This window comes from Apis florea, unplaced genomic scaffold (genome assembly GCF_048593485.1).
Source record: "Apis florea isolate Af1SG1 unplaced genomic scaffold, ASM4859348v1 contig_2897_pilon, whole genome shotgun sequence".
Lineage (NCBI taxonomy): Eukaryota > Metazoa > Arthropoda > Insecta > Hymenoptera > Apidae > Apis > Apis florea.
Window position 1 is genome coordinate 4,737,693 of NW_028256665.1, and position 72,089 is coordinate 4,809,781.

The 72,089-nt window shown below is 41.7% G+C and overlaps 1 protein-coding gene and 1 long non-coding RNA gene across 2 annotated transcripts; both read right to left on the minus strand.

Moving 5' to 3' along the window:
* Window positions 1-7,704: 7,704 nt before the first annotated feature.
* Window positions 7,705-8,759, minus strand: LOC147657748 (uncharacterized). The gene is made up of 2 exons (XR_015291855.1): window positions 8,517-8,759; window positions 7,705-7,992 (listed from the first exon to the last, which is right to left on the minus strand). It is a non-coding gene; the product is annotated as an uncharacterized LOC147657748 (long non-coding RNA).
* An 18,845-nt stretch (window positions 8,760-27,604) lies between these two features.
* On the minus strand, window positions 27,605-43,256 carry olf413 (DBH like monooxygenase olf413). The gene is made up of 6 exons (XM_031919662.2): window positions 43,067-43,256; window positions 36,092-36,178; window positions 34,786-34,968; window positions 33,227-33,679; window positions 32,314-32,507; window positions 27,605-30,989 (listed from the first exon to the last, which is right to left on the minus strand). Exons 1-6 carry the CDS (start codon window positions 43,250-43,252, stop codon window positions 30,518-30,520), a joined length of 1,575 nt encoding a protein of 524 aa, XP_031775522.1. The 5' UTR covers window positions 43,253-43,256; the 3' UTR covers window positions 27,605-30,517.
* Between the last annotated feature and the right edge of the window lie 28,833 nt (window positions 43,257-72,089).

Consider the following 72,089-nt stretch of genomic DNA (forward strand, 5'->3'; position numbering starts at 1 on the left):
AAAGCGGGGCGAATTTCTCTGTTATCACCGCGCGGCAGAAATAAATAAATAACCGTGCATCAACCGGACGTGGCTAAATTAAATTATGGCATACCATCCGTTTGAATATCATTCGCTTTTCCTCCACTTGTTTCCGGTTGAAATTTATTAAAAATTCCATTTTTCCTTTCACGGCCTCTTTAATCCTTGAAAGCTTTCGCGTCATAAACGAGAAAGATTAGATCGTTGAAACAATCTTGTATAAAGGTGGTAAAATAAAAAGTTGAGGAGGGATTAAACTTGGTTCGTCGTTTTACGTTCTATGCTTTTATTCAATTTTTTTCTTTCTTTCTCTCTCTCTCTCTCTCTCTCTCTCTCTCTCTCTCTCTCTCTCTTAAACTTTCCTTGCATCATATGTGCAAAATGAATTAATCGAAGGAAGCGATATATTATGAATCTCGATTTCCAGGGGATATCCACTGGGAATGGTAAGCTGTAATCTGTATTACAACACGTGCGTCATAAAATAATATTTTTTTCCTCTTAAATAGACGTCATCCTGCAACGTCAAACAATACCGATCCATCAATTTATAAACACCCGACACTCCCGTCAATTGGATTTCTTCCACTCCCATACACGTACATTTTTAACGCTGTTTACCATTCTATCCCTTGGCCATGCTCGTTGAAAGAAAGAGACCGAAAGAGAGAGAGAGAGAGAGAGAGAGAGAAAGAGAGAAAACTAGGCCGGTTTTCGAGGTAAAGCGAAGTGTACAGGTATCTGAATACTTTGAGGGTAAAAGTTCTTGTGAACAGGTAGGGTCGGAAATAAAAGGCTTGAAAGGGCAGATAGATGCGAGCAACGAGCGACGAAGCTGCCTGGGGGTGAGAGGCTGCATGTATATGTATACACAGCTCGGATGACTCGATGCACTCGGTGCAGGATAGTAGATGAGGCGCGTGTGTGTATGGAACGCAGCTGCTCTTTGGCCTGCTCGTACGGCCACGGCCAATTTCCGTTTTCGGGATCCTATACGCCTCGAAAAAAACTCTGTTTCGACTTGGGAAAAATGTCAGCGCCGATAGTTTTCGCGTTGATTCGTCTAAAAACACTCTCTCTCGTCGGATGTTGGGGAAGGGGGCGCGGGTTCGATTTTTCCGGAGATTGGATCCGTTTCAAAACAGAGCGTACGAGAATATTGTTCGAATAAAGAATAACCACGGTATATTAACCTGTTATTCACGGTCGGTTAGGACGCTTCATTTTCCCTCCCTTACGTTGATAAAATCTACCCCCACGCGGAACTTGGCCACGGGGATTTGAACGTTTTGAACCATTTTGTTTAATTTATTCGTGCGTGGCCACGATTTAGTTTAATTTAATTCAATGGCCGGTCACTGGGACGTTAACGTAATCGTGATTTATGCGGAAAACCGACACATCCGGATCGCAAGCGTGGCGTGTACAACGTGGCGTTGGAGAGTTATGAAACGGGAATGCAGAGACAAGTCCCGTGGAGCGGGAAAAATATGCGGTGGCCTCGTTCGGAGCCGGGTGTAGTAGATTTTTCTTCGATCGCCCTTCGAGGAATTTTTCAATAGCACACTCGAATTCACGTTCATTCTCGTCATTGGCCGCTGTGCTTTCCTTGCCGCGAAAAATCATCGCAACAGTCGACGATTCCACGCCACGATGCCCTCGGCCCCCCCTTCAATTTATTACGTTTATTTCCCGCTCGATGTCTGGCGCACCGTTATTGGAACTTTATGAGAAACCGACATAAATGAAAGACGGAAGCAACTACTGTTAAGGAACCACGAAGCCGGAATACAAAAGAATAAAATAACTGGCATTCCTTGGAAACGTTCTCGATATACGCGAACAAGCTGTTTCTTTCCCTCGAATCGAAATAGAATGGTATCGGGCCACGACATTGTCCGCCGTGTTAATCATTCAGCGGGTAACGATCGAGCTTTGCCCCGAGGAAAATGAAGAAGAATTAAATTGGGAGATATTTTTAAAAAAGAAAAAGGAATTGTTATCTTCCGACGAAAACGAATTATTAATCGTAAACGGTCAGATATAATTAATCGGACGAGATTAAGAAATTCGCGAAAGAAAACACTCGCGCGCGACTCGAAAAAGGAAAGGACTTGAAAGGTCGTTTCGAGAGGAAAAATTTAATAGATCGATGCAATTGAATTAACCTTCCGTAAAGAATTAAACGCAAGAAAAACGTAGCGATCGAGTTCTCCTTTCGAGTACTTTCAACGCCTTGATAAACCGGCAATAACCGAGATACGAACTGTACGAGGGATTATTGAAAAATATGCTCGCATGAAATTTCGGGCATATCGTAAAGCAAACCCTTTACGATACGGCTGATACGGAAGATAAAATCAAGCGGGCGGCATTAAAGGGAAATTTAATCGCTCCACGAGGCGAACCGATGTACACGCATAAACCAAATTCTTCTGGAGGAGCGGGCACAGAGAGAGGAGAAGCCGCAAATTGTCTTTTTGTCGCGCGCAATCACGCCGCCACGATGGCGGCCCAGAATGTATAGGTATACACTTTTATATACATATATATATATCCCGGCCTTTCCAGAAGGCAGGGGGCTAATGCGACGAGGGATGATGGAATTTGCAAATCACCCTGCACTTCACTTTTCTCCCCTTGGTTCTCGATTCTCCCATCTGCGTGCTCATCTAAAACCTCATCCTCGTTTTCATCTCTATCCACTCGTTCCTCCTCTCGCGCTTCCCTCCTCCCTCCGTGTTTCCCTCCTCACCATCCGGTCTCATCCTATTTATCTCACTTCTTGATATCTCTTTCTTGCCCCCTTTGTCTTCCTATCCGACGACATATTTCAAACGTTACGTCTGTCCCGTTTCACGCTATTATTCCGATGTTTTTCTCTCTCTCTCTCTCTCTCCCCTCCCTCTTCCTTTCCTTCTTCCTCGCGCGCCCTCGTCACCTCTTCATCATCGACCTCGCCAACCACCGCGCCTACAATCCACCCACTCTTTTCCTTTCCCGCCTCTTATCCCACTTTCGTACCTCGATATATATATATATATATATATGCACTTATTCGTTCCACGATCAACCGACGACACGAGCCGCGGACTCGAGCGAGTGTGCGGCTTCACACTCCTGGTATCGCGGCGAACCGCCGCGTCCTTGTTAACCCCGGCTGGTTTTAATAAAAAGTTGAAGAGCCCGGGCTTACCGCACCCTCCACCACCATCGATCAATCCCTCTCTCTCTCCCGGTTATGAGGAATAAATAACGAGTTCATATTCTCGGGGAAGGGAAGAGGGGGTCGCTGTGATTCCCCATCGAAATAACGCGAATAGGGGGGAGGCCTTGGTGAAATTTAAACGCGGAGATTCGATAACCGATTCGTTCGCCATTTCGGTGAACTAGCCGTGAAATTATTGTAATTGCGAAGGGAGGAGGAGGAGGAGGAGGAGGAGGGAGTGGAATCTCGCCACCGCGATTAATTTGATGAAAATTTTCGGAGTAATTTGCATGGAAAACGATTTCGGGCGAATTATTAATTATATATCGGGGGAGGGAGGAATTGGGGGGGGGGAGGGGGGAAGGATTCTTTGTTACGTACGTGACGTGTGTGTAAAATGTCTCTCTGCTCATCTCTCTCTCTCTCTCTCGTCGCGTATTTCTAAAATATTTACGCGTATTTAGCGGAGCGAAGATTTTTCACGCGTTTCCCGTCATGCCCCATATACGGTGAAGAAGAGGTTCAACGAGCGCGTAACGTAATGATCCAAGAAACGAGGCGAGGTGGGGCCATTATACCTGTCAAAGAACCTATAATCTTATCCGACCCTTTCAAGGGTCCGTCTCTTTCTCTCCGGCCGAGTTTAATCATTTCATACGTAGCCTATTCAAGCCTTTCTATACGAGGGCGAGCTGCTCTTTCAACACGGGAGAGATATATACGGGTCTTCGATTCTGTCTCCTCTTCGTCAGCTCGTTCCTTTCCAACAACAAATGGGCACACGCGGAGGCAAGACGGTAAGAAGCATTTATTTCGTCTAATCGCCCTTTGTCCTCCTGATACTTTCGACGAGAGACTTGTACAAATGCTCGCCCTAACGCGATAACCGATCTTCTTTTTCCAACCGATCCTCGCCATTATCGTTTTCCAAAACGATTTAAACGATTTAACGTTTTGATAGATGTGCATGCTTTGTATCGTTGGAAACCAGTTGATGGAAACCAAGCGTATTTTAATTTTAGACGTAACGTTAAAATTTATCCTTTCTCAGGTTGCGTGTATCCAATTATTTTAAACTATATTTTTATTATTAACCCGTCCTTAATTCGTGGCGCATCAATATCGAAAATTGCGCGCAATTTCAGAGGAAAGTAACACGGTGTTTTCCCACCGCGGTGTAATATCGTCGAGAGCTGATAATTGAAATTTCCTATTTACACAACCGGAATTTTTAAACGATCCGGCGGATGTTTAATCTATCATGCGATAAATTACGTTCATACGATAATTTCCCTCGGCGAGAATTTCACCTTTCAATCATAGAGATACATTTTTATGACGATTAATCAAACTTGACGTACGCCCCTATTTTTATTTTATCATTATTTCTTCCTTCCCCCTCCTCCCCCCTATTTTTCCACGATTCGATCGTTCGGTATATAATGTAAATGTAACCTGCCGAAATAATTGACGAGCATCGATTCGGAATTATTTGTACGCGCGTTTATCGAATTTATGAACGATACCTAGAAGGTTCGAAGGTAAAACCGTTTTTTCGCTTTGCCCTCGTCAAAATTATCCAACGAGCGTGCACGATCGTTTCTCGAATTATTTAAAATCCGTGGTAACGTCGATCAAATTGACGAGAGAGAAAGAGGGGTGTAAATTCGAAAATTGTTTTCATTGTCTGGATGAATGGGGGAGGGGAATCTTTGTGAATCGGTCGGGAAACGGTTGAATCCGGTATTAATGAGTAGTGCGAGATAGTTGAAGGGAAGATAACTAGTTCGCTAGTTGGCATGCGAGTCGATAGGTAGCGGCTGGGTCAGGGCATGCGTTTCAAAGTGACGCCGTGATTGTAAGGCGTCGTGGTAATCTTCGACTAACAACCCATTCACCGGGTCACTTCGTCGGCATAGGGCATTCCTCTGTGAACAGGGTTGCCGGCAATAGCAATTACCGATCACCCGATTGCTGTTTGCTTTCCCAACACCGTGCTCGTCTTATTTAACGTCGAAAATCTGCCCATCTTCTCTTCCCGACCAAGGAGATCGCTCGTATCCTTGGTCACAAGTCAGAATTTCGACAACGATTGCGTTTACCTGTCTATTTTTTCCGATAGAAATCGTGTTTCTTTCGATTTAATTTAATTTAAACTCGTCCCAATTTCTATTCTTTCTTGATCAATTTTTATAAAAAACCGTAGTATCAAGATTTGACGATTATCAGGATGGAAAATCCGTCGATGGATTTCGATTAAACAGCTAAGATTCGATTAGAGCTGTTTAATAGAGAAACGGCGGATTAATCGGTGGAAATCGGTTCTAATTCGTGACCGGTCATGGTCCACGTGAAATCACGATTACGTCGTTCAGAACCCGTTATGAATCATGGATACGCTTGCGCACTGTCCGCAGTTGGTCCGTGTACAACGTGTATTCCGGTTCGCGGGTCGCGGTCGATACCGTTTACGACGTGTACGAAACCGTGACATTCATATACGCTGCACTATCTTCGCAGTGGGTCACGAGCAAACTTGCCACGAAATCTATAGTACATTATTTACGATTTACAATAGAACGGAACGATCACGAAATCTCTGGTTGTAGCATTTTAAACGGAATGTCTTCGGGCGCATCGATACGAAAATATTCTATGCGAGGTCGTTTCATCGGTCGTGAAAGGACCGTGCACGTCTTATGCATCGAATTTATGGTTGTCGGAATTTCTACCCAACTTACCATGCATTTTTCATCTTTCTCGCCTCTCCTTCTATTTTTCCTTTTTTTTCTTTCACCTCTTTCTACCTTTTTAAATGCGGTATTAGCTATAAATCACTTATGTTGCAGCCATTACTGTCGAAACTTCTACTGATGTTCATAAATTTTTCCCCTTTCTTCCGCGGAAAGCAACGTCTATTAGTCATAAATAGAAGTCGAAGTTGAAATCAAAGTTTGAACTCGTAACAGTGTTAAAAAAGAGGAGGAGGGGGGGGGGAGGGAAAAAATCGAAAACGTTGCGCGATGATATTCCGTGCGTTGTTGTGCATCGCTCGTTTTCGTACGGAAATACAACGCGGTGTCGTAACTTTCTCCACTTCCGAAGCGGTAACACTTGCCTCTTTAGTTCCTTCTCATCCCTCTTTCGCCCCCACGGTTTCTTTGCCAAGCCCCCATCCACGCCAGCTCTCTTTTCGCGAGAAAAAAAGGGTATCGTAAAGCATGGAAGGAAGGAAGTAGTTGGACCGATCGTTCCGCAAATATACCACGGTCTTTAATTCGCCGCCGCGCATACATCTTCCTCCTCCCTGTCGGTGACTGCAATCGTTAAAAAAACTCGATCATTCCCCTCCCAAACACACATTCAAACTTTTTAACGTCTTTTGTACGTATTACGTCCAATGCGCAGAGCTGGTTGATTGGAGATAATTAATCCATAAAGGCGAACTTTCGACGAGTATATAAGGTATTGTAAGGTTATAAAAACTGGAGAACAGATCAATTTTTTCGCCTTTTATATGTCTCTTTATTTTATTACGTCACGTGGAGCAAGCGAAATTTTCATAGTCGAAATTCACAATGAAGTTGAATCGAGACGCCAATTTAGAAATTAACCGCGCGAGCTAGACGAGTTTGCGACGAGGGGAGTTGCACTAGTAGGGGAGCAAGGCAGGGAAGGAGACTTAAAAAACTTTTTATCCCGGCTAGTAGAAGTAAACCGTATTCCCGCGAAGAGAGGGGTCTCCCGAAATAGGTCTCTCCCTCCGTTCCACGAAAAAATTCGTCGCGCTTGATTTTTACCAGTAAACTGGCAAACGCTCCCGTGGAAATTTTTTCTAAGCCGCGCAACTCCATTCGCATTCTTTTCTCGGCATCCCGTTGCCGTAATAAAAGGTGAAACGGTCCTCGTTCTCGTTTCCTTCTTAAATTGATTCGCGAAATGAAAATCGACCACGTTTCTTTTTCCACGCGTCGCGCATTTTTTTCTTTTTTTTTTTTCCTTTTAAATTAAGGAAGAAATTTTTAAACTATCCGAACGGAAAGAAAGGAAGCAAAATTGTGAAAAGTGGATTCCTCCTTTTTTTTTTTTTTTTTTTTTTTCATTTCGCTGCAACAAAAGACAAATCTTGCCAATTCCACTTTCGAAAACGCGATGTTTTTTTGTTTGGTCGAGATTTACCCGTAAAACGTGTGCCGTCTTTTTGATCGTGAACCGAGATCCCGGTTGAAATTTTCGCCGGTCCCAGCGCGGGCTCTCCGAGTTGCGCGCACGTACGACGACTGTTCACCACGGAAAACCTGCTTTTAGTACGACCGGTAATTACCTTTTGTAATAGCCCTATGTATATGCACGTGCATTCAATAATGCGTAGCATGCGGCACGAGTTCGAGCGAAACCGAGCTCTCCACTCCCTCTCCCTCTCTCCCTCTCTCTTTCTTTCTCTGAAATCGTAAAAGTTTTAAATGGAGCGAGTCTTTCCGCGAATTTTATATGTTTTATTAACGGTAATGGGATGGGTAATTTCGTTTTTTACTTAATTAAGATTATGGCAAATTGCATTATGTATGGCGAGTAAGAAACTTCTGCTCGTGTTTTTAAGATCAAAAATGAAATACGCGACCTAATAAAGAGAAACACCATTTTCCAAACTTCGTGAAATTGCGCGTACGAAATTCTCTCTTATGAATATTTCCATTGATTCGAATGAAAGATAATATTGATAACAAGTTTTTATCAATGTTTGAATTCTAAATACGATTTTCCTGTAAAAAAGAAAAAAATTTTCGTTAATGAGATCGCTTCGTTCGAGAAATCGAACGGTTGTTTCCGTTGTTTTTTCTGATAACACGAATCTTTTTTGAGAATTAATTAACAACGAAAACTCATCGTTTTCGATATTTTTGCACCGGTTAAGATTAATAGAATTATATCGCACGATGAGATTACGCGATTACGTTATATTAGCTTTTTCTTTTTATCTTTTTTTAGTTTTATGACGATATTGTTACAGAGAGAGAGAGAGAGAGAGAGAGAGAGCAGAAAGTGAGTGGGAAGGGAGGGGTTTCACGATAAATTGAATTTCGAAAACGATGTAATACTCACAGCTCGAGAACGCTCGTACATAATTTCGTTCCGAGCCTATATATTATCGATTGCTCCATCAATTATTTATACATTAATGATTCGATGTTGTTATATATATACCGGTTGAAAGTAAACACGGTGCTCGAAATCGTAGGAAGAACGAGTTCGAAGAGCCTTTTGAAAAATATGATTTTTTTATTACCATTATTACACTTGCTCGTTAAAAATGCATTTCACTCGGATGGAAATAGTTAACAAGTGTGCGATACGTGTTCCATTCTAGTTTCATTTCTGTATTATCGAATATTCGAATAACTCGTACACGAATACGCAGCAGATTCTCTCTGATATCGTTTTAAAATAATATCCCATCGATCGTAAAAATAATTTCGTCGATGATCGTTGACGACGTTTTACAGACATCTTGAAATACTCGCGGTGGAATAAACAATTGAGTAACGCGAGACTCGAAACACGAGAATGATAAATCGGCCGAGATAAATCGAATCCCGATGCTAAAAAATCTATATTTCCTTGCGAATATTCGATACCTTTAATGTTCCATTTGTGTTTCAAGGATATATTATACGATACGATTCATAAAGAGGCATAATACAATGGAACGAAATTGGAAGGAAGAGGGAAATGGAAATATCGGTAAATATTTATAAATCCTTATAAAATCACAGGAGAAAGAGGGGAAAAAAAAAAAAAAAAAAAAAAATAACAGACGCAAGAAAAATAAATATCCATACAAAAGAAATATATTTACATTAAACGTTTATTTATACGAAAAAAAGGTAATCCAATAAACTGCACATTTTATCCTTAACTATACCCAGAAATACACTCGAATCGAATTCATAATCTCAAATTTCGAAACTTACCGATCTATCCTATTCGCTTCTCGAAACGAAAAAAAAAAAAAAAAAAAAAAATAAATAAATAATTTTCCTCCTATTTTTCGATAAGGCAAACACATGGTCGAAACATTTTCGTGCAAGAAGGCCACATATTACGAACCCATATACACGCGCATATAAAGCGCACCACGAGCTTTTTAATTATGCATAATTGGCGGTAATTAAGGCTCCGATTCCGATCTCATCTGGATCTAGAATTGCCAACCGCGTAAATCCATAGGAGACCCAGCAGCCACCCCCTTAGCGGATTTATTTAAACGCTTTCTAAATTGCATGGGTGGAGGGGTCGAGATATTTTCCTAGACTGGGGGGGGGGGGGGGGCTTAACGGCAACTACGTTGTCCACGACTTATGCGCGGTTGTAAATCTGTCGTGGCACGCAGTATCTAAACGGATTATTTTCCACGGGAAGCTTAATAACGTTCGCGCGCTATAAATATTTTGATGTACGGGCCGCGAATTACGCGGCGTTCCGCGTATACTATAAGCGCACGCAACCGACGCTCTATCCTCTCAGTTACCCTCGAAACGTGTGCGCGATAACTCTGGATAAAAACCGCGTGTTGAAACAACAGAGGGGGGAGGGAAATTACCCTCGTTGCGATTCGTATTTTCGTGAACGGTCAACCTGCTTCGATTCGATCTTTGGTCGATGTATCACCACTTCTTAGTCGAAGAGTATTATTATGCTTGGCATTCAACTCGTAGAATTATAACAATTGCGAAAGTATCGTTTCTTATGTTTTTGCTTCACCCTATGTCGATTCACTCTTTCATTTTATTCCTTCAATCCCATCTCTTCCGTGATTCCTCGAATCGAAAGGTATCCCGCAAACGTTCGAATCGTGATGATGTACCCCGTCGATGTAAAAATCTCGTCTCGTGAATTCGAGCGCTCAAATAGAAGAGGAAAAAGGAATGGTAGAAGCGAGCGTGGAAGGGTGACCGTAATAAATTTCCTCGAGCTCGCTGTTCGAGTTTCCTGGTGGCAATTTTCTGCGCTGCGTTTCTCCACCTGGTGAACGGGAGAGCAGGAAGAGAAGAAGTAGGAACAAGCGCCCCTTCCAACCCTTTCTCACGGCAAGCAAGGGGAGGGAGGAGGAGGCCAAGAGTCGGGACGAGTGAAGTGGAATTAGAGCAATCCTCTCTAATGGTAATTAATGTGCGGTGTAGTCAATGTAACTCACGTCGAAAGAAGAGGGGGCGCGATCAAGACGGAAGCGGTTGGGAAGGATTCAGCCTTCGATGCTTCGATATGTGTATGTGTATATATGTCAGGGCTTACCAGAAACTCTCTGGTTGAAACTACTGGCTGCGCAAGAAACAAGAATTCTCCTGTAATAGCGATGTGCTATGAATAAGAAGGGTTTGGGAAGGAAGCAACGTCGCGGCAAGCACTTTTAAATAATGAAAGCCGATTGAATCAAGTACAAGCCTGGACTTTGCTTTTTTTTCGAAGAACGAAGACCACTTCTTCGATCGATTTTGAACGGAACCAACGATGTCACGCCTTTCGTCACTGCGACTATTTTTATTATTATCGGTCGGTACACACAGTTGTCATTTATCGACGGATGATTTTTCATTCCGATTGGCAGATGCGTTGGTGTATTACACGTTGTGTGAACATTACTCGATATAAAGGAATTATTGAGCGGTACACGATTACGCGAACGAGGTTTTCCTTCGTTCGAGCGGAATGGATGGTGGCTTTGAAAAAAATGCACGATTAATTTTGATAATACGGCGAAGGCCGAGATTAATACCGTGGACGCAGTAAGGGAACGCTTCAATGATTCAGGCGGGCGACAAAGATTTCGTACGTCCGTGATGTCTTTCGGTTAGTTCCGCACCACCTCTCTGATGCGCCGTTCCATTAAGTGTTAATTGAATCCCAGGGCTTGAACGGAGTAAAATAGATACGGCTGCAAGCGGAACAGGTACAAACTGCGGCTCCTAAAAGCCCTCTTTAAAACTAACCCCCCACGGTGCTTAGCTTGGATCCCTCGCTGACCCGCGGTATGTTTCTTTCTGAAGCGCTTTGAAGTTTCCCCAAAAGCATTAGCTAGTAGTGTGTGTGTACCGGTTAAGTGCTGGTGGAACTATGTACGCGATGTCCACGCGATTTTCGTTATTACAATTGCTGGAATATTGTGGCGGGATCAACCGGAGGTGAAATACGTTGAAGGAGTGATTCGATTTAATTATTCCGCTTGCAGTGGAAAAATAATGGAAGTAATTTTCAATTGAATTTTCTCGGGAACGATTCTAGAGAAAACTGTTCCTCGTCGAGATTCCACTTTCAGACGACGTATTTCATGAAAATTTCTCGCGGAGAAGTCCCTTCTTTTTGCGGAATTTTTTAAAGAAGAATTTCTATCAAAAAAAAAAAAAAAAAAAAAAAGAAAAGAAAAGAAAGGAAAAAGGAAGAAAAAGAGGAAAGGTCTACGCGAACTTTCGTCTCTCGTGCCTCGTTCCTAGAACACGTCTCCTCCCTGTTCTTTGGTAGCATATAAAAACGCTAGGGATGCAATAACTTAGGTTAGGTAGCTGTGCTGCATCAATTCGTTATGAGTTTTGCAAATAACGGAGATTGAAATATAAAAAACATGGAGACAAAGGATGATAAGCAATTTTTTTTCTTCGTTTAATGTATAACTAAACTGTTATCTGTTACAACTGTATATCCAAAATTATAAACATCATGGCAAACCGTTGCAATTACGTAAAGTCACATAAAATAAAATTTGAATTTTTCACATAAGTGAGAAGAAACTAAAAATTTCATCGTCAAAAACCATTCAGGGAATAGAGGAAGGCACACCGTTGAAGTCGCTTTTTGATTCGTCCCGATATCTCGATCCGTTGCCGAGATATAAACGCTTAAAGTTTCCATAACGCTTGGCATAGCGCAGACTATTATGAATGGGCTCGTGACCTACATTTTTTCCTAGAAATACGTGCTACATTTTTCCAGGAATCGCGTCTGACACTCGTCTCGAGTTTGGGATAGGTCGGCGAGACGAGGCGCGAGCGAGAGGTCCGAGTAAGCGACAAGGACAAAGATAATAAAAGATTAAAAATTAGCCTTTCCTTTACACGACGATATCTCGGGAACCGGAAGTCGTATCGAGATAAATCGAAAAGCGTTTCGAAGGGCAAGAACCCGCGTTTCCAACGATCTTTCATTCGTCGATCGAAAGTCGCTGTCTTCGAAGTTACAGCGGTTCAAACTTTACTTAATTTTAATCGAGTTTCAAGGTAAATTACATAGCGATCGTTCAGGAGTATTTTGGTCGAATTAAAGAATTTGCTCAAACAGAACGATCGGATAATTCGAAATTCATTTAGTTTACAGAATTTATCGTAAAAATTTTTATTTTATCATTCGTAAGAGAACGAATTTGAGAAATGGTGAAATTTCACGTTAATAACGTTAATTCATTCGCAGAAGATGGAGCAGAAACACGACGGAACGTTTTGTGCGCGGAACGTAAAATTCATAAATGAAATTGTTAAAAGGTGGCGTTTAACGTTAACTGGAAAGCTATCCTCTCATCGTTCCAACGTCCAACGATTTGTATTAATACACGGATCGGCGATCAGTATTCGCGACGTGTACATCAATTAGCGTTGACGCGATGGCGGCGGCTTTGACGGCGGGACACAGTTAATAATGGTGCGGCGCGCTACTACTTGCTAATGGTTTTCTATTACCAGCGCCAGAATAATTAGCTTATTACAAGTGATCGCGAGCTACCTGTTGCCGGTTGACTGCTGTTTAAAGTTGCCAACAACTCCGTGGGGTCAGCGCGCACATGCGAAATAATTAACGAACCGGCCGCGGCTCGTTGCGACAAACAAGCCGCGTCTACCTGTAATTAAAAGTAATATCGACTCGACAACGAACCGGGTGAAACGAAACTTCGTAGAGCGGGGATCGATAACATCGCCGCTTGTTGAATAAATTTAACGCTCCACCCTCTCACTCTCTCTTTCTCTCTCTCTCTCGCCTCGGCGTGTTTCGTGGCGGAATCGTGGGCGTGAAAGGTGTCGAGGAGGGAGATGGCGCGAAGATGCGTCAAAGAGGGGAGATTAGAAGATGAAATCTTGGCAGCAGCGAGCGAGGCTTTATGCGTTTTCAGTTTTAATCAACCGTACTACTACTACTACTACTACTACTACTACTACTACTACTACTACTACTACTACTACTACTATTCCGCTGCTCGCAGTTATCAGTGGCGATTACGCGGTAAAATAATTATTCGATAAAAAGCGGGCTAAAACGTGACGAACCCGCTGTTGGGAGGAAATTGTTTAATGATTCGGGAGGAAAATGGAATGGAACGAAGATTTTTGATACGAAATTCGATAGAGAGCCTTACATATCGCCAACTTTCTCTCCCACTTCCATCTTTAAATAACTTTGAAAAGGGGGATTTAACAAGGATTGCGCGAAAAAAGGCGAGATATTTTACTATCCACGGCTAAGTTCTAAGAATAATTTTTTTTTTTTTTTTTTCCGCCGTGAGGAGCAAAGAGGGCGGACGAGAAGAAAGCGGACGCGTCCAAGCGATCTCTCAAAGCGGGTTTCTTCCCTGGACAGGAACTGGAACGCGAATAACGCGCGAAGACGGCGATATCCATTCGATCGATTCGAGGCTGCCGCTCCTAATCGCTTATTCACCGATATATCGCCCTCTCTTTGTCCTCCGTGCGGTTCCTCTGTGCAATCGACTGGCCCATCGCTTTTCCACGGAACGGCCTCGAGCTTGCTCGAGAAGACCCGCTATAAATGTCTTCGCCCGGTTGATTGAAATTTATGTTTTAATTCATAGTCGGATAGGCGGGATCGGTGAATACACGTTGGTCGCCGGTTGGCCGCTACCGGTGGAAAGGGGACGGGAGAATGGATGGAGGAGGGGGCACAATGAAAGGCGAGAAAAAGAGTTCGAGAGAGAGAGGGGGGGGGGAGGTCATTTCGTTTCTGCGTGTTTGCTGTTAATTTACAGTGACGTGGCGCGGTTGAGCGCGTTCTGGGCTAATAAATTTCGGGACAGACCGGCCCTCAGCTTTTTCCAGGATCCTCCCTCCGTTTCTCTCATCGTTCTCGCTTCGCGAGAGAACCTCTTCTTCGAATGGAAGATTCTTCCCTCGATTTTTCTTCATAATTTATCGTATATAAAAATCAGTGAGTAAAGACGGTTAAAAAAGAAACGTCATCTCGAGTCTCGATTAAATCTATATTTCAGGTCATCTTAATGATCGAGATAGAAAATCATTTTTCAAAAATGAAATCCCACGTTACGAAAATTTTCTCGATCCATTGTGAGTCTCGTCATTAATTATTTCCTCCCGAAAATGATTACGATTCGATGGAACGATGGCGGTGCACGAAGGAAAGAAAAATCGGCTGTGAAGAAGTTGCTGCGGCAACTCCCGTAAGAGAATCGTGGAAAGCGGGGGAGGAAACGAGTTGGAAGTTGAAAGCGTACTTCCCTTCGAGGGCTCGGATTCGAATGCCCCCTCGGAATATTCTTGGGTTCATCGGGGAAATAGTTCGGGACTTTGCTATTTTGTGCAAATATAAATAAGGCGGCTGCTGTTCCGCCACGAAATAACGAAATACAAGGTAAACAATGGACATGGTCGATTGAACTCGTACAATTGAAATATTTAGCGAACATGATGTCCCCCTCCCTCTGTTACGCGTGATGGCGGCCCAAGAGGGGAAAAGATAATGGAACGTGGCAGCGGGAGAAAAAGTTGTTGAAGGGAGTCGTACAATTCGGAATATCTGTGAAAGGAATCGTGAAATAATATTCACAGGAATCTTTAAACTGTCTCTTTGTATCCTCTGTTAAGGAAAAGGATAAAGAAAGGGAAAGAAACGACATATTCTATCTATAGAGATCTTCGAGATGTTCGATCCTTCGTACATTTAAATTTTCGCATTTCGTTATTGAGAAGTGTGAAGGATTTTGAAGGATCGTACCATTAATAAAATTGGTAATATAAAATAAATTTCGACGGGGAGTGGGGAAATTATTATTGATTTTTCGCACGATACATTGTTCGCACGTACACGTAGAAGATCGACGAAATTGACTCGGTGTGAGTTGAGTTTTATATAATAACGTGCATCTTTTTTTTCTCTCTCTCTTTCTTTTTATTGTCATCGTTCGTCTATTGTGCAAACGTCTACGACCTCTCGGCCTTATATTTCGAAATATAAGAGAGGAGGAAGGTTACCGCGAGCTCCAATGCAAATATGTGAAACGCCAAGATTCCGACCTCTGACCCGTTACAACTCTTAACAAAGTTTTAAAATCACGTCCTTCCATTACTCACCGTTTTCTTTCCACCGTTCGCGGCTTCCCCGCTCTTTCTCCTCCCCGTAAAAATCCAACTCGGTGAATTTTAATGCAATTTGCGCTCGTTCCCTGGAAGACGAGCTCCACTCTCCGACGTGTCGCGCGTTTCTGCTTCGAGAGAGTTTCGAGCATAAGTGCGAGCAATCGTTAGAAAAGTCGGCGACCATCGAAACAGAGAGGGAAAATGGAACGAGAGAGTAAATGCACGTCGATGTATGCAAACCTCCTGTGACAAATTGTGTCACGAACAAATTATCCCGGCGGCCGCTATTTTTCAGTTGGCAGTGATTTAACGTGAAACGAGCGATCGATAAATTTCGTGAATTCTTTTTTTTTTTTTTTTTTTCACCCCACGAAATCGTGCACGTGAACGGATATACGTATATATTTGTTTATTTATTTATTTATTTTTTTTTTTTCGTTTCTTCTCGTCCCATCCGTGAAAAATAAAAGGTTACGAGGACAAGCGTTATCGAGTCGCGGTATTCGATTATCGTTGGCGATGGAGGGATGAAAAATCGATGGAAAAAAAAAAAAAAAATAACTCACTGCCGCGGAATAAAACGAGGAGAATTTGAACGAGACGAGGATTTACTTCGACAGCGTTAAAATGCCTCTGTGGAATCTTTGCCTGATTTCTTTCTCGGGAAAGGATGGATAGTTGTCTATCGTCGAAGATGAGAAAAACGTTCAGGATTTTAAACGCGAGGCGAATTTTACAAATGCATCCATCCAACGTTGTTGGTTCGTTCTGCTGTTCCTATAGGATCCTGGATAGGGGAGACGGAATGTTTCGGTGTATAAGTTTACACCGAAGATGGACGGTTTTACGGGAAACTCGAACTTTCGAATATCTCATTAATTTCCAACTGTCTGCCGGTGGCAGTCATAAGTTCCGCCACGCTCGTGGCAGTTTGAAAAGTTGAGAAAGATCGCGGCGAAATAAAGAAACGTTGGTCGGGGGAGGGGAAGGAGTTGGCCGGAGTTGGGCTGTGGGAGGCTTTTGAAACGATCGACGGGAGAGAAATACTCGAATTTATCGTTCGTGATGATTTTAAAATTTATCGCTGTATAAAGATAAATGAAATAATTGGAAAGAACTTGTGATATAAATTTCAGCGAGGATAATTAATATCGAATTTAATATTGTAGTTTGAAGAAAGTGTAAGGGAATAACCTAACCTCAATTTTTAAAGTAAAGTTTCAATGGCTCGATTCTCGAAGATTTCATGCTTCCAAGTTTCCAAGTTTCCGCCCGATCTTCTGGATCATATCTCAAGTTATACCCCCAACTATGTTGATCTAATTAGTAGAATTTTAGAATTTCCAATTAATTCCAACATGTTTGCGATGTTTTAAACCGACGAGTAATCAGCTTGCCATTTATTATACAAGAACCTGTAAATTGCGAATCGTACTCTTTATTTTTTATTTAAAAATCCAGTTATACAAATAGACGAGAGAGAGGTATGAATCATTTAAACAAATATATATAAAAGAATTTTATTCCAATTTACGAGTTTCCAATAGTTTACGAGAATCTAAAAAAAATCGAGGTACATCCCCCTCCTACATCTCTTAATCCCTTGCACAAACTCGAAATCTACGGCGCTGTCTATCGAACTAACATAAACTCGACCGTATAGAAATATTAAATCGATACGAAAGGTCAGCCTCTATTTAGTCGATAGAGAGAGGTGTGACGAATCTGACCAGACTTTTTCCCTTGATATTAATTTAAATCGCCTGGAGTGTTTTGGAAAAACGGGGGCGGGGAGGATGGAGCAGGAAGGATCGACACAAAGAAGCGTAGCCGCGTAAGAAGGAAATAGAGGCGTACACGTATAATTCAATGGTTAATTTATGGACTAATTAAACGATCGAACTTGCAACGCAAACAATCGAAGTTCCATTGTCGTTGTGGACGGAAAGTAGGTCGATGAATGGAGGAGGAGGAGGAAAAAGAGGGGCGAGAAAGCGGGGGGAGATAGCGTGATATCAGAATCGGAGTTGGATTTTGTTACAACGAAAGAGGAGGAGGAGGAGGAGGAGTAGATTTATACGGAGCCCGGTTGGTGAGCTTAAGTCGGGCCGTTTACCAACGTTCCGCGAGAAGTGGCGCAGTATTATGGATGCGTGGAATAAGCTGTGCGCGTCTTACGGCCAATTCTGTGTAAATTGACCATTTGTTATCAGCGACGAGAGCAAATGGTTCGTTTAATACGCGCATATGGTACGCAATCGTAGCCGATCTCGAATAATAGAGAAAATTGCAGGTAAAGTTTCTCTCTCTCTCTCTCTCTCTCCCTTTTTCTTTTTGTCTCGCACTCGGACTCGGTTACTCGGCAAACGCGCGTTATATGGCTTGGAAATTTAAGAATTGTTTTATAATGAAAAAATACTTTGCTCGAGGCAACGCCGTTTAAACGTTGTTCCATTAATGGGGAAGGGGAATGGAGGGGAGGAAATGTGTTTAATTCAGAGACCGTTTAAAGTTTATAGAAAAATGTTGATTTTAAAAACAGACTGACAACGGTACAAACGGTTGAATTCTAAACGTGTGTACGTGTGCGTCGTGTATTTACGCGTGCGTTTCTGGGCTCGATCCGTGTCAACCATTTTTCACCTTCCCGTCGCGCGTATTCACGTATATAGCGGGGTGCAACGCCGCGCTTCCTGGCTTTGTTCAACACATGCATTAAATATGGGGCGACCCGTTGTTGGCCGGCTTTATAAAATAATCTCTGGCGAAACATGGTATTGAAATTTATAGCGGAAACGCGCGCCGTTGTATTTAATATAAAATTAACGTCAACGTTGGTGAATGTAGGAGATATCTCTTTCGACTGGACTAATTGGAAAATTACGTAACGGGGAAGAAGAATTTCAAGGATTGAAATTATTAAAAGAAGAAGGGTCGCAATTTTGAACAGCCGGTCGAATGGCTTTTCTATCCATGCGATGCAAAGGGTGGGGGTTGGAATGAAATTTATAAGCGAGATAAATTGTGGAGGGTCAACAAACGACCGCGCGGCGTTGGTTTTCATTTTCGTTAATACGGAATGTAATGTTTACGGTTAAATGTTGCGCGGGGTAAATTTGTTAAATAAGGTGCATAAAGATGCGAAATTAAATACGAACGGTATTGAATCAAAATGCATTGTACAACCGTGAAAACCGGGGCAAAATAGACTGGGGCCGCATAATTACACGAAAATGGTGGCGCTCAACATTTTGTAAAATCGGTCGAGTTTACTCAGCTGTGAAATAAGCCAAGTATATATGTACACGTAGTTGGATTAAAAAAGATAATGGAGAAAGATCGTGCCAACGGGTTGGATATACCCGTTGTTCATACACGCGTTAGATAAAAAAAAAGGAAAAAATGCTATTCCGTCGGAAAATTTCATTTCCATCTTGAATTGCGAACTAATTTTTACCGTAGAATTCATTCCACACGCCTGTTATAATTTCCTTATATATATATATATATATATCGAAAAATCTCTCGACGAGACCGTGTCGTATTTTACTACAAAATACATAATATATATTTTACATTTGAATCGTCAAACGTAGCGGAAGAGAAACACAACTTACATATCCGATACGCGTATCCAACGACGATATTTCAATTCCAATTTTCCGCCCCGATGCTTATTTTATCGCGAGAAATCAAAGCGCGTTGATATTTGGAGAGCTGAGAATCGCAGCCGCGTGAATCCCGATATTTTCACTGTTCTGAACAAGATTATAACTTAAAATCAACAACTGCAAAACTGATGCGTGATAGGACGTATTAAAAATACTCGAAGGAAGCTCCCTTTAGAAATATCGAACGACATTTTAAAAACGATGTCTACAATTTCACAAACTTTCAATGCGACGATTCCTCAAAGCCAATCGTAAGATAAAACCGAAGATTTTAAAAAGAGCTTTTACACAATTTTATTTTCTGACTTACCAACGAAGCATTAAACCATTTCGTCCCTTGCGCAACCTCGATCGAGACTATTCGGAACAAAACGTTTCCCGGCAAATATAGAACGAACTGTTCCTTCCGGCTGTGCAACTAAAGCGGAAGCGAGAGGCGAATTGAATCTGGAAACATCTGGGTGGTGGTGGTGGTCATCGATGGCACGGAAGGAGAAGTTCAGCGGAGGATTCTCATGGGTGTATCGCGCGCGAAACGCCAACCAAAATTTGGCGACGGGGGTTGGTATTGCGACTCGAGCCGGTGGAATTGGCGTGGTCCCATCGGGCATAAATTTCAATCAACGACGACGACGACGACGCTGGAAGGGAGGAGGAAGGTGGAAACACAATCGGCGTTGAAGGCGTCGCTGGCATACTTCGCCCCGTGGATATTTATTGCTACCTGATCGAAAGGTACGCTGATTGGTTCTCGTCCCTCTCTTGTCTGTGCCCGCCACGTAACACAACGTGGCCAACGGAAACGTAAATTTCATGAGTGTGCCCGATCGTTGATTGGCTCCTGGAATTTGCATTGAACGAAACGTCGATCCTTTGTCGTTCGCTCCTATCGATCCCTCCCAGTGCGGATGGATAATTTTTGGGTCGATCGCGTTGCTTCGTCGTATCGCTTGATCGTTCAAGCAATTTTTCAAAACTGTGTGTACGAACTGTGAAAATTAATTTTTTTTTCTCAAACTTTGAAGTGTATGTAATTGATTTTTCGAAGATTAGGTATCGTGAATCATTGGATAAGGCTTCAGATGTTATTTTCATTTAAAAATAGAATAGAAAAATAGAAGTATGATGATGATCTTGAGAAAAAATTTTTCTCTGTTACCTAATAATTATATAGATATCAAACAAGGGAAAAGTTTAAACGCATTTTTAGGATGTAAAGGGTTGATATACGAAAGAAAGGATTTTCAGCTTTACTATGATACACTCAAGAATGTGTATAAATAAAAGTATTTTATTTTAAATTTAGTCCAGAAAAAGGGTTTGTGACGAAATAAAAGTTTCATGTGTATCGCGATTTGATACGATATTTCTATCTCGCGGAATTCTAAGCAATTTCTACTAGCAGTAACGCAGAGTTATTTTTCTAAAATACTATTTTTTTTTCTTTTTATTATTTCTTTTTCGAAAATTCTGAAATATTCCGCCGGTATTTGCCTTTTATATAGTCTAGATAGAAATATTATATTTTTAACCAACACAGTGTTCCGACACTGACGTAGCCAGGGCGTCCTGAGAGAGATTCAACGCGGATGAGATTGTACGACCTATTTCGTATCTCTGGCTAAATCAATTTCTCATTTTTATATTTTTAATCAATCTTCGATCATGCCATCGAAGAACGTCACCTCTTTTCATTTACCCGCCTCGCACGACATCGTCCATCCATTTAATCTTTCCTATCGATAAAAAGTTCCTGGTGAATCGTCCACAAATAAACCTCCTCGAACGAATAAACGTTGGAAATCTAGGATCCACACCATATACCACACCATTCTCGTGCGTTTGATTGGAAGAATTTTCAAAGGAAATCCCAAGGAAAACCATTTATGTTTTTTCGAGCTGCCATTGAAATCTTGCCGAACATATTCATTCGTCATCTTTATTAATATTAACTCTTCATGATTAAATTAAATTAAATTTCTTACACAACGCACTTTTCTTCACCTCCGAATTATTTAAGAATCAAGATCACCGATGGATCATCGACAGCAAAAGCGTTAATAGTCGAATAATCGATACGTTCGATGTATCGCGTTTAATTTAATCTTAATATCCGCAGAGAAATCAATTTACTCAGCACACAAAGCGCGCAATAAAGTGGTTCTTTACCGTGGTTTTTCAAACCACGGCATCCACTGACACGTGGGATCCGTGTGGAGCAGCAAACCTGTCACGGGGTGATGAACGGCCGTCGCACCCTCGTTCGAGCGAATATTGCTTCATTAAGCTTTCCTTAAAGCCTCGTTCTCGAGACGTTTTGTTTACCGATCACGAGTACCAACTCGGCCGGCCAACAAATCGTTTATAAGAGATTGACGTTGGCCGACAATCGAGCACGTTTCCCGCCAACAGTTTGGAATATCGCCTCCCATTTGCAGCTTTTAATTAACTTGGTGTTCGGGAAAGTAAATAATACACGGCGCGGATACTTTGCATGAACTCGATAACCGGGCACAAACGCCGGACAAAACTGGCGAGCTATCGGGATTGGAGTTGTGAAGGGTATATTGCGCCGGTGGTGAGGTGCTCGGTTGTGCACGCTCGGCTGCATCCCAGAAACAGCCGCTGATTGCTTGAAATTTTCACTCCAAGATGGATGGACCATCTGGTTAGCATCGGACATACTGACGCTTCAATTGATCGTCCAAAATTTGGCCAACCTTTGATCGTCCAATATTCTAAACGACGAGAAAGAAAATGTGTTCGCACGAGATTGTTTAATAAGGAGATGAGATATTTGCGACGTGTGATAAGTCATTTCTTTCCTTCGACGTAATCTTTAGATTTTATTGGGATACGAAAATGTCTTGGCGTGGAGAGACGGTGTTTAAGTACAGAAATTTCTTTTTTATTTAAAAACTTCTTCTTATTACAGTACGTGTATCGTTTTTTTTATTTCGTAAAAAATCGATTTTTAAAAAAGAAAATTTCTGTGCTTAATTATCCATCCTATTCCCTTAATTTAGCACCAACAGAGTTTCTGTTTCATCCATAATTAAAATTAAAACTGGAAGATAAACAATTCCAACAAAGTTTGAGCTTGATATTGAACAAAGTTTGACAAGGTAAGTAAACGCAATTCAGGCAGAAGAATTTTTAAACTCTCTCTCGAACAATTAAACGACCAAAATATCGTGGATATTATATTGAATTTTTTCAAGATTACTCCAAATCAAAAAAAAAAAAAAGTTTGTAGAAATTTGTATTTCTCCTAATCTCATTATTCTTCCCCAGTGATGTATATATATATATATATACTATATTTTTTAAACGCGAATGGAAAATGTGTGTATCACGTTTATAATTAAAAGGAAACATTATGCGAAATTGGTAGAGTTTAAATACAGTTGCAAAATCGAATGAACGTTCAACTATACGAGTAACTGGATGAATAAAGCCAAATACGGAACGGATTGTTAGCAAACAATTATATGCATCCGCGAGGCGTGTACAATGAAAACACGCTCCTCAATTGGAATTATCACTTTACATACGCGTTTTATTTTTCTTTCTCATGATGAAATGTGAATACCGGCGTGTTTCAATGAGAAACCTGCACGGGGAACACTACTGTACTGCAGGAGGAGGATCGATAGTTCTCATTCACACTTCTGTAACTTGAAACGTAACGAACGCCAATTTTCTCCCGAACAGTTTTACAGAGTCAATTATTTCCGATGGAAAAGATTGCTCTTTATGACATCACGTCGATATTGATTCGCTCGTTACGCGTTCCGTCTCCCTTTCTTTCTTATTTCGATCCGATGCTCCGCGACGACGAGGAAAATCGAATGAAAATAAAACGAGGTCTAAAAGAAAAGGAAAAATACAAAAAAAAAAAAAAGGAATCCATCGTACTTCACGACAGAAAAGAAAAAAGCGAGAGAAGAAAAAGCGCAACAAATAAAAATAATAATAAAGAATTTTTACTTGGAACGAAATAGCGAAAAAATAAAAAAAAAAAAAATTACAGAAAGAAACATTATTTCCATCGTTGAACAAAAGACGGATATAAAATTTCTCTCGTAACGATAACGAGAAAGAAAGGAAAAAAAAACTTTATTATACACGAAGAAGGCTCGCAACAAGCAGTTTCCGTTTTGACAAGCAACTTCCTCGATCGTTTTCGATCGACGAAACATCCGTTCCTGCGGTGAAACTTGGTGCAGGAACAGGAACGCCCGAAGGACCGTCGCAATTAGTGAATTCATCTCCTCGAATGCACCGCCTCCCCGAAATAAAAGAAGAAACCGCGTGTCTCGTTAAGGTTAACGCGCAAGGGCCGGAAGTTTGATTAGTCGGCAGCCTAGATGGAGGCAGAATATTAGGGAACTTAGCCGGGGAACTTGTTCATTAGCGGATCGAGCAGGAGTGAGAGGTCGAGTTGGCGGTGGTGGGACGAGGGCGGGAGAGGTCGAGTTGGACGCCTTGGTAAATCCACGTTGTAATCTGACGGTTAGATCGGGGCGGCGATTGAAACTGCCAGCAACAGCCGAACAGTTCCAAGCCGCCGCGGTTTCGGAAGGGTCTGCCTCTGCAACTAATATACACGCGTGTAATTAGTTGTGTCGCGCTCGATAGTGCGCTTCGTGGCTGATTTGTTGTTGGCTATGCTAATTTTATTGGATCCCTACATGTATATATATATATATATATATTTGTGTGTGTGTGTGTGTAGTTCTTGTTTCTATGACCAACAAAGTCTGGATTTTCTCATCGAAATTGATGAAGAGGGAATTAGAAGACTTGTAAAACTTGTAGAATCTTATGATTGGATCAGAAATTTCTACAGGTTCTTTTAATTTTTTGGATTCGAGGCGCATCGAAATTTGTGCAATTTTTGAATTTTTCGAGGAGTAAGTGTATGGATAAAATTGATGAAAAATAGAATAGAGCTTCTTGAAATTTTGTCTCGTTCCTATTAAAGTTAAAATAAGAATCTCTTCGCGATTTTGCTTCGTCTCTGCATCTTCTTTCTCGATACCACGAAATGAAGAAACTGTGGTATCAGTCAGATAAGGTTCACGTTGCTTTATTACGTTGTATTCGTTACGACAGGCGATATTTTTACGTTATCAAAGTTTGGAAAGAAGTTAAGCTCGTCTTTAAGAAAGTTGGCCGGTTTGGTAATAAATTTAAGATTAATAAGAAAATAAATATCGTACTTACCCTCAATTATTCCGTCGTTATTTCTTAATAAACTCGATTCTTTATTATTGTCTCGAACGAATAAATGGAAAGGAAAAAGGGTAGGTATGCTTCGTATCAAGAAAAAAAAGATCACTATTTAATTATCTGGATAAATAGGAATAGAAAGAACGAATCGCAAAATGAAGAATACGGGGTCTTTTTTAGAAAAACATTTACATATTTATATATATAAAATATAATACAATTTGTTACAGTGTAGATGATAGTGTAGCGTTTAGACGTTAATATCCAGTGTAAATTAGGTATAAATCTAAGAGCGGTATGGAAGGACAAGGGAACGCCCGGTAAACGCGATCCATGCGCGCGGGCGCAGGCGCGTGCCGATACGAGGGACACGCGCCCACGCGCCTCGGAGAGGATATACAGTTTCAACGTGTTACACGTAAATTATAAAGATACAAGACACTATTTAGCTAGCTATCTGAATTCGAGTGTGTGTGTGTGTAGGTGCCTATGAAGAGTCCGGGACGTATTATAATTTAAATCTAAAAACTATATACAGGGTTACCTATGTACACGCATACGCTATTCGCTCGATTCCATTTTATTTCTCCTTTCCTCTTCTTCTTCTCCTTCTTCCTCTTCCTCCTCTTCTTTTTTACTTCCACTCGCCTATCGCGCACGATCGCCATGCCCCACCACTTGTCCGGCTAATGGGCCACGGACATCGTTGCTCGACGCTCGCTAATCTTTTTCTACATACAGTACATACATTTCCCGATTCCCTGGCCCCGCCGAGTTTCCGATTATATAAAGCTCTCCGGGCCATTTTCGATTCCCATCGTCGATCCCTTTTCTTTACACAACGTGCCTCTCTAACGAGCACGAAAAATATCTCTCGTACAGAGACACGCTCGACGACATTTACGAATCGACGAGAGATCGATAAACGGATTCTCGTCGGATTTAATAAATTCCTCCACGCATATTCCGTTCAGGTACTGCACGTTGTGTCCTCCTTCCTTCCTACATTCTTTCGTATCTCTTACGTAGAATTGTCATTTATCTAGGAATAAAGGTTACAATTAAGGAAAATCTGCGATCCTTCCGCGCAATCGAATCTTATTATACCCGAAAGCTCGACGGAGGATGCCAGGGATATCTCGGACCAGCTAACATGCGATGCAATGGAGTAATATAAATATCGTCCCCTATATTATCTAACATAATTACCCCAGCGTGAGTGACATTTATTCGCGACGCTTTGCTTGATTGTTCTGCTCATATCACCGGCAACCTATCGAATCCCCGAGCGTGCAAACGATCGCGGGAAATCGACTCGCGTCGAAGAATTCGTGGCGTGGAAGAAGCGTCACGGAAGCTTCTTCTCCTCTTCCTTTCGCGTCACGGTCGATCGTGTAACGACGAGCTCCTTCGACAAAGATGATAAATCATCCCGCGCATCGCACGAAGAAACTCGTGGTTCAAGGGAAATAGCGGTTTCTTGTCCCGAACGTCTCGCGAATCCCGTTCCACACGCTCTGTACACACGTTGCTCTCTTGCTTTCCCTTGCTTTCGATCGTCGATCGATTATTACATCGTTGTCTAACGCGTGGTTGATACGCGGCGTTAGTTTAACATTCGTTCCACGACGACCACCTCGGACACCTGCACTCGCGTAGATCTGCGTGTCATACGTTTTCGAACGCGTTGAGAACGCGTGAGTTGAATGGTGATGGGTCGATGGGTCCACGTTTGTGGTCAAGGCGTTTCTTGTTTCTTGTGTAAAACAATAGTAGTATAATAAAGGAAAGGAAACACGATAGGAAACACGATTTCTCGAAATTGTGAACGCTGACATTAGCGAAGCGACGATTGGCAGTTATCGTACGGCGTGGTACGCCGGAGCCGACGAGTGTATCACGTACGTATCGATGATATGAGAAAAGATAAAAAAAAAAAAAAAAAAAAAAAAAAAGGAACAGACCTTCGGCGCCTAAAATTAACGTTTCTCTCCTCGGAAGGGTTGAAAAGGTTATCGCTTCGACTGCTCCTCTACGATCTCTACACACACAGATCCCCTATGACATTTATCGAATTATCGTAGTAGTATTAAATTGTAAAACGTGGCTACGCGCTTATTTTATTTTACTTTATTTTTATTTATTTTTTTTTTTTACCGATTAGTCCGACTACTTAATGAGGTTTTTTTATCTCTTCCTTTTTTTTTTTATTATTATTATTATTATTATTATTATCTTCTACGCTAGGGAGAGAAAGAGAGAGAGAGAGAGTGAGAGTGAGAGAGGGAGAGAGAGAGAGAGAGAGAGAGAAAGAGATCGACAATCGGTCGCCACGATTTTTAACGGGACGAGGTATCGAGTTAATTTGGATTTTAATCGACGACCGAGAGGCAGGATGAGAACGAAATCGGGGGAGGGAGGAGGAGGGAAACAGGCACACGCGAACAGTGAAAAACACGAGTTTTCCTCGTTCTCCTGAGAAGAGGGGGGGGGAGGGGAGGGGAGGGGGAGGAAGAGACGCGAAGCTCCTCGATCCTCGTGCTTTTGACCGCACACTGAAACTTTGAAAGCTGCATTCTTCTCGATGCAAATGGAATTCAGGGGGGAAAAAACGCGCGCGCGCGTTTAAGGACCTCTCGACTACAATGCTATCCTATCGATCCACGGTAGCACGGCTCTCTGGCGCGGGTCCACTCCTTTGCGCGCACAGGTATCATACGTCGTCACTCCTTAGTTTCCTTCTCTCTTTCCCCTTTTTTTCCCGATAATTAAAGTGGTGCTTCGCGAGGGCTTAATCAACTGAACCGGGTGTCAAATGAGGTGCACACGTACACATTGTAGCCGGGTCGAGAATTTGATCAAATTAAACCACCTACGTACGCGGAGCGTGGATTCGATTAAATGTAAATTTGTCGGAGGGAAAGGAAAAAAAAGAAAAGAAAAGAATAACGATTGATCGATAGATATCTTTCAGTATTTTCTTTGAGAGAAAAGCAATAATGGTTAAACGATAACGATTGTTGGATTCCTCGTAATTGGAGAAATTACTCTTCTCGAAAATCTATTGGATATCTATTTCTAATCGAATTTTAATTCTTTCCTAAATTTTTTCTTCTTCTTTTTTTTTTTTTTTTTACGAAACATCATAAATATTACAAATACATCTACACTTCGAATCGAAGTGTTACACATTTTATTTCATATAACGATTTAACGCAAATATCAAATATCCTATGATATATTTATAATCGAACGATTAAACAATTATCTTGTCGTCTATCGAGTATCGATCGTTATAAAGAAAATTCCAGTAAAATTTCCAAGAGTAAAATCTCCATTTCACTCTTCTAATTAACTCGGATAGATTGTGGAATCCGCTTCCTTGCACGGAAGTGGATCAAAGCACCGCTTTAAATCATCGCGCGAAAAAAAAGAAAAAAAACGGAAGCACGTGCCTTCCGTTTACGGAAACCGATCGCGCGTAGATCGATGCGTGTATGCCATTCGTAGCGACAAGTGTCCCGCAGCGGGCGGTTGAGAAACGCATCAAGAAACTTAACGTGTATATTCGCTTCGCGAACGTGCGGCGCGCTGAATACAAAACACGCATATATGTATGTATGTATATTTGGAAACTTGAGCGGAACGTAGTGTGTGTGTGTGTGTGTGTGTGTGTGTCAACGGCGATAATTAAACTCGCTCTCTATACAATTCTTTTTTTTTTTTCTTTCTTTCTTTTAAATTAAGAAATAAATAATCGCCGGCGCGAGCTTGGCCAGCCGAGCAACGAGAGTGTTACACTTAAGAAACTGTACAGAATATTACAAAGGAAATGGTGCAAACGTTGGTCAAGTGACACGGAACGAGGCTGGAAATAATTCCACGATGCGCTGCCTCGAAAGTTATTTAAACGAGAAGTTATTTTGATAAGTTTGATGAATTTGAGAATTTGCAAGTCCGATTTTTTTTTTCATCATTTACATTAGAATATTTGATTTTTCTTGCGTTTTTTCTTTAAATAATCCTTTCTTAATTAATTGAATTAATATTTTGGAATTATCATTTTATCATTCATCAATTATCATTAATAATTTGAGACAACGTGATGGAATTTTACATGTTTAAATGTTTAATTAAAGCCTCGATAAGTGAGAATCGATCAACGTTTATACGATCCCCGTTAAAAAACGCATCTATTCGTATAAATCTAATTAGTAACAGAATATACAGTCTCTGGCGCGAACCAAGCAATTCTCCGTGACGCTTATCGTTTTCGAGAAAGCTAGAAAAGCTGGTGCTTGAAATATTTCCTAGAAATTTTGTCATTGCGAGGATTGCATGCTTGGTTCTTGGCCTAAATAAACAGCCAACAATATAAATTCTTTCGAGTCCCAGAAGCTTGAAAATAATTTTAATGTTTACGGGCAGGAGCCTCGTTTCCTCGCGGATATCTTTCGTTCGAGATCGTTAACTTTTAAAGTGGGATCAAGTACCGAACGTTTCCGATTTCTATCGCTCTTGTCGAAGTCACTAGTTCGAAATTGCTCGCACAAATGGACCAGGAAACTTGCTCCATATTCTTGGTATTCGATATCGATAGAAATTATAACGTACGTTTTCGCCCGTTGAACAATTAAAAATAATATTTTATACTTCGAATTCGTTAAGATTTCCATTGGAGATCAAACGATCAAATACTTAAATGTATTTATAACCGAGAGATCGAAAGAAATTAAATAACTTTCCAACAAGTTGATTTATGGAGACAAGTGTCATTGTAAACGTCATGATAAGGTATGATAAAAGTACAAGGGAAGGAAGATGCTACGAGTGACTTTGTAAAATTTTGATTCACGATTCGTCGCGTCGTTTCCTTTATCCGATCTTGTCAAAGAGCAAGAGGGCCCATCCGTTTTCACACTGCGAACAAACGTCGACCGTGTTACCGTTACGACGGAAAATGCAATTCTTTCCAGAGATTTCTAGAGTGACCTTCTTTGATCGTATCGGCCACCGTCCTGGAAAATACGATCGAAGCGAAATAGTATACGCGGCCAACCGGACGAAAATCGGAAATCAATTCTGATTGTGAATCGATTTTATTGTTCGCGAACGAATGAAAGTTTTTCCTTTTATTCTACGGCGTCGATACGAATACCCCCTTTTTTTTTTCGCACGGGTCTATCTCAGGCAGTTTGCCATTATATGTACACGGTGCCGTTCGCGAAAGAAATTACAGACCTGGTAGCGCTATAATAAATCGTGAAACGAATCGAGAAGGGTATTCGAAGGATGTAATCCGGTAGAAGAAAAAAATAACGAGCGTTCGAAAGATATCCAAAGGAGGGGTGGCCCTGCGCAAGCACGCGATACATAGTAACAATACGGTGCACGAGCAGAGATCGCGAAAAAGGGAGGTCGATCTTTGATTGAGGACATCGTAGATCCCGCTCTTCGAAGAACACTTCATCGAGGGAAAATATATATATATATGTATATATATTTGGCAATCATCGTCTATATCAACTTCTTCATCGATTATTACACGCGATCACGACTCGAGGCCACATCAAAAATATTTCTCTTCTCCTTTCACGCTATCTCGTCCGTCATTTATTCCTTTCTTGTTTATTCGTAGAACGTGTTTTACCAAAAAAAAAAAAAAGAAAGAAAGGAAAAATTACGTCACGTACGATCGTTCAACGACGGACCGTGTATCGATGCGTTGAAGAATCAAACCCTAGAAAGGAGAGGGAGGGGAGTGGGGGACCCTATATTATAAATCATCTACCTTGTCCTCACTCAACGATCTCTAGTTGATGAACGAGCCACGATAATGCTTGTTTAATCCACGTGACGCGCGAGAGGGTAGACACCGGCACGTACTTACATACATATGAATCCACCTCCCCGATCCTCAGCTTGATCAACAATAGAAGGTAAAAACGGCCGTCCTAGATAAACGAAATCGATCGGTTTTCATTCGATCTGCACGCAAGACGACCAGCCAGTGTTCACCTGAACGCGGCGGCGACGATGGTCGCCAAGGTGGCGAGGGTGAGGATCGTCGGTATCGACTTGGTCGAGGAACTTGCGCCCGTTGGTCCGTCACTGCTTCGTGACACTTTGCTGCGCACCAATTGTCCACGTTCCACCGCGTTCGTCTCGTCACTGTCCGGGTCCACGGGTGCACCTATGTCCTCGTCCTCGCTCAGCATCAACGACAATTTGTTCCTGAGAGGTTTCTTCGAGCACGGAAGGGCAACCTCCTCGTACGGCCTCAGGATCCTTGGATAATGGACTTCCAGGCTGTCCATGCCGGCCAGTTCCCCCTTGTTCGTCCAGCAAAGAGGTTTAAAGGTGCCGCCCCGGGTAGCTTCCTGGAAGCTCTGGAAACTGCTCTCCCAGTCGTAGCTGAGCAAACGTTCCTCCAACGTCATGCCGGCCAACTTTTGCGGTTCTTGAATCTTTACCGGGCTGGAACCCCTGTAACGAGAAAGAGGAAGGATGCCACCGTGAAGGATCTCGTTCGACCTATATATATATATATATATATATTCATCGTGAAGAAGTTAGGGACGGATGCGCTCTCGTGACCCGCATCGCGAATGCACGTTCGTTTGCGGAAACAAAGCTCGTTGCCAAAGCTTTTTGGAGAGATGCGGGGAATGCACGTTGTGCATGCATTTTCTTTCTTGGACGAGAAATTTTCTTAGCGAACGTTTTCTCGAAGGTGCTGGTGCGAAGGTACGTAAAAATAAAAGAGAGCTTGCTATAAAGCATTTTATATAACAGGACACTCGACTCTTTGGAATATTTTTTAACACTTACAAGTGACGGAAAAAGAATTTAAGGAAAAAATAAGAAAAGGAGGAAAAGAAAGTAACTCGAATAATTGTTGCAGCTCTCTGGAACGACTTGGGAGGAGGAGAGGATACGTAGAGGATGTCGTTGTAATTATAACAAGATGATCGTTGAAGTATTTAGAGGGTAATTAGTTTGATGGTTCGGTAACAACGAGTCGGGACAATGGATGGGTAACAGGTGTACGGTTATTGAAATATAGAGGCGTTGCTCGCATCCCTCTTCGACCGATGCGGCAATTTAACCGCGATGTCACGCGAAGATGACAATGATCTCTGGCCGGAGTTAACGACCCAACTAGGCAACGACCTGCCGATATTAGTGGTAGTAATAACAGTAATTTAACTACGGTATTCAATGTAACCCGGAGTGTGTTTAGCGAAACAGGACGCTTGTTACATTAAGGTTCGTGACACGTCGCCAGGAAGCGTCTTCGTGACACACGTAACATTACGTAATGCAATAAACGATGCGTCTGGCGCAATATAACCGGCGCTCGTTGAGCTAACGACAGGTCGTGGCGGTCGTGACGCACGGGCCATCGCCGTCCCTAATTGCCAATTTAAAGTAATCAGAGTAAAAGGAGCGAACGTCTGGTCGGTCGTAGCTTTGTGTATGGTGGTGGTGGTCGATGATGGTGGTGGTGGTGGTGATGCGTCGTGATCATTAACGTGGTATCAACTGTCCTGTGTAAATTAATATGAAACGGGTCTTTGAACTCTCGCTCCCTCTCTCTCTTTCGATTCGAAAAAAAATAAATAAAAATAAAATAAAAAGTGGAAAGAAGAAAGTGAAACGAGAGCGACGGCCTCGTGATTATTTCGCAAAATTCGAATCGACCGAGCTGTCTCGTTTGTCTCGCGGGTGAACGATCCGAACGTGCTTCGTTCGAAAATCGTTGTCGATATTTAAACAAGGGCTGGAAAACGTTATGACAAATACTCACTGCATCAGCTTTTGGATCCCCAAACTCTGCAGAACCGTTGGTAATGAAGGGAGAGAGTAGCAGAGCGACAGCTCGATGCGGGGATAATAAAGAGTGGACACCAGGCAAGTTTCTTCCCTCGTTGTCAGACCACCGAGCGTGATTGCTTGCCTCGATTTGGACGAGTACGTGCATTCGGCCACCAAATGATCGCCCTGAAACGAAAATATCGTCGAATCACGATAGTATAAATCAAGATTATCGACGTATTATCTATTTTTAACTTTGACAAATGACGAAGACGAATTATTGACGTGTCATCCCGATCTTGAAGATTCGTCTCCAAAAATACACGAAACACATCGCTAAACTGAATTACTCGATCACGATTTCCGATTCGATTGCTGAAAGAAACGACAATTTCATCGTACTCGATCAAAATTTCTTCAGTTTAAATCAAGACGTAGTCCGATTTCCATATCAAAAGGGAATCACAGTAGTATAAATCAAGATTATCGCGGTATCTGTTATTAACTTCGACAAATTAAAGACGAATTATTGTATCATCCCAATCCCGAAATACACGAAACACATGGCTAAAGTAAATTACTCGATCGACAATTTCTCTCGATCGATACTCGATCAATATTTCTTGGAACGGCGTTTAACACGTTCATCGTCCAGCGTGATTTCGTTGAGTTCTTCACGGGGCCCAAATGTTACTATCGGAAGGCCGTAAACGGAAATAATTTTAATATTTTTATTTTAATATAACATTTACTTGGGATATATTTATATATATATTACTTCTTCATTAACTAATTCTGTAACACTGATTCCGAATTAATTGTTTTCAGTGCCTCTACTTCTTCGCTCTCTACTTCCTTCGTTTCCAAAGTCAATTTTCAAGTATAAGGAGGCAATATCGACTCACCGGATAGACCCTGACAGGCTTCTGCAGCTTCCTATACTCCTGATAGCTAGGATCGTAATTGGTGTCAGAGGCAATGGGTGGCAGCTCCTCGCCCGATCTTATCTGCCGCAATCGGACCTTCCTCCCCAGTTGATGCGTATGCATGATGACGGCGAATATGTTGATGCCGCTGTTCGGTATCGTGTGCCCGGTGCAGTCCGAGATGCAGTGACCCTCGGACACCACCTCCGCTTGGCCTGGCGGTATGATGTGCCTCCAGTTGGGGTCGATGCCGACGCTCAGGATGCCGGCGTCGTGGGTGCGCAACTTGTCCGTGTAATGCAAACGCAAACCGGAACTGTCGCTTATGAACGCGTCCATCTGAGGATTGGCGTAGTGGGTCTCGAGCATGTAGTAGCGCGGACCGGTGTGCGGATCCAGCGCGTAACCGGCCTCGGCCGGGTAATTGAACCCCTGCGAGAAGAAGAAGCGTGGCGAACCGCGCTCGATTATGCGCCCCGTTGGAAACGGACGATTCGGGATCGTCCGGGTTTATGGACGGTCGTTCGGGTTCGTGTCGGGTACAAATGGTTATTTTTCACGCTGTTTCTTGTTTCGGCCGATTCGCTCGATGAATTATTGTCCTCGAAGCGGAATTCTTTTGCCGCTCGTATTTTTACGGCTGCTGTCGAGGATTTTTCGAACGGATGAAGGGGAACATTCGAGTCGATGATTTCTATTTAAATTTTGCACGATCGATATTATTATTTTCGGTGTAATGATTTAAGAAAAGAAAAAAGGAAAAGAAAAGTCTAGGAAATTTTTAGGGAATAATCAATTATCTCGTACGCGTTATTATTTATTTACATCGTGGAAGAATGTGTATATAAAGTGGAATAAGCGCAGGTGGTTTAATTGCACGTATAAATCATTGGAGATATAATCAAGATCACCGGCCAGGATAATTACACGGTGGATAAATCAGTGTCCACGAATGTTAATCCGACGTCATCTTGGGACGAGCGTAAGAGAGACACACGGTGGTGGGATGCGGGTATATATCGCGGTAATTCCGGGTTTTGTGCAATGCATACCAATGCGGAGGGGGGCGAGAGAGAGAGAGAGGGACCGGCCACGAACTCGTTTCTTCGTGGTCGCTGGTAACACGAACACTCTGCGAAGATGCGACCGATCGCGGGGACACTCGGTTAATCTCACACGCGACGTCGTGTCACGATTTAATTGCTGGTACACGCGAAACCACTTCTGTCCACGTGGAATAATTCAAAAGAAAAAAAAAAAAAAAGAAAAAGAAAGAAGGAAAAGAATTACAGGAATAAATGAATAAAATTAAAACCGACTTGAAACGATATTCTCCACGCGAGAATTACAGATATCGTGTATTTCGAATTTATTTGATAAATTTCAATCAATCCCGCTTCAACGTCCGACCAGAGATCGAACCAATTTTTGCCCTCGAAATTTATTTTTCGACGCCCCCTCCCCTGCCCTCCTCCCTCTCCCCGAAGGGGAAGTTTGTTTAATTCTTAATTTACATTTAAATGTGTCACGTAGCATACCTCAGAGCCCAGACTCCAGATAGCGGCGATTGTATTACATTGAAGAGACGGCTGATTGGACTGATAGCAAACACTGCCTGACGTCTTCGCCGCGGATTCCAATTGCCCCTGATCCCCACGACACTCGTACAAAGTCATGTGATGCAGGTAATCGTGACTTCCGGGTTGTATCACAGGCTCGTGCTGAAAAAGGGACGAGTCACAACGGCGTTACATCCGACGTTTGTCAGACGAATAAATGGAAAAAGGGAAAAAAAAAAAGGGAGCCGCTGTCTCGTTGTAAGAACTTAATTCGTTGTCTTCGATGAAAATCAGAGATCTTTCGACGCGTCTTTGAATCGATATGAATCGCAACGTTCGAAAGAATGTTAACCCACGTGTTCGTTATTACGACGAGTATGCATCTTGATGAATTGCGAGTAGAAGAGAATTGTTCTCTGAAATTTCGTTAGAGAATTTGCAACGTAATCGCGTTGCAACGACCGACGCACAAATATCGTATGATATCACGATTACAGGGAAATATTCTCGCCTCTGTTTTCGCTATTTATTTTTTTAAAATATCGGATCGATCGAATAATCGAGGATTATCGGATATCTCGGATTTCGTTCCACGATCGAATTGGATGTAAAGGAAAAATTGCGAATTAAATTAACGCGATAATTTAACGTGTTACATAAATATGTGGGGCGTGAGGATGAATTTAAATTAGATCTCGAAATACCTTCCACCTGAATCCTTCCCGAAATCGACTCGCGGTTATACAGATTTATACAGATCGACTGTCACACGTCTCTCGCTCGATCGCTCGTTTAAAAATATATATATACATGTAATATATAGGCCGAAACCACGAGACGTGTATTTCCAATTTTGACGCATCGCGGCCGAGAATAGAGATCAAATTCGTCGAATGATTCCGCCCGAGACGGGAACTATCTAAAGATTGAACGAATTGAAACGAGAAAAGAGGCTGCGTTTAAAAATTCTAATAAATTTCCCTCTTTTCCGAAAGGGTATTTTCGCCGTTTCTGCCATTGGTTGGTCGTAATGCGAGGCGAGATTAAGGGTAAATCGAGGGGGATGAAACGATCGTTCTCTGAATCTTGATAAGAAATTCGCGAGAATTTCCACGAGCCGACAAACCGAGAGATATCCGCCCGATGCTTGACAGCTCCCATGTCGACGGGAATCTGTTCGTACGTTCCAGGTTTAATCAAGTTTAGATGGGTTAGGGATGCGTAAGACGCGGCGTGGGAGGGCTTGCTGGTAGTAAGTAGGTTATAGCTGGGGAGGTGAACTTACCTTCACGACGTGGTGTTTGTGATCAATGTTTGGCATCCTAAGAACGCGGCACCAAAGCAACGTGTCTTGTCCCTTGGGTAAGCGTACCTGCAAAGTAATTCGAGGACGATGGTTGGTTAAACGAGCTTAATTCCGCGAGTTGTTTCCAAGACTGGAAAACTTTTACGATAAATTAACTCTAGATACTTTTTCTTCTCTTTTCTCCTCCGTTTAAACTCCACGTTTTAACAAGAAAACTACGTACGATTATTATTGTTTTAAATGGCTAGTTCGATCCAGATTAACCCATCTTTCTGACAGTGTAGACAATAATACTTACAATTCGAAAAGTTAAAAGTAATCCGGATCGGATTTATATTTTGGGTCGTATTTTGGGCGAATTTTTCGAAATTTCGGTTCGAAATATAAAAGGAAGAAAGATACGGTTTAAAAAAATGGAAATCGAATGTAAAAGATCGATAGAATCTGCATAAAGCGGTCCAAAAAAAAAAGAAGATGGATTTGCCTCCCTCTTGCTCAACAAAATTCTCAATTTCAATCAACCCCGATAAAAACAGTTATATCTATTCAGTTATAACTGAAACAGATGATCGCATACACGATACGAGGAAGAGTGGAAACGAATCGAGATTGGACAAGGATGGATGGACGTTGTTAGCCGTACACGCACGAGTTAATACTTTCTCAAAACTTCTCAAATGTTAACGCTCTGAGTGGCACACAATACGGCCGAAAGCTCGTCCTCCATGCTGCGCGAAACTGATAGGGAACGGTACGGATCTGACTGTACTCCCGTTAATGGAGTAACGTGGTATTTAGCGAGGTACAACGGTTGCCATCCCCGGACAGCCAGCCTGCAAACTGTTTTTCTAATTGCAACTATCTTCGACCGAGTTTCCCCCGTATCGCTATTCGCGTGACGAAGTTAATCCCGGCCGACGATTTCAGCTGCATGGGACGTGTTCGTCCCCGGCGAAACGAGCGAAATCATCACTGTTTTTGACAATTCTGCACAGACGAAGTCCCCTTCGAAACGAACGAATTTGAAAATTGCGAAATTATTCCATATAAGATGTTCGATTCGACGAGATGAATGTATTTACGGAAAATATTAATTTATTTCTGAGAAGATTAATTGGAGAAAATAAATATAAAATTGGAACGGAGATGAATAAAAGCTTCGTTTTCCTTTTTTTAAAGAAAAAAATCTTATCTATCCTAATTGAATTTTTGGGAGAATTACAATTGCGGAGATTGAAAGGAAATGGGATTTAAATTACAAATTCTTCCAAGCTTTTTTAAAAAAAAAATAACTTATCGTCGTTTTCAACGGTCAAGCTTCCATCACAAAAGGGATTCTCAAAGCATATATTACGACGGATATTTGACGCGAATTTCCAACCGCTGGCGAGGATCGCAAAGAGCGTATCGAACAAATTTAATCTTCGCCCTCGATATTTTATGTTGCCGAGGACGATTCCTTCTCCGCGTGATTACGAGCGAGAGGGGCGTCTTAAAACCGGGATCCGAGAGAAAAATCCTCGTCGAAGCGAGTAGAGCGCGTTCCACGCCGAAAAAGATGTGGAAGAAAAGAAAAGAAATCGGAAACGAAAGGTTGGAGCCGCGGGGTACGCGCGCGATCCCGAGAGAAAATTGCGATTCTTTTTTTCGCGAGCCCGCCTCCGGCTTCTCCCACGCGTTTCTCCGAAATTATCGATGTCAAGATTACCGGGAAGGACGACTCTTACGTTTATTGTTTTGCTCTCGAATATGGTGAACGCCCGCCCCGGGCACGGCCAACATTTGGCCCCGTGTTTACGATTCTTGCCTGTGTTTCCCGCCGAACGATTTCCGACCAGTCGACTTCGACACGATGATCTCGACACACGCGGTAGGAATAGGATACGACGTGATCGTTTCGATACGCGAGGATAGGCTGCGAAATTGCATACCGAAGAGTTGGTGTGAGGGAATTTCGCGAGAGGGAAGATAGCCACTTTTCGAGTATTTTAGTTTAAAGTGGTCGGAGTGCAGTGAATTGTAAATGAATTTGGTGTTTTGGTTCATCGAAATTTCGATGATACGAAGGATTCAGACGATTCTAATTCTATTCTTCAATGAATAAATATATCCGTTCCTCGTGTAAAATATTTCATACGTAGATAGAATATCAAACGAATTCCAACTTTTTCCTCCTCGCGTTTAATTCACTTTGATAAAATGCTGGATGGGAAACGTTGTTAAAGACGCGTAAACGAATCCACTGGATAAGCTCGGTTTATGAATCAAATGCGCATAAAGGGGTGAGCGATTCATGACACGTCTCATCCTTGGCCGCTTTTTCTCCCCCCTCTCCGTTTCCGTGAATTTCTTGGAAAGTGAGGAGAGACGATAATTATCCCCGCCGCGTGCTATGCGCGTTTCAAATGGGTGGCTTCCTTTGAACGTTGGCCCGCATAAAAACGCGTTTTACGTTACCCGGCCGAGGCCACGCTCGCGTTTCGCCCTTTTCTCATCGCGGCGCCAACTTTTTCCCCCCCCTTCCTCCTCCTTCCATTCACACTCCTATAAATAACTAATAAGGAATCCCTCTCTCGAAATCTCTGATATCTGATATCTCTGATGCGGAGGAGGAATTAGTGCGCGTGAAAGAGGCCCGTTGAAAAGTTGTTGTGGAATGGAATGGAAGGAAATAAGAAGAGAGAGAGAGAGAGAGAGAGAGAAAAGAAGCAGAGGGCTAGCGTGGAAGCGTGTCTGGAAGCTTAGACAGCGGAGATATATAACAGAGAGAAATTCAAGCAGGATGGAATCCTGTGAAATAACTATATCGAGAATGAAGAATGATGGCGTGTCCTTTCACCAGCCACGTTTTGCCCGCGCTATGATTGATGACGAATGCCATCGCTAATGAACTTGGTGGTTCGTGGAAACTGGCGCGTTTCTTGCGAACGTAAACTGAAATTTCTCCGGTTAACCGTGGGAGGAAAGGTTCATTCGTATGCGATATTCGTGGATTCGCTATAAGTGGGATAGAAAATTATAGAAGGAGTGAAAATTGAATGGAAGAAGGAAAGGTTTCGGTTTTTTCGCAATTCGATGATTTTGGATAAATCGCGAAATGAATCGCGTGAACGTGCATTAATTTTCCAAACAATTTATCCAACGAGTAGTAGAAATCCTTCATTTGCAACTTGATAGATCCGCTCGAGAACCAATAAGAATTATCTCGTCCTTAAATTTTCTGCCTACCATCTCTCGTGTACACTGCTTCGCCACTAAAAATACGAAATAATCCCACGGTGTCGTGATAATGGTATGCAAACGATGTTTGGGGAGAGGAAAAAGGAGACAGGATGCGGTATTATATAAATTCACGAGGCAACAAGGGTGACGATGAGGCGCGAAAACGGCATCCGCCCGAGGCAAATTTGGCGCTCTCTCGTCGGCGAAGTTTCCCTTTCGACTCGAGAGTGAGCCGCGAAAAAAGTATCGCCGGAGAAAGGGTGGTTGGTCCGGAATGAATGCGAAATCCGTTCTAACAAGCTGCCCTCTCTCTCTCTCTCTCTCTCTCTCTTTCTTTGCGCCTCCAGACATTCATATTCATCTCACCGTGATACAAAAGTTATTCGACCGGCGTGAAACTTCCGCGTGCGTAGTTAGCTGAGTACAAGTAAGCATTCTCGTAAGAAGGAAGCGAGGAATAGTTGCAAGATGAGCGATATTACGCACAAGAAGGAAAAGAGAATTCTGTTGATTTTTTTACGTTTTTTTCAAGAAAGTGATCGGTCGATCGAACGTTGTTGGAATTAAGAAGTCTTGAAGTGGCAAAGTACGATATTTTTTTTTAAAAGAAATTGTTGTTGCTCGTAAAATATGATGAGTGGAAAATTGGATAATCGGAGTTTGATCGAGTAACGAATAATAATCAAGTTCCTGGCAATTTGAGAATTGATTCCGATCTCAACAAACACTGCACACACTGGATTGAAAACTAGATCCATGTACGAGTTTCACGATAGTGGCAACTCGTATAGTTATAGTACAGTATAATAGCATACTGTTCAACCTGGTCGAGGAAACTTGGAAATTAAACGAGGCCTCTCAACGTTGAATCCGGCCGTATTATCACGCATATTTACACCAGTATTTCTGCAAAAATCGCACAAACATCCATACTTGAAAATTTCTCTCTACGCGATCTACGCGTGGAACGTTAACGTAGAAGTCTCGTTAAAAAAATGTCAAAATTTAATCGTTCCTTTTTTTTTTTTTTTTTTTTTTTTTAGTAAAATTTATCGTTCTCGCGAGAATATACAACGACACGACGATCCAATGATGATTCCAGAGAGGAGGAAAAAGTAGTGGCGTGGAGTAGAGAGCGTCCAATTTCATTGAATATCGAAGTAAAATAAAAAAAAAAAAAAAAAAAAAAGAAAAAAAGGCAGAGGAGGAAAGAGGATCGTTCCATTTGCGAGCGAGTAATTCCTTTCCAGTTGAGAGACGCGGTAATTTGTTACAGCATGATGAGCATCGAAACAGCCCAGTTTCCCGTTTTGACGCGAAATTGTAAACAGAGCTGATGAAATTAGCGTTGTTCGGTTTCGACCCACTCCCCTCCTTTCCCGCCTCCCCGTAATTCCAATTTATTATTTCATCACCCGGCCTTTTTCTGATAATGCCGGACCCAGCTTCGTTCGTTTCCATTACCAGACTCGTTGACACGCGTCGCTCGATTGAATCGCGCAAAAATATCGAAAGTGCCATTTATCAGACGCGATACGTACATTGGCGAGCATCCTCGACGCTGGAAATTTCATCGTCGCGTGTGAAACGAATGGAAACGATAGAGAGAGAGAGAAAGGGAGAGATAGATCAATCGAAATTTCCCGATTTTTCGCCGATCGATCCGCCGAACGCGAGAAGACACTGGAGCGTAAGCTGACTGATAACTTCCATATCTCCTCCTTTCGTATTTGCACGGATCGTTCCCATCCCATCGTGTTTACGACGCCCTCATGCTCGCCATCCCGGCCGACAGAAGGACAGATCGAACTCGAGCTTGTTTTTCATCTTCGTTATTCGCGCGGATGATCGATCCATTGCTGGCTCGTTGTCAACGTTGTACGAGGGAGTGGATCATCCCCACCTTGGCCGGGTTGTGTATAAACTATAAGCAAAAGCTCGGCAGCCCGTGGAATTAGCATTGTCCGATACCTGCGATAGCGTCCAACCGTAATCTATGACCCGGCGACGCTAATGAACGAATAGTTTTTGCCGGATGTGACCCGGTTAAGATTTATGCTCTCATAAATTCGGCGCACAATGCTTCGCGGCTTGCATCCGATAAAAATCCACTCGGCTACCAGGCTGAACGTTAAACGCGTTCGAACATTCATCTCGCCACGCTTCGTTTTATCTCCTTCTCCCTTCGATCTCTGCGTCTCTCCTCTTCTCTCCCCTCCCCTTTTCGAACCGCGTGCACGCGCTCGCGAAACAGAAGCGTGACTGAGTCGACCGCGAAGAGTATCTATCGCCGCTCGAATAAAACAAGGATCGCCTTCGAAAGGGAACGAAGAGAACGGGTAATGACCGTCCTGCGCGCCAACGACCGGTCAAATTAGCGGGTGTAGCAGATTGAAATTGCGTTGGGAGTTGGCTCACGTTTGGTTGGAAATAAGAAATTTTGATTTTTAGATTTTAATGAATAATGAAATAATAAGGGAAAAATGAAAGTTATATTGTTTGATTTTATATTACGAGTTTATAATTTCGTAATAACAAGAATTTATTTGGATATTAAAATGGGGAATGGTAATTGAGAATTCTTTTCTTCTTTTTACACCAGCAATTTGTCTAAATTACGATTGCCACTTTACGGATACAGATGGTTAATTAAAGACCATTATCGTGGCGAAAATTCTTGGCGCGAAGATTCGTCGCGAAGATATTAGACGGGCAGAGCCAGATCGTCTGATGCAATTTCTCTCAAAACTTTCCACCGCTCTCGTTCTCGTTCAATTACAATTAAATTTTAATAGCCACGGTTACGGGACGAGTGTGTCTAATAACTTCAAAGGCATTATCGAAGTTCGATGGAACAGTGTCATAGCGACGAATCGGAGCTGGCGCGATTCATTTCGTCCGACAGACTTCCCCTGCGGAGAGTAAACTCACGGATACGGGGAGCTTTTGGAAAAGTAGCTTCTACGAGAGAATCGAGTTTAATATGATATCGTTGACACTACGTTTCCAGCCCGTAATTAAAACTCTTTAATCGCCTTTCCACAGAAACTCCTTCGCCGTCTCGATGAATATTAAGCTCGTTCCCTCGCCACTATGTGCCTTGTGTTACTATACTACCAACTGTTCCTTCAATAATTGGATAAACAACATAAAGAGAGAGAGAAAGAGAGACACACACACACACAAATCTACAGGACAAATTTGCAACAAGACCTTACGAACGAACGAATTCACGCGTACAGTGAGTGATTCGTGAATTCGTTGTAACATCGAAGACTACGATTACGACTTTTTTTCTTTCTTTTTTTTTTTTTTTTTTTCATAGAATCTTCTCTTCCACTCTTCACCCTGTATACAAGCCGGACGAAATACAAGTTTCTCACCTACCTTTCGACTAAACCCCCAACGATTAAAGTCCGGCGAACACCTATCCATTACATTATTACCACCTACGCCTGCCTCTCTATCATTATGCATACGTAAAACGCGTTCCATCGCGCCGTATCCTCCCTCCACGTATAATCATATTATCCGCCGCGCAATGGCTCGTATTACACCATAATTTTCCGCCCACACGATTCCGCGTGTCGGCCTCACGCATCATCGGACCCGTCCAAGAACCAACCGACCGCGGTTGGTTCCGCTCTACGGCGACATTGCGCATAACGACGAGATACATGGTGACACGATCGGGTAAATCGATCGCACGGATGGATGGGATACGATACCAACCTGCTGGTTCAATATGTCCCACGTTTGAAGCGGTGGCTCGGCCTCTTGGTTGCGCGACGTTGGCCTCGGTTGAGCGTCCCTTTGCACCAGATAAAGGGGCCTCGATCCCCGGATGGCGTCGTGATCCGGCAAAACTCCGGCCGCGGACACCGGCTCCTCCACGTGATATTGCCAAACCACTTGCATCGTGTCGTTCTGGAACACAAAGAAGGAAAAACTTGCTGAATTTCGAGGGATGGAAAACGTCTCTCTCTCTCTCTCTCTCTCTCTATCTATCTATCTTTCTTTGGCCGAGGAGTCGAGACCCGGTTAAGGGGAGCCCGCTCCTTCATTTTTGTTATCGAAAAATATCGATAAGGAGGGCTTACGGAGGCACAAAGGCCCGTCTTTTATACCGGACTTGCTATAAAAGTCGAAGCCTTCGGGTTACCGGAGGAACGAGGAGGATAAAGCAGAGAGGGAGGGAGGGGGTTGGTTGGAAACTCTCTTTCACGTTCAAATTCCGCAGGCGTATTCTCAGAGGCGGCTCCTCGGCCGAAGGACCGGCGCACTCGACCGAGAATTTTTAATTTAACCCTTTTTATTTCGCAATATCCCCGGCCGAATCGCATATTGCAGTTACGGCCGGCCATCTCGAAAGGGGGAAAAAGCGTTCCCGTGTACGCCGCGTTAACCTGTGTCCCATTATCGAAGGCTCTTCTATACCTCCTCCCTCCTCCCCCATCGCTTTTAGGCTAAGCCTCCCCTGTGCCGCCGTCTATCCACCCATCGATCGTTCTCCATTTATCTATTTTTATTTTTCAAAGAGCGGAAACGAATGAAATTGGCGAATAAGTTGATTAGTCAAGTTTGGCAATGGAGCATCAAGCTTCAAGTTTTCGACACGAAACGAATGAAATGGATCGGGAAGGGGAAGTTTGATCATTCTTGCAAACGAATATTTCCCTTCGCGTGGAATTTATCGCGATTCGATTATACCGGCCAGTCTGAAATTAGATAGTCGGTCTTTCTCTCTCTCTCTCTCTATTTATCCGCCATCTTCGAAATCAATCTCTATCGGTGGACGAACAACCGAATCACCGAGTTATCGGGGTGAAATTAATTAATCCGTCGATTCGATTGCTCGCCCCCTTGATATGCCCCCTCGCTGCACGCGAAAGAATCGATCGACGCCCGAAAGACGTGTGCATACAATCGTTGCGATTCGATAGAATAGGGTAGGAGGGAGAGAGAGAGAGAGAGAGACTGTCCGTCGATAAATATGTCGGGATAATCCAGCTAGTAATCGGTTCCACGGGGCCGGATCCCAAAATTAAGAATTACGGGGCGGATTCATTTGCCATTCGCATCTCTGTGGAGAGGCCGCCGACGTTATCTTCATGAAAACGTTGTATTTACCTGGCTGCTGGCGCCGGTCCAAGCGCAAAATAGTGTACGCTTGGTTTTGTACCGAGGCCGGCGAAATTAGTAGCGGGCCGCCAGTATACTCGTTTTTAACATTTTCGATTAAATTGTGTATGAAATCTGCACGTGCAGATCCGCCTCTTGACCACGACCACCAGCGAATATCAGAGAATTTGAAGGATCGCGTGGAGCCAAGGTTTCGTCTTTGTCTCATTATTCCCGCAAGCCACGTATATTGTACGTTATTAATACTCGCAAATAAGAGAAAGGAACGAATCGATATAATGCGTATTTACTTTACAACGATTAAATTTCATATTATTTCATATATATTGGAAAAATGAAACGTAGATTCTGATAAAAAAAAACTATTCTCTTTGAAAAACACACACGCACACACACATATCGTTTATTGCGTGTAACAGAATCGAAGACAGACTTATACACAAACAAGAATCAAACTTCGTCTTCGTCAATAATGAAAAAACGGAATTGTTTCATCTCTAAGAGCAACGACCAATTACATCGATCGATATCTCCTCGATGAAAAGAAGCGCACACGTCAAAAGCACAGGTCCAACTGTTTTTTTAAATAACCCGTTCCCGCAGCTTTACCGCGAAAACCGTCGCTTCGCTGCGGGATTACTTGGCCAAGCCTCTTCCCCGTTTAATAAATATGCCGGCGAGCGCGTGTCCGGTTTATTCACGTGCCTCGGCTCGAATTTTCCCACGTGGACGCGCGCGAGCAATCAATCGCCGCGCCATTTTCATCCGCGAAAGTTTTAGATACGGGCGTGCACGTCTCGGGGATGAATCGAGCGCCGATAATCCGGCGAACGAGCAAAGAAGGGATGGTGGCACGCGTGTCCCCACGCATTTCCATGCGGTGGCCGACCTCGAAACACGTATATCGATCAACGCGTTATGGGTCTCGACCACTCACAATTTCGAACAATCACGCTTGATTGAGGCCAGATGCCTCGTTAATGTTTCATTTGGGAAGAGGGATGGAACGCATTATCGGACGAGGTATAAACTGATTAGAAAGATTTGTCGCCAGGATACTCTTTCTTCGTGCATCGGCGAGATCATTGCTTGATTAACGTTTATTTGATTTGGAAAGATGGATCTTGTGAGATAAAGAGCTAATCTGTCGCAGAACGATAGCAGTTTTTCTTTAATTATTATCTTCTTCTGGTATTCCTTCGAGTGTCTGTTGTTTTTTCTGCAACGAAACGTGCACCAAATTCAAAATCAAATTAGTGCTGTGCCACGGTTTTCGACAATCGTCTCTATTGAATCGATCCAGCTTAAGAATCACCGCGGCTATCGGTGCATCTACGCTCGTTCCAGGCCGAGACAAGTGAATGCCGTTTAAGTGAAATAGGTATCCAGACGACCTACATCTCGGGAGAAGATCGAAAAATTTCTAAACGAAGAAATGGAAAGTCGATAGGAGGAAATGGGGATCGCGTGAGAGGAATCACGCGATCTCGGCCCAGCCCGGAAACTATCTTTGACGACGTAATACGGAGCCACGCTTCTCCTCGTTTTCCTCTTCGTGCGTTCGAAATTTGTCCGATCATTAAGAAAATTAAACGTGTCGCGTGCTGAGAGACGATAGATAAAGAAGCGGTCAACAAAAGAATCTTTGCTATTTTCTTTTTTTTTCTTCTTCTTCTTCTTTGCAACAGCAAAGACACGAAAACGATGAATGAAGCTAGAGAAGCTATTTCTACTTTACTTGAAATTTTTATCCTCGGTCCAATTATAATTAAATTGTTTCCTTTCGCTTTTTAAAAAACTTCAAATTTGCATAAATATCCTCTCCTGATTCTCGCATTGTTCCCAAACATTTATGAACGTTTCTCGAATAGATAGGAAAAGAGAGGAGAGTCAGAGACAGCCATTCGAGTTTAGCCATCGAATGAAAGTCCATTATAGTCAAAAATTCATTTCGTTTCCAAGAGGTTTCATTAAAACGCGAGATTGAATCGAAGGTTATACTACACTCTTTCGACCGGGCACTGTCAATAGTCCGTGGAGGGGTATTCTTAACGTTTCGGGAGGAACAACGGGGAAGGATTAGGGGAGAAATGGGGAGCAATTCCCGTGGACAGGGAGCAAAGGAGAGGAAAAGACTTGCCGAGAGAATTCCCGGTTAAGTGGAAATATCTTTCCTTTTGCCGGGAACGTTATTCTTCATTAAGAAACTTTGTTGTTCTTCGCTCTCGAAACGCGGAAATCTTCCCTCCGTTTTCCCTTCACCTTCTTCTTTGCGCCACCCTTTGCATCACCCTTATCCCCGTGCGTCTGTCTCACGAGAGCTCATAGCTGGCGATTATCCTGTCCAATAGTCGTCGAATCCGGGACGATCCCATTTGGAAGGTTAAAGATGTCGTTCGCGATGCGAGGCAAACGAGTTCTTTCGAGGACCCCGAGCCGTATCATAAAGGATTTAACCCACGATTTAACCCTCCTTCCCCTCTTTCAACGTTGTCGTTGGATGGAAGGCTTGAATGGATGGGAAGAGGAAGGAGGAAAGAGTATTGAGAATTGAAAACGACGTGACCACAGATAGACGTCCGTTTTAATTGTGTTTTTTAACGGTACGGCGTAAAAGTTTTCGATTTAATTGCTTAACGGTGTTACAAGAGAGCGAGGAGGAAAGAGAGGAATGAGGGGGGGGGAGAGAGAGAGAGAGAGAAGGCAGAAAGTTCCAATATCTTCGTAACAATGAGTTCGAAGTCACAAAGGGTCCAGAGGGAGAGTCAGAGGGGCAATGCGAGAGAAAAGAGATTAGTCAGAAGTCCGAATACCGTAATGGATCGCGAGAACGAGCCTTTTGTCAAAGCGATTCGCCCCGTTCCGCGTAAGTTCGTTTGTTTCCCTTTCCTCGCCTCTCTCCCTTTCCATTTTCCACCTCCTTTGCGCAATGCCATCTCCTCGAAACCTCCTCGCGATTAACCATTCGGTACCGAATGCAAGAAGGCGAATGCTCCAATTCCACAGACCCTCCCCTCTCGAGGGGAGACGTCTGAGTCTGTGTGCGAGAGAGGGAGGCAGATACCCAAATACCTCGCCTTATCGCGAGAAAAAAAGCTCGTCTACGGCACTTGCCTTTGACCTAGACTCGAAAAGCTTGGAAGGGCCAGGAATCTTGGAACAGCCTCCATTTTCCCTTGGAAATTTCCGTATATTCAAATGGACGTTTGAATAGAGAATATCCTAGTCCTCATACAATATGGATCGAGATGCAGATTAAACGTGTATTCCCGAAACGAGAACAAAAGGATCGCATTGACTTACGATTTTGCCGAAGGAAAAATAAAATAAATAAATAAAAAAAGGAAAAAGAAAGAAAGATTATCGTCGAAAACATCGAATACCCAAAGTGTCTCCAACTTTGTATGTATCAACGTCTCGAATGAATCGTTTTCACGGACGACCGGACAGGGTTGGTCCCTCGAATCGGAGAGAACGGCTCGATCATCACCATCGCGAGACGAAACTTCGTCAGAAGTAATAAAAGTGTCCATTGGCCCGAGAGATCGCGTCACACGTGCAAAATACGAGAGAGAGAGAGAGAGAGAGAGAGAGAGAGAGAGAGAGAGAGAAAGAGAGTCGGGGAGTAGAAAAGTTTGTGAAAACGTCCAGCCACTTTCCTCTCCGCGGAGTTTCGAAGCGGGGCGAGATCGACGAGCCGATAGGAAAGTAGCAGCAAACCGGGCGTAGCTTCTTTCTTTTTTTTCCAGTCGTCGTTAATTGCTTCGAGTGCAAAAACCAAGGAGGAGGATGAACAGCGATGAGGTGGGGGGTTGGTTGCTGATTATCGACAGCCAGGACTGTCTTTCTCCCTCCCCTGCCGGCTTTTCTTGCGCATCGCCACCCTCTTAGAGGGCCGGCTACCTTCGACGAGCTCTTTCACCCCCCTCCTCCCCCTCCCCGTCCCCCTCCCCCGTGGACGAACGTGTTTGCAACTCCGATAGGGAAAACTAATATTGAACATTCCAAAGTGGAATGCAAAGGGGTGCGACGACGAGGTTGCGGGAGACGAGGATGAAGAACGAGGAGGGGTTCGAGTCGAACTTGAAAGTTTTAAAAAGCAATTAAGGGCTTCAAACTTCCGACGCTTACTTCTCCCGCTACAAACCCCATTCTTCTTTCTCAACCCTTATTTCTCTCGCGCCCATTTCCACCACCGCCATCATCGTTCTCCCCGGTCTCGCTCCCTTCGCCACCCCTCACGGCCGTGTCCTTGGTCTCGAGGGTTTCGTCCATTCCACCCTCGATAGCGGCCGGTGAAATCGGATTCTTTTCGTTATTTGCACGAATTTTTTCGACCGCTTACGGTCGTAAAACGTTGCCGTGTTTACTACCACGGTTGAAGTTGAAGGAAGCCACGAGAATTTACGTTGCCATTGAACGAGTCCAGGAAACAGCGTTAATTGCTGTTAGCTACCTATTTAACGGGCTTCCCTGTCCGCAGCCCGAGCCAAATGACCCAGTTCGGAGTTTGTTTTAACCAGGCACCCCGTTGCCCCAAGAATTTTTTATCGCCAACTAACTTTGTCGCGGACCGCTATCGGATTTTAAGTAACTTTTGCCTCAAATTGGTCTACCTTTGATGATGAATTCGCGAGTTTATTACGTGAGAATGGGATTTCACGAGATGAAGAGATTACTTTTGGTCGTGAATCGGTCGAGTGTGAAAAGATCGATTTTTGAAATTGGAGCGTGAAAGAAGAACGAATAATGGCTGTCAAAAATTTGAGAACAGAAAGTCTTCGTTTCGAACATTTTAACTCGAAGAAAAATTAAATCATTTTAATCAACTTGCATTTCAATATTCTTAAAGACAGAGTCGCAATTATTAAAATCTGCTTTGAGAATATTAAAAATATTACTATAAAAGGGATACCCAATTTATACAACAATTGGAGGAAGAAAGCTGGATAAAATTTCCCTTTAAACACATCCATCGAATTTTCCTTCGACTCCTCGTCGAAAATAACTCTTTCCACTCCGAACGAACAACTTGGAGGCTGAATCTCGAGCAGACAACCACTTATGTAACACAGTTTGCTCCGAGAATCGAATCACATTTCAACCGATAGACATCTTTCCAAAGCGACGTTACGTAATGTGCGTAAATCTCGTAAGAGATGCAACCAGAGCTTCTTCTTCTTCTTCGTCTTCTTCGTCTTCGCGAGGGGCAATGCAGATCTCGAACGCTTCGACTGGAACGCGATATGCATATCGTTCGCGCAACCCAGTCATCTGTAACACGATCCTTCTCCCTCCATCCTCTTCCCATTGAAATCGTCGCGCTGCCACCGTTGCAACCCCTGCATGTCTACATCGATTAGATCCGAATTCGCATTGGAACGTTCGCCGCGTATCCGACACCTGCAGCTCGAATCTCCCGCTGACAGAGATAATCGAATTTCCCTGTAAATTTTTCCATCGGTCCTCCAATAGACTGCCTGTTATTACGCGCGAGCGTTCCTCTCCCTCTCTTCTTCCCTTTGCAATTTTTTTTCCCTCCTCTCCCCCCCCCTTTTCTTTTTTCCCGCGGATCATAAATAAAGGGATTTAGAAACGTAGCACGCCGGTGATAAATTTATTTCGGTTCACGGATCTCGAAATTGATTAATGTAAAAAAATTTTCCACGTAAATTTCGCCCCTCTCGTTTTTAATTTCGTTCCGTTTTTTCTTTTTTTTTTTTTTTTTTTTTTGATTTCGATATACCGTAAATAAAATCCACGAAACGAGACGCGTTTAACTCGGTAAAAAAAAAAAAAAAAAAAAAAAAATATTCGGTCGAATTAAATGTACGTTTCTTTCGCTACGTTGGAGAACGTATATACGATGACACGTATCGTGACGAAACGAAGACACGTCCCCCGACACGAGGAGAAGGTTTCTACTTCTTTTTTTTTTTTTTTTTTATTTTTTTTTCCTTTATTTATACTCGTCGAGTCGCGGCCAATGTCTAGGCTTTAGCCGAGGCTCGGGCTAAAATCCTTCGTGGCGCCGGCAGATAATTTTAGAATCGCGTGATTAAAGTTTCTCGCGATTAAAGCTCCCGGCCGGCCGTGAATAATGAGTTTAAAGCGTGTAGAGGGAGAGGCGCGGCAAAGACACACCTGGTATACATGTTATATTCGTGTCGTGCGACCCGCGTTTGTTGGTAAAACAAATTGAATTTTAAATGATGGCCGGCCGTGTATGATGAAATTTTATAAACCGCGCGGGGATCGATCGGGGGAACCATTATAAATATTTCGCGTTGTAATTAGGCCGCGAGCGATACACTCGTGTGACACGCGATCACGCGCTTGAAATTCCGATGAATTCTCAATGCACCGGGATTACCATTTAGTTCCGTCCGAAATTGGAATAATCTCGGTTATAAAATTGAAAAAGTTTATGTCGCGTGGGGTGTGAATAAAATTCGAGCGAAATTTCAAAGCGACGACCAACAAATTCCTGAAATCGCTTATATTCTCAAAGCAATAACTCTAATAATATATTATTCGTGAACGGACTGCGAGTAATATTCTCTCAGTAACAGTAACTTTCATCTTGAGAAAAGTCCTTTATAGAGAGCGAAACTGGATTAAAAAGTAACCAATTAATCTCAAAGTGAAACACAACCGTTTTCAAAAAGCGAGAAATCGCAAAGAATTTTTCTCTTGAATTTTACCCCCTAAATGGGAACAATATTTCCATGGAAGAAGAGAAGAGACAGTTTCACAAACTGATCCGACATAATTCATGAGGAAACATTGATTGGTCCCGGTTGTGCGTAGAACGGGGTCAGCGGCAGTTGAAAAGAGACAGTGCTGCGCGCTAACAAGATTCCATCGGTTCGCACCGAGGGTATCGCCTCCCTCTTCATCAGCCGACGAGCTAACATCGGTGAATACGCGGCCATCGAGATACCTGGGCACGCTCCCCTCCTATGTACTCGGTCATTAACGAGTAAACTCGGGCGAAAGTTTCGGTGTATACCCGGGTTAAGATCCCCACGCGAAATAGAGCACAAGGCATCGTAGGCGTTGATCGTATACGGCCGTGATCGTGTCGATAAGAGACAACGCTATTCCAGCGGATTAACCGATCCACTAACCTTATATACATCGAGTTCCGTTATTTCAACAAATAGGTGGAACATAGATTCAATTTCATCGGGGACCTGATGGGATCAATAAGAGCAATTTTCTTTCATCCATGAGTTCACGTGGCTCTTCCTCGTGAAATGGTAACGACAATTACGATCAATCCTGGTATCGATCCGTCGTGGGTCTAACGTAGATTAAAAGAGTCCAGTCCCGGGATAAGAGGAAACGAAACTCGACGAGGCAGAAACGATTTAAAAGCGGCGATCGCGCAAGGTTTATATCCGTCGCGCGAAATTAAGCGTCGAGCAACGTGAAGATCACGTAAGAAAGGAAGATGGAACGTTCTCGCGTATTGAAAGTTGGTGTCAGATTTATCGATGGTTGAAATTAAAAGTGGACGGCGCAAAGCCACTTCAAACGTGGTTTATCTGCGGAGACTGGACTGGGCCAACGGCTCGTGCGGGCAGAGAGGTAAGCCGATTGAATATTCGCGTCAGCAAACCTGGTAAGTACGTGCAACACTTGTATAATTAATGATTCAGAAGACCTTCCGCTTTCCACCGGCATCCATCCCTATGGAATCACACGTGTGCTCGTTTACGACCACGCTACTTACTTTGCCCGTCGTGAATTATTGGCGAGCTCGGCTCGACGTTTCTTCCTTGTAATTATAATCGATTTGAGTATCGAACGTACGGATATAATCTTAGATTATAGACCGTATGAATACACGGTAAGGAATTACGCAAGCTGGTGTCATTAAATTTAGTGTGCTATAAAGGGAAGAGTGGAAAAAAAATTCTCTACCCTCTAACATCGATCCGTTTATAAGTTCGAGAAAGTCGTTTAATTTAAGTCGAAGCCGCGCCGTTTAGCCTTGTTTCGTTGGAACGACAGCTTTGAAGTTGGCTTTAAACTGCGACGAGGGTGATCTCTACGCTTGATCCGTTTAATTCGCGTTGAAGAGGAGGGGGATGGAAGGTTTAATAAGAATACACAAGTTAGTCTTGTCGATTATCGGAGCACGGGCCAGCGCCGAGATATCCTAACTTTTGACGCTGGCTGTCGTGTCGACGAGCCGAGGAATCCCTAAGGAGCGTAGGTGGGGCGGGCAGACGCTAAAGTTTACCCGCCATGTCTCACCAGGAGACTGTATTACTCCGCTTCAACGTACACGTGGGTCAATATTAATCATTGTCATTAGCGCAGGCAGCAAGACAGTTTCGGAACAATGGATGTCTGGAACCATAAAATTTCGTGGTCCCTTGCGATATACCGATATACGGTTCGCGGACGGTCTTCGTGGACGTTCGTTGTGCTTACATTTTACTAAAATCAGAGAATATTGGAGATGTGTAGAGGGAAAAGAAAAAAAATATTCCTTTTCTTGTTGGATACCTTCGTAACGAACATCGTCACTTCACAAATTTGAAAGAAGCAACGATGTAATAATTGGATTAAATACCTGGGATATTAAATGCTTCAAAAATTGAATCGTCGAAACGAAAGATACAGGGTGAAAAAGCAGGCATAAAAATAAATAACTCTAAAATGGAATCTTCCATTACGAACCCCCCGAGGTTCACGCGGGGGTTATCTAAGCCCCCTACGGTTATCTTAATGGTACTTATTGTCTTGACGTAGTACACGATGCCTCTCCTTCTCCCTCCACCCTTCTTCATCCCTTCCACTTTCAACCTTTCCAACTACTATATAGAAACATTAAGCTCGTAGGAACTAGGAAGGTAGGAAGAAGAAGAGGAGCGCGTTGCTGTTGATGCGAGTCGTTATCGTACACGCTGAAAACCTCGTTCAACCCTCTTCTTGGCCCCATCGCGTCACGATTACCCTTTTTCCTTTCTCCATCCTCCCTCGTCTTTTCCCCCGTGAGCACGCATGCGTGTTTCTCATCAAGCGGCGGCTTGATTTCGAGGGATGGAAAGGAGGATGAGAGGCAAGAAACGAAAGAGAATCGAGTTGGAGGAAACGAGGAGGGAAGAAAGGAAGTTCGACACGTCCGATATCCGTGCACATATTGGCTGGAACGCGTGCCTTATCCCGATCAGTAATTAGTTCGATCGTTTGCCAAAGACCGAAAGAAAGGAAGGACCGTTGATTGCTATTAACGGCGTCGCTGATTGGGTGAAATCGATTCAATTCGCCACTGGCGAACCTTTTCCATGCCTTCGTTTTTTCACCTCGTTTTTTTCCGCCACTCCCCCCACTCCCTCGCTTCTTCCTCGTTCGATTCCTCCTCGAGTTTCGCTCGGTTTGTTTTCCCTCGATCCGCCTATCAATCCTAGTTCGCTCCCTGGTTCGATAGCGGTTGTTTCATCGTACATGATATAAAGGATAATAAATTGCAGACACGGAACGATTCTACTCGCGTGTACACCGGGCAGTAGGTTTATCGTATCTAGCGATACGCCATCACGTCGTTAACGTTCAATACGGACGGATTCCATCTTTTCAACCCTTTTTTTCCTCCGTCCGTTCTTTTTCTTTGGTTAATCCATCCGTTAAAAATCTGTTGTATCAATCAGGGAAAATGAAAACGAGGAGATGTCGAATAATGATAAAAGTGCAAGTAATTGCCAGATTGCGATTTTTTTTTTTTAATGAAAATATGTATTTTTCATGTTATACTTATTGTTTTGCTTATTTTAGATATGACGCGAATGTATATGTCTTAAACGGGGTGTCTATTTGAGTCAAGATAGGATGGAAATTAAGAACAAGGAATAGAGTTTATAGTTTTGTAAGTTTATAGCTTTTTTTTTTATCGACGATTAGAAGAATATTCACGTGCACGGGAATAAAAGACAATAATGATTCTCAAAGATCGAGTGATAAGCCGTAGAAAAAACAAGACTGATATCGAAGGTTAAGATTTGAATTTAATTAAACTTGAACCGGATCGATTAAATAGGGATTCAACTTTACTTTACGGGAGAACTTAAGATAACTTTTAATTCAATTTAGAATCTTCAATGTACCACTAGCAAGATCGTTATAAGCAATATTCTTCCAGAAATAAACATATTCAACGTACAATTTACCTTAAAATATAATTAAACGGTTTTAAAATTACGAAAAGTTTGAAACGTTATATCTCCGAAAATAATAACTTCTAGCGAATAAACGAAAAACTAACAGAAGCACGGGATCTTGCTCTTTAAAAGGCTTTTCGATTTATTCCGATACGACTTCTGGTTCCCGAGATATCGTCGTGCAAAGAAAAAGTAATTTTTAATCATTTAACTTAAACCGGATTAAACTGTATTAAAATTAGAAAAACTTTAAACCTCTATAACTCGGAAGATAATTACTTTTAATCAACGAATGAAAAACCATTGGAAGCGCGGAACTTTCCTCTTTAAAATGTATTTTGGTTTATCTCGATACGACTTCCGGTTCCCGAGATATCGTCGTGCAAAGAAAGGGATAATTTTTACATTTCTCCTTGTCGCTTACTCGGATCTCTCGCTCGCGCCTCGTCTCACCGACCTATCCCAAACTCGAGACGAGTGTCAGACGCGATTCCTAGAAAAACGCATTTCCAGGAAATAATGTAGGTCAGTGGATCGCGAGTCCATTCATAATTCTTGCGCTACTTTGTTAAGCGAAACTTCGAATGCTTATATCTCGGCAACGGATTAAGATATCGGGACGAATCAAAAAGCGATTTCAAGAGCATGATTCCCACTATCTTTCGAACGCGTATAGACGCCAAAATTTTTCATCCCTTCTCATTTATCTTACGCGAAAATTTTAAGTTTCATTTGTTACTTCGCCTGATTACAACCTGGCCCATTCTATCGAAACACAAGAGATCCATTTCATTTCCCGTTTCGAGAAAATCAATTTCGATAATAGAATTTTACGTTTATTTAATCTATCTATCTACGGGAAGTGGCAGTAGAATCGCGCGCGCGAGAGAGAGAGAGAGAGAGAGATAAAATCGAATCGAAAGAAAAGAGATGCGAAAAAGAGTGGCACGTACTGTTTGGCCAACAGGATGGAGACTTCGCAATATCCCCAGTGTACAACAAAATCATGAGCCGAATGCAATAGACGTCAAGATTGGATAAAAACAGTATCGATTCGATACTGTGAAAATTCTTTTCGATCTTTTCCAACCCTCTCCCCGATTTCCCCTTTGTTCTCATATTCTCCCTCGATGCTCCCTTCATCCATTCCCTCCGAATGTACAAACACGCATCAGGAATCGTTGAAACAACTGCCGAAAAACGGGGAAACGGATACAAATAGGTGGATGTATACAACGGTGGACGCGAAGTGGATAGCTGACAAGGTAGTTCGGATGGATCGAGGATGCACACGCGTGCAGAGAGAAACGGAAGACGGGAACAGGGAAACGAATACCTTATGGGCTTTGAATCGAAGCAACGGGCCGCGATTGATCTAAAAGTTCCGCATCGACTCATTCATGCGTGTGCCTGGCCGAACCATCCAATCAAGCCACGCTAGCAAAAGACCAACCGTGGCTATTTAGCCGAATAAACCCGGCGGAGGGAAGCAACAAGGCGAGAAAACGGTGAAAGATTGGAAGGCGCGGAGGATGGAGAAAAATGGAGCGTGGCCAGGCGAGCGGTAGACGCTCGAAACGGGTGAAACGTTCGACTCCATTGAGGAGAGGCCGTGGTGGTGCGCGTGTATAAGAAAGATCGGCAGGGATGGGAGGAAGGGGCAAGCCGTGGGAGATCGATGGGGTGGTTGGAGGATTGGAGCCCTGCGCTCGTTCTGCTCGGCCAGCAGAAGGGTAGAAATGACGCACGGTCGGGTTGCCGTCGGTAGTAGGTTTTCAGAAAGCCTTGAACGTGCACAGGGGAGGAGGAGGAGGGAGAGGCAGCCGTGAACTCGTAGCCGAGGAAGAGTAGGACGACGAGCTGCTGGCAAATACGCGGGGGGAAATAGCCTTGCGGATAGCAAGTCGAATAGCGAGAAATAGCGCGGATTTCGCGGGAATGCCGGGATTTCGTGTGTGGAGGGACGAAATTGAAGATCGAGTGGCGAATACCGGAAGAGTGGTTGCCACTGTGCGGGCGCAAAACGGGTGTATTCACCGGCCGTCGTACACTCGGCCCTCTGTAAAAGGGAAAACGACTTTGGCGCCCTCGGCGAAGGATCGACGCTCGTGGATTGGGACGAATAAGCCGCGTAATAGGAATGGAATACGTTTTTTTCCTCGATCGCTGCGTCCCCGCGATACCAAACCGATTTACCCCGAGCGAGCGCGTGTATTCTCAACCGAGTGATTGAATTTCTGTGTGTGTGTGCGCGCGTGCGTGTGCGCGCGCGGCCGCAACGACGACGAATCGGAATACGCGTCATCTCGACACGCCACTCTCCTGATGCCTGGTGAATTTTTATGCATCCGAGAAAACGGTGACTTCGCATTGATTTAGAGGCACGTCGGCACGGGAAATGGAAAGCAGACAGCTCGGCAGATTTGTTCGCCGCGGATTTGAAATATTAGGAACAACGGTTTGTGTTTTGCGAATAGGATTCCTTTCGCGATTCCTCGCAAGAGAGGATATCGATTCCGATCGGGGATAACCATACTCGATTCGTTGCCGCCGGAACGATATAATTCAGCCGGTCGGAGATAATTATCCGCGAAGAAGAATTTTTCCCCTTTGCTAATATATCGCTGACTAATTCCTTCCCTTTTCTCATATTTATCATACGATAACGTCACGAACTTATATTCCTGGCAAGTTTCCCGACAGATTTATCTGGCTACGTCATCGGGGGTTGTCCGACCGACTTTCTTCAAACAGCTAGAATTCGTACTTATTGGACGAAGTAGAGTAAGAGTGCGATATTGTTTTTCTCAATTGAACATTTCGTGTTCGATGTATTATTTTAAATTTTAATCGAGGTTTTAAGTAAAGAGTTGAAGAGTCTCTTTCGCACACACATACACAATGTTCAAAATGTCGAATAGTAGATTTTCAGTCAGAATATATTTAAAATCATTATCTGTAATACTAATACCAAGCTTAGCTTAAATGGCTAAGAGACTTAAACGTTAAAATAGAGACGATTCGACTGCTGGTAATTATCAATCCCTTATTTCAACCCATTCGGCGTACGAAATATTTGCAATTCTATTCACTGAATTTTTCCTCCTCTCTCTTTTTCCTCCACTCCAACGTGACCCAAATACGGCATTATTTTCCACCAGACTTTACGCGGCCGGATATCACCGCGCTCAAAGTCGTCGCGTTTCCGCGCGTATAAATCGCCACCGTAAAAAGCTGATGAGAGAGTCGACTCGCGTGTAACTCGAAATAAAGCCAGCCTGATGAAAGTGGAGTCCCCGTAAATGAAACATATGAACCGCGCCGCGTTATTCCCTCTTCGTTGTTACGCGAGCCGCAAACCTTTTGTAAACGGCTATCGCGATATTATTTTCTATACGCGGCAGGATCGACAAAAGCAACGCGTGTCTGGCACGTGTGTGCACGCGCGACAAGTTAGACAGTGAGTAGAAAACGGACGATAACGCTCTCGATAGTCGGTGATTTATCTCGAGTTATAACAGTTGGATATCCGTTGGATGGAAAAACGCACGCTTCCATCAATTCAATTGCGAAACACCATGTGAAATCACCAGATACCGAGTTTATTCCGAGGAATTTCCCAACTTATTAACGCAGCCTGAAAATAAAGATAAAAATCGAATATCTCTTTCAGAATTTTCGCGCGATCGCATTTGCATTCGATGGAAAATCGGCGGTGGGAAGAGATGGTCCAGATTTAGAATGGCGTGGAGGGAAATTAAGCGCGAGAAAGCTCGGTGTTGAAGGTTTCGCAGAAAAGATGAGAGACAGGTGTTCGAATTAACTCGGTTCGTTCGAAAATCCGAATTTCCCAGATATTGCAATTTGTAAGGTTATTAAACGGAGTCTGAAAATAAAATCCGTTTCTTTCGGGATTTTTGCAGCGTATTTGCATTCCATGGAAATCGTTCCACGGAAGATCCTGAAGAGATTTCCAGAATCCTGCGGGGCCGAGGCGAGAAAGCTTGGCGCGAAGGTTTCGCAGGAGGATGAAAAGGCAGGTGTTAATTAGAGTTGGTGATATCGAATTTTCGCGATCGCATAGAATTATAAAACTTTTCAGCTGCCGCCATTTGCATGGAACAAACATCGAAGTTCACCTGCCCTTCCCTTCAGGGTTAACGTCCGACCTGGGGTGTCGCGATTCCACGAACCTCGCTTGACGAACCTCGATCGAAACTATATAATCGGTTTTGTTCCAATAGAGGTTTCAAACTTTTGTTTCTACACCGAGCCGGAACACGTAACAATTAAGTCTTTGAAAACTTTCGAAAACGTAACGCGATAATTGAGCGGAACGGTCGGATCGTAGCTCGGGCTGGTTTTATCGTAGCTTTGAATTTCTGCCGTCCATTTCCATTTACAGGTCACCGCCCTTTGCCTTAGTAGAACGGACACGGGTGTATTTTCGTTTAAGACCTCTACTTTTCCTTCGAAGAGAATTTCGAGACAAGATTTCTCGATCCAAAACACCGATTTTTCTTATAAATTTTTAGGCAAATAAGGATTTATACGTATGATAATAATATTACTATTATTACATCAATGCACGCCACATTTGTTAAGTTGCATTAACGATATCCAATATAATAGAAAAAAATCTTGAAAATTGTAGCAATAAAAATTAATCTATACATCGTGGTATACACACAATTAAAATAAATTATAAAGAAGAAACAGAAATACTAAAGATGTTAATTGATTGAAATAAAATAACTAATATTTCACAAGTTAAATCCGGAATCTACAAAATTCTTCGACAACACGTACATTTATGAAAAATAGCCAAGCTCTAACCAATGTAGAGTTTATCAGAAGAAACTTGAAATCGAATTTCAACCTTCAAGCGACAATTACATACTCGCAGATGAACCCTCCTCCCCTTTTGTTCCCTCGAATAACGGATTTCTTTCCATTCCACACACACACACTTCTATCCCTCCGCTCTCGACTCGTTCCATGCCACAATGTCTCTCCGCTCGAAGAATTGATAACGGCTGCTTTATTATTCCGCGTGTCGGCTCGCGCCTCCATTGTCGCTTCTTGACTCGAGATACCTCTGAGCCGACTCGTGAACACTCGCATCCGAGTCCCGGGCATTGATAAAAGCCGGTGATGAGAAAGCTTGTTAGAAACGTTATCCAACGGCGGGACACCTGTTACTGGCGCGTCGCCGCTGGTCCTTGTTCCGGGAGTGGGAAAAAAAAGGGGGGTGGAGGAGGAGGAAGGGGAGAAAAATTTATCGAACCGAGAACAGAACCGCGAAACTGTGGAAAAACACGGGGATGATGGAATTTCGAGCGTGCCCGACCACGAGCTTATGGGATCGCGCAGTCTTAACTCATATTAATCCAAAGGATTCGGGGGGGGGGGTGGAAGGGGAGGAGGGTATGGACGTTTCGATAAGCGCGTAATTCACGGCCAAAGAAGATTACAACCGAATGCGAGCTTTTTCCACGAGGTAATTCCAAATTTTATCCCCGCCACGCTTTTAGATATTCGGGCTGGTTATACGGGGGGGAGGGGGGGGGGGTTGGTGCCGGTAGCCTGGTTTCAGAATTATTTTTTTGAAAGCATTTTTTCCTTTTTTTTTTTTTTTTTTTTTTTTTTTGAGGAAGATATTCTTGCGCTCGGTGGAACGGAGGAATAATTGGAAGAAGTAATTGTGGAAATTTGAATAGTTTGAGGTATAATAATACGTATTGCGCGTGTCGGACGTGTCTTTTTTCACGTGCATTCCGTAAATTTTTTGTTGCATTCAAATTTTTGCGCGTACATATTAATTATCATATTGTGTCGGGGAATAGACTTCGAATGAATATCTTTTCGAATTTCGTTCCGGAGATTCGAGATAGAAAAATTATTTCTATTTGAGTAGGGAAAATTGTCGAATCGACGACCGATTGATAAAATATTCAATCTGTTATAAATAAACCAATTAAAATTATGTACGCGTGTAATAAAACCAAAAATGTCCTATTTTAAAAAATTTACTTCTCACAACTAAACATCCCTCATCGTCCATGAAAAATGCTTGTTGCTAATTAACAATTAACAACGAACGAGCCAAGCGAAGCTTGTACCTCCGACACAAACCTCCGATAAAAACTCTATTATTCATTAATTAAAATTTACATAATCATCGGTGCAGAGAATTTTCGCTAATACATTGCTGATTAATTACTTTCCTTCCTCCTCCTTCTCTCCCCTTATCCCGAGAGTACGCTCTCTACGATTTCTATCACCGTCTACTTGTCATCTCGCGCAGCTTTCGTAATTCCGCCTCGTAAAACTTCGTAATGATGCAGATATTCAGGGTACGTGTCACGTCATATGCACATGGATGTAAAATATATATATGTATTATATAAAGGAATACAAATTGAACGGTGGCAAGGTTACTGCAATATGCAACTTGGCTTCTCAATTTCTTCGGCGCGCTTTCACGCATGGAATGGAATCCAATCGGTGACCCACATTTTCCTTCGATGCTCTCGCAGCTACGAGCGGATTTATAGAAGAGGAATCTTCGTAATATCCCGTCGTCGATTCGTGCAAACCTCGCCGATGTCTATTTCAAAAGAATTCCTCTGTCGTCGAGAGCTCGAAATGAAAGGGGTTGGAGAAAGAAAAGGATAAACCAATACGTAAAATAACCCGAATGTTTTGTTTTTTTTTTTTTTTTTAAGGGTTAAAGATTGGCTTAAAAATATAGGAAGAATTCATAATCGTTTGCGCAATATCATTGAAAAGTAAAGGATTTATTCTGGAAATATCATTTATTAATTATTCGTGACATTTTGCGTTACGTATTATACATCCATTTGCATTGCATCGATTTTTCGATGAGCAAAAAAGAAAAGTTATTTTGGTCAAAATGATATGGAAATACATTTGTCAATTCTGATTTTTTTTTTACCAAAAATCAAATAAATGATAATATTGTATTTCCAAAATTAAAAATATTAATGAAAGAAGCTTGCTCTAATGATATATACTTTATATCAACAATCATTAAAAATATTTAAGATTTATTTCAAACTTGATCTAAAAAGATTCTTAATCAATAAACGTGAAACCTACGAATTCGTACATTGCCATCAATCTCGTTGTTTTTCACACAGAGAATATATGTCGAAGTTTCGAAAGAGGTCGCACATATCATACGAGTTCTTCGAATCAATCGGATATCTTCCCGGCCTAATTCGCCATCAGGTCTAAAATTAAACGAAGAGGAAGCGTACTCCGCCTTTGTCCCAGTTCTCGAAGAAGGGTTGATACGATATTCTCACGGAGAACGATATATTATGTGCGATAACTTGGCTGCGGAAACGGGAAAGAGTTGTTCGCCCGTAACTTACTTCAACTATCGCTGATTCCAAGATATTTGCTCGGAATTAGCTCTTCGTTTAACTTCCCTGAGTGCTTTGAGTCGAGCTTGTTCACTCGCCTCGCCACGTATGCCACGCATCAGGATTGCGAGAAAAATGGCAATTTGGTGGAACGATGGATAGAGGAGAAGAGAGGAGAAACAGAGGTAAATACTTTGTCTTGTAAGCGTTGAACGGGAGTGAAGGAAAAAGGCTTGAGCGGAATACAGGCAAAAGGGAGAAGTTGGCAGAGATGAGAATTGGGAAGTAACGAAACTTCAACTTCAACAGCTCTATCCAATGACTCGAAGAGGAGTACAGTTTTCATGGATACGAGGGAGTCTTCTCCTTGCTTGTTCTCAAGGATGTCTCTCGTGGGACGATTGCAGCACGAACGTCGTTTTGGATCTTATCGAGAGTTTGAATCTCGATCTGTTCTATCGTCAAAGTGAATCTTTCGAATTTGGATTGCTGATCGAGATTACTTGAGGACGCGAATCGATTCTAATATGAAAAAAAAATTGATTTTATTTTGAGAAATTAATCATTTAATTCAATTCAATCATAATTAAAGCAATACTAGTAAATTATCGACATAAGTAGAATATTATCAATCGTTTTTAATTATTTTCAAAATTGTTAACACGTAGTTAAGGAATAGCAGGAGGAACAATTTTCACCGATGAAAAGCTTAATTGTTTTTGAGACGAGGAACACACTGGTGCATCAGTTAGTAGATTCGATTCAATCGAAAAGTATTTTCACCATCTGGGTCTCGCCGATTCTCGAGGGACACACCTGATCAAAAACACGAACAACTGCTCTCGTTTTCCCCTGCGTATGACGTATATATATCCATTGGAGGAGGAGCGAAATTGGCACTTGGATAAGGTGCCACTTATCTTGCGCCGTGTGCATCGATTTCCTCGCTACGCACGCGAAAGATTTGAGTCAACGATCGAACGTGGCCTGTAGGTGCAGGGATAGGAAGTAAAGCTGCAATTTTCGTTGGCTCGAGGCGAATCGAGAAGGCAGAAGCTCGACAGCGCATGATGGCGACAAATCCTGCCACCGGTGTGCACTTCGAACAACGAACGTTACTTCGCTATCCTCCTCGAGGATCCCACCATCAACCCGTCTCGAGAGGTTAAATTAACGCGTGCATGCGATCTGTTTTAAAATTTCTCACGGCAGCCACGATCTCGAGTTAGCAACTCGATTGTTGGAATTTGTTTTTCCTGCAGAATTCAAGATTCGTGATTTACGAAACACTTTGAGTATGCGATAGCAGAAGTGTGATTAAAACTCGAGATTAATAAACGTGTAATATATAAAGATTGTTAGAATTTTTAAAATGAAATGTGAGATCCTACATCCCCTATATTTTCGAAATTATGCATATTGTTTTTTTTTCTATCTTCTATTGTGAAATTTTTGAAAATTATTATAAGTGGTTTACTTTTTTTATTTTGTAAAGAATTTATAATTCCCTGATTACAATTTTGTTAACTAAATATAAGAATGCTTATAATAAGTAACATATATAAATATTTCAATATTTGTAATATGATTCTCATATTTGTTTCTCAATTCTTTCTTTTTTTAACACAATTTAATTTTCTAAATACTTGAAATTGCAATCTCTCTCAAAGTGTTAGATGTGCCAGTTTTCGTGTGTCGTGCATATATGTCATAGTTGAAAAGGGACGCGTCCAAGATCGCCGGCAAACCGGAGAAAGTTTAAATTAACTCGCAATATCTGGCGGCTGTTAGCTACGCCAACTCTGATCCAAAGCACGGCCGCAGACATAATAGTTGCATTATCGCTGCCAACGGGTATTTCCTAGCTGGCATTTCGAGAAGAGATGATCGGACAGTTTAAACGTTCAGGCCAACACTTAATCGATCGGGCCGCGGTGGTTATCAGCACCGAAATAGAGGCGCGACTAGTGGGAAGAGCAAATGTGAACTTTGTCCGACAGTTAGCGGGGCAACTTTGGGTGCATTGGACGAAAAATGAGGAAAACCAGGCACAAAGATGGATAGATAGAGGGAAAGAGATGTTATTCGTGATTTCTCATACGAAAATGATTTCTATCGAACGAACGAGAGATTATTTCTTTCAAGGTTAGCATCAACGAAATCAACTTGGACGTATAATCTTTCGCGATGAATTCATCCTTTTAATATAACAGCATATGGAGACCATCTGGACGCCGCCTCTCTCGTCACGGATAACTGATAAAAGGATTGAAATTAACTTCAAAAGATTGCCTGTACGTATCTCTTGCGATTTTTCATTTGTATAAGGCTCGTTTGCATTTTTTAACATAGTTTATTTATTTTTGAAGAAATTCCTTCCGTCAAATATATAACACGATCGATTTCATTCATCGAGTTATTTGTGAAAGATATTTACAAAATTACATCATTGAATTTTTGTTACTATTCTTCTAAGTTAAAAAGAAAAACTATGGGATGGAGAAAAAACATCCTATCTCGTGAATTCTATATTTGCATTCTATGTATCCTATATCCCATATATCCAATATCGTGCATATGTCCTATATATATCCTATCTCTTAAGAATTAACTGTCAAAAAATTATTAATTGTGAATAATATGACAAAAAGGTAAATAATAGGTAAGTAAGTTAAATTGCAAAAAAAACTTAACGTACTAGCAAATCCACAATTACATTTTGCAATTACAAAGTCAAAAATTTAAATAAATATTACTTTCACAGAATTTCTCAAAAAATTTTATATCCCACTTCTTCTAAAGTTATAATTTCCTAATACAAAAACATAAATTCAATAAAAATTTACCAATTTTTCTTACAACAAATATTCGGATCAAATTTCGATTCTTCATTAGAAGAATACAATTCTAAAGGAAATGACACGCAAAATTTTTCAACAATTGCTAGACTGATAATATCTCAGTCCCCGTTGAAAGTTTCAAGATACTTCATAGACTTCTAGCGAGAGTCGAAGAAACGCCGCCGACATGAGTGGGGGCTCGTGTCGGCCAAATGGCGGACTAATGAGATGGCGACGTCGGTGTGGCCCCGGCGTCGCCAAAAATATCATTTCAGGGGCAGGTAATCTGTCCCCTGAGAAATACCACAAAAATATAATGCACCGGAAGCATCGGAAGTGTCCGATAAAAGATTCCGGTGCTTCCAAAGGTGCCCCAATAGGCCACCGTGGGGGTTTTAGCCGGTAAGAGTCCGGCACTACCTCGGCCCCTTCCCCCAGAGGGGCCGAGGTGTCCTATGAGGATTTCCCCCACGTTAAAAAAAAAAAAAAAAAATTTTTGAAATTTGTAGCGAATACCATGAAATTTCATAAAGATGAATATAAAGAACACTAAAAATGAAATATGTATTCGAAATTTTTAACACAGACAAATTTTACGACAAAGTTTCCCGTCCAAATTTTCGACTTTTCATTAGGAGAATATAATATGCAAAGAGGTGGAACGCGAAATTTTTAACAGAGACAAATTTTGCAAAGTTTCTCGTCCAAATTTTCGACTTTTCATTAGGAGAATATGATATGCAAAGAGGTGGCACTCAAAATTTTTAACAGAGACAAATTTTACAAAGTTTCTGGTCCAAATTTTCGACTTTTCATTAGGAGAATATGATATGCAAAGAGGTGGCACGCGAAATTTTTCGCAGAGACGAATTTTACAAAGTTTCTGGACAAATTTTCGAATTTTCATTAGGAGAATATGATATGCAAGGAGGTGGCACTCGAAATTTTTAACAGAGACAAATTTTACAAAGTTTCTGGCCCAAATTTTCGACTTTTCATTAGGAGAATATGATATGCAAAGAGATGGCACGCGAAATTTTTAACAGAGACAAATTTTACAAAGTTTCTGGCCCAAATTTTCGACTTTTCATTAGGAGAATATGATATGCAAAGAGGTGGCACACGAAATTTTTAACAGAGACCAATTTTACAAAGTTTCTGGTCCAAATTTTCGACTTTTCATTAGGAGAATATCATATGCAAAGAGGTGGCACACGAAATTTTTAACAGAGACCAATTTTACAAAGTTTCTGATCCAAATTTCCGACTTTTCATTAGGAGAATATGATATGCAAAGAGGTGGCACGCGAAATTTTTAGAAGAGACGAATTTCACAATGTTTCTGGCCCAAATTTTCGACTTTTCATTAGGAGAATATGATATGCAAAGAGGTGGCACTCGAAATTTTTAACAGAGACAAATTTTACAAAGTTTCTGGTCCAAATTTTCGACTTTTCATTAGGAGAATATGATATGCAAAGAGGTGGCACACGAAATTTTTATCAGAGACAAATTTTGCAAAGTTTCTGGTCCAAATTTTCGACTTTTCATTAGGAGAATATAATATGCAAAGAGGTGGCACTCGAAATTTTTAACAGAGACAAATTTTACAAAGTTCCTGGCCCAAATTTTCGACTTTTCATTAGGAGAATATGATATGCAAAGAGGTGGCACTCGAAATTTTTAACAGAGGCAAATTTTACAAAGTTTCTGGCCCAAATTTTCGACTTTTCATTAGGAGAATATGATATGCAAAGAGGTGGCACTCGAAATTTTTAACAGAGGCAAATTTTACAAAGTTTCTGGTCCAAATTTTCGACTTTTCATTAGGAGAATATGATATGCAAAGAGGTGGCACACGAAATTTTTAACAGAGACAAATTTTACAAAGTTTCTGGTCCAAATTTTCGACTTTTCATTAGGAGAATATGATATGCAAGGAGGTGGCACTCGAAATTTTTAACAGAGACAAATTTTACAAAGTTTCTGGCCCAAATTTTCGACTTTTCAATAGGAGAATATGAAATGCAAAGAGGTGGCACGCGAAATTTTTAACAGAGACAAATTTTACAAAGTTTCTGGCCCAAATTTTCGACTTTTCATTAAGAGAATATGATATGCAAAGAGGTGGCACTCGAAATTTTTAACAGAGGCAAATTTTACAAAGTTTCTGGTCCAAATTTTCGACTTTTCATTAAGAGAATATGATATGCAAAGAGGTGGCACTCGAAATTTTTAACAGAGACAAATTTTACAAAGTTTCTGGCCCAAATTTTCGACTTTTCATTAGGAGAATATGATATGCAAAGAGGTGGCACTCAGAAATTTTTAACAGAGACAAATTTTACAAAGTTTCTGGCCCAAATTTTCGACTTTTCATTAGGAGAATATGATATGCAAAGAGGTGGCACGCGAAATTTTTAACAGAGACGAATTTTACAAAGTTTCTGGCCCAAATTTTCGACTTTTCATTAGGAGAATATGATATGCAAAGAGGTGGCACGCGAAATTTTTAACAGAGACAAATTTTGCAAAGTTTCTGGTCCAAATTTTCGACTTTTCATTAGGAGAATATGATATGCAAAGAGGTGGCACTCGAAATTTTTAACAGAGACAAATTTTACAAAGTTTCTGGTCCAAATTTTCGACTTTTCATTAAGAGAATATGATATGCAAGGAGGTAGCACTCGAAATTTTTAACAGAGACGAAATTTACAAAGTTTCTGGCCCAAATTTTCGACTTTTCATTAGGAGAATATGATATGCAAGGAGGTGGCACTCGAAATTTTTAACAGAGACAAATTTTACAAAGTTTCTGGTCCAAATTTTCGACTTTTCATTAGGAGAATATGATATGCAAAGAGGTGGCACTCGAAATTTTTAACAGAGGCAAATTTTACAAAGTTTCTGGTCCAAATTTTCGACTTTTCATTAGGAGAATATGATATGCAAAGAGGTGGCACTCGAAATTTTTAACAGAGACCAATTTTACAAAGTTTCTGGTCCAAATTTTCGACTTTTCATTAGGAGAATATGATATGCAAAGAGGTGGCACTCGAAATTTTTAACAGAGACAAATTTTACAAAGTTTCTGGCCCAAATTTTCGACTTTTCATTAGGAGAATATGATATGCAAAGAGGTGGCACTCGAAATTTTTAACAGAGACAAATTTTACAAAGTTTCTGGCCCAAATTTTCGACTTTTCATTAGGAGAATATGATATGCAAAGAGGTGGCACTCGAAATTTTTAACAGAGGCAAATTTTACAAAGTTTCTGGTCCAAATTTTCGACTTTTCATTAGGAGAATATGATATGCAAAGAGGTGGCACTCGAAATTTTTAACAGAGACAAATTTTACAAAGTTTCTGGCCCAAATTTTCGACTTTTCATTAGGAGAATATGATATGCAAAGAGGTGGCACTCGAAATTTTTAACAGAGACAAATTTTACAAAGTTTCTGGTCCAAATTTTCGACTTTTCATTAGGAGAATATGATATGCAAAGAGGTGGCACTCGAAATTTTTAACAGAGACAAATTTTACAAAGTTTCTGGTCCAAATTTTCGACTTTTCATTAAGAGAATATGATATGCAAAGAGGTGGCACTCGAAATTTTTAACAGAGACAAATTTTACAAAGTTTCTGGCCCAAATTTTCGACTTTTCATTAGGAGAATATGATATGCAAAGAGGTGGCACTCGAAATTTTTAACAGAGACAAATTTTACAAAGTTTCTGGCCCAAATTTTCGACTTTTCATTAGGAGAATATGATATGCAAGGAGGTGGCACTCGAAATTTTTAACAGAGACAAATTTTACAAAGTTTCTAGCCCAAATTTTCGACTTTTCATTAGGAGAATATGATATGCAAAGAGGTGGCACGCGAAATTTTTAGCAGAGACGAATTTTACAAAGTTTCTGGCCCAAATTTTCGACTTTTCATTAGGAGAATATGATATGCAAAGAGGTGGCACGCGAAATTTTTATCAGAGACAAATTTTGCAAAGTTTCTGGTCCAAATTTTCGACTTTTCATTAGGAGAATATGATATGCAAAGAGGTGGCACACGAAATTTTTAACAGAGACAAATTTTACAAAGTTCCTGGCCCAAATTTTCGACTTTTCATTAGGAGAATATGATATGCAAAGAGGTGGCACGCGAAATTTTTAACAGAGACGAAATTTACAAAGTTTCTGGCCCAAATTTTCGACTTTTCATTAGGAGAATATGATATGCAAAGAGGTGGCACGCGAAATTTTTAGCAGAGACGAAATTTACAAAGTTTCTGGCCCAAATTTTCGACTTTTCATTAGGAGAATATGATATGCAAAGAGGTGGCACTCGAAATTTTTAACAGAGACAAATTTTACAAAGTTTCTGGTCCAAATTTTCGACTTTTCATTAGGAGAATATGATATGCAAAGAGGTGGCACTCGAAATTTTTAACAGAGACAAATTTTACAAAGTTTCTGGTCCAAATTTTCGACTTTTCATTAGGAGAATATGATATGCAAAGAGGTGGCACTCGAAATTTTTAACAGAGGCAAATTTTACAAAGTTTCTGGTCCAAATTTTCGACTTTTCATTAGGAGAATATGACATGCAAAGAGGTGGCACACGAAATTTTTAACAGAGACCAATTTTACAAAGTTTCTGGTCCAAATTTTCGACTTTTCATTAGGAGAATATGATATGCAAAGAGGTGGCACGCGAAATTTTTAACAGAGACAAATTTTACAAAGTTTCTGGCCCAAATTTTCGACTTTTCATTAGGAGAATATGATATGCAAAGAGGTGGCACTCGAAATTTTTAACAGAGACAAATTTTACAAAGTTTCTGGTCCAAATTTTCGACTTTTCATTAGGAGAATATGATATGCAAAGAGGTGGCACTCGAAATTTTTAACAGAGACAAATTTTACAAAGTTTCTGGTCCAAATTTTCGACTTTTCATTAAGAGAATATGATATGCAAGGAGGTAGCACTCGAAATTTTTAACAGAGACAAATTTTACAAAGTTTCTGGCCCAAATTTTCGACTTTTCATTAGGAGAATATGATATGCAAAGAGGTGGCACTCGAAATTTTTAACAGAGACAAATTTTACAAAGTTTCTGGCCCAAATTTTCGACTTTTCATTAGGAGAATATGATATGCAAAGAGGTGGCACGCGAAATTTTTAGCAGAGACGAATTTTACAAAGTTTCTGGCCCAAATTTTCGACTTTTCATTAGGAGAATATGATATGCAAGGAGGTGGCACTCGAAATTTTTAACAGAGACAAATTTTACAAAGTTTCTGGTCCAAATTTTCGACTTTTCATTAGGAGAATATGATATGCAAAGAGGTGGCACTCGAAATTTTTAACAGAGGCAAATTTTACAAAGTTTCTGGTCCAAATTTTCGACTTTTCATTAAGAGAATATGATATGCAAGGAGGTAGCACTCGAAATTTTTAACAGAGACAAATTTTACAAAGTTTCTGGCCCAAATTTTCGACTTTTCATTAGGAGAATATGATATGCAAAGAGGTGGCACTCGAAATTTTTAACAGAGACAAATTTTACAAAGTTTCTGGCCCAAATTTTCGACTTTTCATTAGGAGAATATGATATGCAAAGAGGTGGCACTCGAAATTTTTAACAGAGACAAATTTTACAAAGTTTCTGGTCCAAATTTTCGACTTTTCATTAGGAGAATATGATATGCAAAGAGGTGGCACTCGAAATTTTTAACAGAGACAAATTTTACAAAGTTTCTGGTCCAAATTTTCGACTTTTCATTAGGAGAATATGATATGCAAAGAGGTGGCACTCGAAATTTTTAACAGAGACAAATTTTACAAAGTTTCTGGTCCAAATTTTCGACTTTTCATTAGGAGAATATGATATGCAAAGAGGTGGCACTCGAAATTTTTAACAGAGACAAATTTTACAAAGTTTCTGGCCCAAATTTTCGACTTTTCATTAGGAGAATATGATATGCAAAGAGGTGGCACTCGAAATTTTTAACAGAGGCAAATTTTACAAAGTTTCTGGCCCAAATTTTCGACTTTTCATTAGGAGAATATGATATGCAAGGAGGTGGCACTCGAAATTTTTAACAGAGGCAAATTTTACAAAGTTTCTAGTCCAAATTTTCGACTTTTCATTAGGAGAATATGATATGCAAAGAGGTGGCACGCGAAATTTTTAGCAGAGACGAATTTTACAAAGTTTCTGGCCCAAATTTTCAACTTTTCATTAGGAGAATATGATATGCAAGGAGGTGGCACTCGAAATTTTTAACAGAGACAAATTTTACAAAGTTTCTGGTCCAAATTTTCGACTTTTCATTAGGAGAATATGATATGCAAAGAGGTGGCACTCGAAATTTTTAACAGAGGCAAATTTTACAAAGTTTCTGGTCCAAATTTTCGACTTTTCATTAGGAGAATATGATATGCAAAGAGGTGGCACGCGAAATTTTTAGCAGAGACGAAATTTACAAAGTTTCTGGCCCAAATTTTCGACTTTTCATTAGGAGAATATGATATGCAAAGAGGTGGCACGCGAAATTTTTAGCAGAGACGAAATTTACAAAGTTTCTGGCCCAAATTTTCGACTTTTCATTAGGAGAATATGATATGCAAGGAGGTGGCACTCGAAATTTTTAACAGAGACAAATTTTACAAAGTTTCTGGTCCAAATTTTCGACTTTTCATTAGGAGAATATGATATGCAAAGAGGTGGCACTCGAAATTTTTAACAGAGACAAATTTTACAAAGTTTCTGGTCCAAATTTTCGACTTTTCATTAGGAGAATATGATATGCAAAGAGGTGGCACTCGAAATTTTTAACAGAGACAAATTTTACAAAGTTTCTAGTCCAAATTTTCGACTTTTCATTAGGAGAATATGATATGCAAAGAGGTGGCACGCGAAATTTTTAGCAGAGACGAATTTTACAAAGTTTCTGGCCCAAATTTTCAACTTTTCATTAGGAGAATATGATATGCAAGGAGGTGGCACTCGAAATTTTTAACAGAGACAAATTTTACAAAGTTTCTGGTCCAAATTTTCGACTTTTCATTAGGAGAATATGATATGCAAGGAGGTGGCACTCGAAATTTTTAACAGAGACAAATTTTACAAAGTTTCTGGTCCAAATTTTCGACTTTTCATTAGGAGAATATGATATGCAAAGAGGTGGCACGCGAAATTTTTAGCA

Bases quoted from the DNA above. Each gene is read 5' to 3' on its own strand.
- olf413 (XM_031919662.2), bottom strand. From the start codon at position 43,252: ATGCAAGTGGTTTGGCAATATCACGTGGAGGAGCCGGTGTCCGCGGCC. The intron at 36,179-43,066 runs GTTGGTATCGTA...ATTACTTTGCAG, and splicing joins GGGACATATTGAACCAGCAG to GTACGCTTACCCAAGGGACA. The intron at 34,969-36,091 runs GTAAGTTCACCT...TCCCTTTTTCAG, and splicing joins ACAAACACCACGTCGTGAAG to CACGAGCCTGTGATACAACC.